General features: G+C 34.6%; 8 protein-coding genes across 9 annotated transcripts in view; 4 read left to right on the forward strand and 4 right to left on the reverse strand.

Moving 5' to 3' along the window:
- Positions 1-4,770, forward strand: part of LOC7467360 (xanthine dehydrogenase 1) — a 13,250-nt gene extending 8,480 nt beyond the window's left edge. For both annotated transcript variants that reach the window (XM_002314031.4, XM_024608548.2), the window contains exons 10-14: positions 1,187-1,348; positions 2,114-2,248; positions 3,356-3,592; positions 3,797-3,970; positions 4,288-4,770. In XM_002314031.4, the coding sequence (XP_002314067.4) occupies positions 1,187-1,348; positions 2,114-2,248; positions 3,356-3,592; positions 3,797-3,970; positions 4,288-4,530 (951 nt within the window). In that variant the 3' untranslated portion in view covers positions 4,531-4,770. The remainder of the gene's footprint in view (positions 1-1,186; positions 1,349-2,113; positions 2,249-3,355; positions 3,593-3,796; positions 3,971-4,287) is intronic.
- Positions 4,771-10,197: 5,427 nt separating this feature from the next.
- On the reverse strand, positions 10,198-13,359 carry LOC7482315 (vicilin-like seed storage protein At2g28490). Its single transcript, XM_002313295.4, has 5 exons — positions 12,460-13,359; positions 11,931-12,112; positions 11,638-11,718; positions 11,132-11,536; positions 10,198-10,839 (listed from the first exon to the last, which is right to left on the reverse strand). Exons 1-5 carry the CDS (start codon positions 12,779-12,781, stop codon positions 10,369-10,371), a joined length of 1,461 nt encoding a protein of 486 aa, XP_002313331.3. The 5' UTR covers positions 12,782-13,359; the 3' UTR covers positions 10,198-10,368.
- Positions 13,360-19,330: 5,971 nt separating this feature from the next.
- Positions 19,331-23,812, forward strand: LOC7467359 (pheophytinase, chloroplastic). Its single transcript, XM_002314030.3, has 6 exons — positions 19,331-19,530; positions 19,995-20,764; positions 21,604-21,830; positions 22,195-22,386; positions 22,487-22,643; positions 23,355-23,812. Exons 2-6 carry the CDS (start codon positions 20,012-20,014, stop codon positions 23,601-23,603), a joined length of 1,578 nt encoding a protein of 525 aa, XP_002314066.2. The 5' UTR covers positions 19,331-19,530; positions 19,995-20,011; the 3' UTR covers positions 23,604-23,812.
- A 644-nt stretch (positions 23,813-24,456) lies between these two features.
- LOC7467358 (acyl-CoA--sterol O-acyltransferase 1) lies at positions 24,457-26,167 on the reverse strand. The gene has a single exon (XM_024608107.2). It carries the CDS (start codon positions 25,852-25,854, stop codon positions 24,763-24,765), a length of 1,092 nt encoding a protein of 363 aa, XP_024463875.1. The 5' UTR covers positions 25,855-26,167; the 3' UTR covers positions 24,457-24,762.
- Positions 26,168-28,782: 2,615 nt separating this feature from the next.
- LOC7482314 (acyl-CoA--sterol O-acyltransferase 1) lies at positions 28,783-30,166 on the reverse strand. Its single transcript, XM_002313293.3, has one exon. It carries the CDS (start codon positions 30,035-30,037, stop codon positions 28,979-28,981), a length of 1,059 nt encoding a protein of 352 aa, XP_002313329.2. The 5' UTR covers positions 30,038-30,166; the 3' UTR covers positions 28,783-28,978.
- A 2,360-nt stretch (positions 30,167-32,526) lies between these two features.
- Positions 32,527-34,183, forward strand: LOC7482313 (acyl-CoA--sterol O-acyltransferase 1). Its single transcript, XM_024608073.2, has one exon. It carries the CDS (start codon positions 32,869-32,871, stop codon positions 33,964-33,966), a length of 1,098 nt encoding a protein of 365 aa, XP_024463841.2. The 5' UTR covers positions 32,527-32,868; the 3' UTR covers positions 33,967-34,183.
- Positions 34,184-42,159: 7,976 nt separating this feature from the next.
- Positions 42,160-44,234, forward strand: LOC18102035 (serine/threonine-protein kinase-like protein At3g51990). The gene has a single exon (XM_006379014.3). It carries the CDS (start codon positions 42,471-42,473, stop codon positions 43,914-43,916), a length of 1,446 nt encoding a protein of 481 aa, XP_006379076.1. The 5' UTR covers positions 42,160-42,470; the 3' UTR covers positions 43,917-44,234.
- A 3,756-nt stretch (positions 44,235-47,990) lies between these two features.
- On the reverse strand, positions 47,991-60,610 carry LOC7467355 (protein transport protein SEC31 homolog B). The gene is made up of 22 exons (XM_002313291.4): positions 60,030-60,610; positions 58,921-58,975; positions 58,695-58,817; positions 56,350-56,446; positions 56,226-56,262; positions 56,035-56,140; positions 55,892-55,949; positions 55,016-55,113; positions 54,647-54,766; positions 54,299-54,341; positions 53,530-53,639; positions 53,321-53,448; positions 52,634-53,195; positions 52,376-52,468; positions 51,782-51,967; positions 51,485-51,698; positions 50,479-50,591; positions 50,164-50,361; positions 49,748-49,879; positions 49,384-49,666; positions 48,665-48,903; positions 47,991-48,556 (listed from the first exon to the last, which is right to left on the reverse strand). The coding sequence occupies exons 1-22, from the start codon at positions 60,344-60,346 to the stop codon at positions 48,461-48,463; spliced, it is 3,408 nt and encodes a 1,135-aa protein (XP_002313327.2). The 5' UTR covers positions 60,347-60,610; the 3' UTR covers positions 47,991-48,460.
- Between the last annotated feature and the right edge of the window lie 338 nt (positions 60,611-60,948).

Genomic DNA, 60,948 nt, shown 5'->3' on the forward strand with positions numbered 1-60,948 from the left:
AGCATAAGAGGAGAAAATAATGCAGAGGAAGAAAAAACAAGGTCTAGAGTTTGCGTATCTGGGTGTAGCCTATGCATGGTGTGTGGCTTTGTGTGTCTCTGCGTGTCTCTGTGGCCAGGATGAAATCTGGTTTTTCCATGGTGACTAAGTGTATTTATATACCCAGTCTTTGAATTTTTTTTTATAAAGAAGTAGATGTATCATTGGTGAAAAAATTGGTGCTGGACATTGGTTGTGAAGCTGATAATCTATTGGTTAGCATGGTGGCTCATTAGTTGTTGTGCCATATCGTGATTGTTGTGCCATTGGTGGAGGTGATGGCTAACTGTTATGGGCCTGGTGTAGCAATTGGTGTAAACGCTGACCCGAGTAGATAGAAAATTTTGTGAGCGCATAAAAATTGTGTGTGCATGTGTGCTGCATAGAGAAATTGTTGGAGAACAAAAATACAAAGGTGTGTGCCCGACAGCCTGGTTTGGTAAGAAAAAAAAGAGAGGAGAGAGAGAGGAGAGAGAAAAAGAGAAGAGAGTAGTGAGAGAAAGAGAGAGACCAGGCTGGTCACTTGGGCACGGCCCAAGCGACGATCATTTCATTTTTTTGTGTGAAAATTCTGCCCCATCAGTTCATATTTGAAGGAGATCAATGCTAAATATATATTGCACCTGACTTCAATAATTGAAATCTTTTGATACCTGGTCGTTTAGCAGTTATAATCTATTTAAAATTATCCTCTATATCTTTGTTTTGTTTCTCTTATGTAGATGATAGAACCATAGATCAGATGTTAAACTTGCAAAATGTTCATTTTCATTGAACATTTTGTCTCATCTTAGCAATCTGACACATACTAGTGTGATTAGAAAATTTTCTTTACAATTTCCACAAACCTAACATGGCTCATGAAATTCATGACTGTCATGTGTCACTCAGCTCATTAAGCTCTTGTAGCCTCGGACTCTTGACCAACTAACAGAATATGCAACTATCTAGTACTATCATAAATGGTCAAATGATAGGTACAGAACCTATCTCTAAATGCAGTCCAACACAGCAACCGGATCATCTAACAGAATGGTTATGTTTTTCCTGACTTGTCAATTGTCCATGTTAGTTCAGACTCATGTAGTGTATTTTTTAAGTAACTTTGCAGGACCCTGATTGTCTAACCGTCTTCTTAAATATGCAGGCAGGTGCTCTTGTTCATGTCTACACAGATGGAACTGTTTTAGTTACACATGGAGGTGTTGAGATGGGCCAAGGTTTACATACAAAAGTTGCTCAAGTTGCTGCTTCTGCTTTCAATATTCCATTAAGTTCTGTGTTTATATCAGAGACAAGTACTGACAAGGTATCGAGATACTGCAACCTGAGGCTTGATATTATTCTAGTTTCAGTGACCTGTTGGAACGCATTGTTGGAACGCATTTTAATGTGTTTTGAAATGAAAAGCACTTTGAAAAAACATTCCCAAACACCCTGTGAACAATATGGCATGGCCCTTGTGTCTGATTTTTTTTAAAAAAAACTTTTGTGTTCTGTGTGTTGGGGGTGGGGAGGCTTAGATTGCACATGGAGTATGGACTAATGCAAGATGTAATGAGTGTGACATATGAGAAGTGTCATCAAGACCAGAAATAACTTACTTTTTCAATTCATTTCACGCATGCTGGTAGAGCAAGAGGTAGTGCCAAAAAACTTGCAATTTTTAAGTAGTCTTTTATTACAGCTTAATGTAGCGAGAGGATAGGATCTTCCCTTTTTTAGATTTAGAAATATCTGTCAAATTTTTACTGCTGCTTCCCAATAAATACTCTTCAGCTTTTATTTTGCTTTATTTCTTTGTTCTTGTCATTTTTGGTCAGAAGTATGCATAAAATTTCTGAGATCAGAAAAATTACTGATTGATCACACTGGAGCCTGACATTCTACACCAAGTTTGGAAAACATAACTTGGGATTCGTTAATAATGCTCTTATTGAACTCTCTCATTCTTATATGCTGATTCAGAGTAGCAATAAAGTGATAAAATCCATTCCATAAATATTTGAATAGTCAGATAGTTGATGCTTATTCTATCTATTTGTTTGTGGTTTTGCATTTGTCACCAAATCAGGTACCTAATACATCACCAACAGCAGCTTCTGCAAGCTCTGATTTGTATGGAGCAGCAGTTTTGGATGCATGCGAGCAAATAAAGGCACGAATGGAGCCTGTTGCTTTAAAACATAATTTCAGCTCGTTTGCTGAGGTAATGTACTAATGTTGCTTTTATGGTTTCTCCACATACATCTTTGTGTTTGGGAACGCGGTTTGCTTAAAAATTTTGAAATTTTTTTTTTTTGCTTAAAATGAATTTTTTTTTTATGTTTTCATATCGTTTTGATGTGCTGATGTCAAAAATAATTTTTAAAAAATGAAAAAACTTCATTTTGATGCATTTCTAAGTGAAAAGCATTTTGAACCGCCACCACTATCACAATCCCAAACAAGCCCGAGGTCAATTTATTTATTTATTTATTTATTTTCAGTATTCTATGAGCTTCAAGTGTATTCCCTTTTTGCATCAAGACATCCCTTCACATTTCATTTCCATACTTTTTAGTGTCATGTCTATACCTTTGTGAAGCAAATGGATTCAGTGATCAGCTAGCACAGCAAGGACTTAACAGAACTGATGACTTTGTTTCTTGGATTTGAATTTGATTACTGGATTTTGAAATTTCATTTTTTCATGTCTTCAGAATTTTCTCATAAAGTTCTATACCTGTTGTACCCTCCCTTTATCGTGTGGCCTGTTTCAGTTCCAAGCTAATGGGGTGCATTTAAACAATATATTTCTCAATTTTTTTTTATTTTTAAAAAGGGATACCTTTCTGCTTCAGGCCTATACCATTGCATGGCCACATAAAAGGCTTGTTGCCTCAGCATAAAACTTTGTAGTTGTGCATGCATACAATTAAATAAACGAGAGCATTACTTTAATGTTTGATTACAGACCAGCTCTTGAAGAACTGGTATACGTGTCATTCCAGACCCTGATTCTCAGGAGGGAACGATGTTACCTTATGTGGAACTATTGTATAATAAAACATAGAATACGTTTCACAAAGTCAAATGGTAAAACTAATAACGATGTTTTGAGGCCAGAATTGTATGGAACATGGAGTTGTTTAGAAGTCTATAGACCGAAATTTTGAATCAATCAGCAGATGGTAGATGCATATTTGTAGTATTTAGAAAGATTCTGATTACTTTGATCTATTAATAGCTTAATGGAATGAATCAATGTAGGCTACTTGATTATTGTGACCAGTATAATATGAGGAAATTTATTTTGTATTTTAATTTTCCACAGCTGGCTGGAGCCTGCTACATGCAGCAAATAGACCTTTCAGCTCATGGATTCTACATTACACCTGACATTGGCTTTGACTGGACAACTGGTAAAGGAAACCCATTTAATTACTTCACCTACGGGGCTGCATTTGCTGAGGTTGAAATTGACACGTTGACGGGAGATTTCCACACAAGGACAGCAAACATTATACTGGATCTTGGTTACTCTATCAATCCAGCCATTGACGTTGGACAGGTGCCTTTCCTTTCACTTCTGTTTTCAATTGGGATTTTCATCATCCATAATAAACTACATCCACCTTACAATTTATGTTTAACAGTTTTTTAATGTCCTTGTACAAAACTCTGAGAATTGAGGCATTGAATTATTGCCTTTTACGCCAGTAATCATGTATATGTTCGCTTATAAATTTATTGTATTCATTCCAACTGAATTCAGATTGAAGGAGCATTTGTACAAGGTTTGGGATGGGTGGCCATAGAAGAACTTAAGTGGGGAGATGCAGCACATAAGTGGATCCCCCCTGGCTGTTTGTATACAAGTGGGCCTGGAAGTTATAAGATTCCTTCCATGAATGATGTCCCGTTCAAATTCAGCGTTTCACTTCTCAAGGTATATTTTTCGCCATTCCTCTGTTACTAGATGGTTCAGATATCACTTCCTTGTTCCTTTATGGTGCTTCTGGTGTTAATCATCTCTGTTTTCCTAAATGTCATAAGAGATTGGATCATGTCTGTTATTTCCATTTGATGTCAAAGTGGTTACTGGTATTATGGTTGCAATGCTATAATTAAATCCAGCCAATATACATTCCAGATCTTCTAGTTTTTTCATTCACTTGATAGTCTAAGTTTCCCGTTATAGAAAAGCTTAATTTAAAGATTGAATTTAAAAATACTTTCTAACTTATTTCTCCATTTTGGTTCAAGGGTCATCCAAATGTAAAGGCTATCCACTCATCTAAAGCTGTTGGTGAGCCTCCATTTTTCCTGGCTTCAGCTGTCTTTTTTGCCATCAAAGATGCTATTATAGCTGCAAGAGCAGAAGTTGGGCATCATGAGTGGTTTCCTCTTGATAATCCAGCAACACCTGAACGTATCCGGATGGCTTGCTTGGATGAATTTAGCACTCGATTCATAGACTCCGACTTCCGTCCCAAGCTTAGTGTCTGAGTGCTATCGTGAATCACACTTTTTGCATACCATGATCATGCCAATTTGTACATTCTTCTGCAAATCTCCTCACATTGTTTGATACAAGATATGACATGGACAAAGGTGAAATCAGTTAGCATGAAACCATGTGTAAAACATGCCAGGACATGTTTTCTTCAACTTAAATCATAAGTTACTGTTACTTGTGTAATTGAAAAATAAAAACGAAGAGAAAATAAAAGGATTATTTTCCTTTAAGATGAGCCAGTTGCGACTTATGGAGAAATTTTATAATTAACCTTGCAGGCTTGCATTGTCATCTTTTCCTTAGCATGATGAACAAAATTGATGCCTTCAGTTCGATTGTAGTTGTGTATTAAAATATATACACACGGACTCAACCGTGAAGTATGTTCATTGTAAAAAAGAGGGGAAAAAATGAAAAAGAATAATCCTACCGGCATATCAACTTTGACGGCATCTTCGACGCAACGGTTTTCCCCTGCTGCCACTAGAATCGCAGGCTCTTCTCTGGGTGTTTCTTGATGAACTAAGATCTCAAATGTTTAAAAAATATGTTTCGACTACTTACCTTTTCCATACAGGTTGCTTGTACGTGCATGTGTTGCATATTAGGGTTAAAACATTTCCATTGGTAAAAGGGGGAAGAAAACCATTATCAGACTCAAAATTAGATTTGTGAGAACAGTTTTGCTGTGATTAATTCTTGCTCACCTACTCTCTATGCATATTGGTTAAACAAAGAAAAAAAGTTGTTCTCCAGGTATGTGTGTGTGTATTTATAATGCTTCCGTTTTCATTTAAATTGGGTTAAATCCTGAACAGGAATAGTGGAATTGAAATGAATGGGAAGGATAACTGTATAAACAATAAAAAAAACGAAGAATTTTTTTTTTCCTGTTGTAGAAGAGAGAAAAAAAAATATAAATCATCACCTGTACTCAATCTTTCTTTTATTCCTTCATAAATCTCTTTTTTCAAGAGAACAATCAAAGCATACGCATGCAGTAATAGTATTAGTTAGAAAAAATGTCAAGAAAACTGGGAATTTGCAAATAGCAAATTGCAGGGACATGGTCAGTACTCAGTACATACTCCCGCCATGATTATTTTTTTTATAATCCTTCAGTAGAATTAGTCCTCTGTTCTGGCCAAATCTTGAAAATGATTCCGGCATACGAGCCATTCAGAGTCTGCACCGGCTAGTATGCACGGTGGTTATTTTCCCTCTCTCTACCCAACTTGTTACATACCATATGGACAAATTAAATCATGTTACAACAAGTCCATAATGTTGCAAATCAGAAGTATTTAGTATGAAAATTCCCTGACCTTTAAGTAAAAAAGAAAGATGGAAGTTCGCAGCAGTTCCATGTAATGTCTGTCAATAGGGATTGCCATTTGCATGGTAGTGAAGTAGAAGCCACAGAGAGGGAAGATGGTGCAGAATTCATCCCACCGTTCATAGAATGATCAAATACTAACAGCAATTTGACTTTAAAATCTTGAGAATATTTTCATTATCAAACCGGTTAAATACTTGCTTGTCATGGATCAGGTTTCATATATCTGTCATGTGGAGCGAGACTAGTGGAAACCCGTTTTCCTTTTCTTTTTCCTGATGTTGACAAAAATGCAAGAACATGGGAATAGTTTTGGGGTTTGTTAGAGGTTGGAAACATCAAACAACAATAAAAATATATGTGCAGTAGTTGAGGCCATTGCTATAAAAACTGGAAACTTTGCAGGCATTTCCATCTCCAAATTAGTATTGAACTACGAGTTGTGGGATCGAATTGAAGAGTAGCCAATTTTGCCAAACATGGCCAACTGTTAGATAAAATCCTAATTATTAGAATACTTGTTTAATTAGGTAATTATATTCCTAGTTACATTATGATAGTTAGAGGAGCAATCTCCTTGTAAATATAAGGGTCAACACATTCAGAATTTGAGTTGATAAAAGAGGATGGTGTGTTAAGAGTGATTAATCAATAAAGATTGGGAGGTTAATCCAAATATTTGTGTGTTTTGTTTCTAACAATTCATATCAGAACCTAGGTTAATTATGTGAGAAAACACAGCAGCTTTAATTTGTAATCACACCAGCCTTATTGAACAAGCAAGCCTTCAAGCAGATCAAGGCAGAAGCAGCAAACAAATTGAACCAGCAGCAAGTTTCTTCACTGCAGCAGCGTCACAGCAGCAGTCCTCCCAGCAACAGCTCAGTTCGAGCAGCTGTCTTATACACAGCAGTAGCAGAAGGAGCAATAGAAAATTCTCATTCCAAGGCAATGAATAAGACCTCAAAACTCGCAACAGATCAGACGAAATTGTAGCGCAAGAAAAGTCGTTCTTTTCTGCTCGTGGAGTAACATGAACCAGCAACGTTGAAGTGTTTCTCCCTAGCAGTAGCTCAGTGCAGTTGTTTTAGCAAACAAGCGGAGGGCAATACAGCATCAATTTTTATTTTTTCTTAGCAAAGACAACAGCAGTTTTTTAGTCATTTCAGAGGGATGGGTTCTAATACAAAATTTATGGACTGTTCAGAGTACAAATTTGACAGAAAAAACAATTTTGAATATTGGAAAATTCGGATTCAACGAGTATATTGGGGCTTGGCCCTAAGAGGCGTAGCGTGATGGTAAAGGGTTTGAGATTTGCACAGCAGGTCTTGAGTTCGAGTAAGAGCGTGCACCTTTTATAAGAGTCTGAGACAGCCGGAGTTTTACTTTTTCACCTGAACCTATAAAATACGCTTTTCAGAAAGTGAGTTCTCAAATCCAAAAAGATGTTCCAGCGTCAATGAATTTGCAAAAAAAAACAAATTGAGCCAAGAAGAAAAATCAAGAAGCCGAATATCACATCTTTCAAATCATGCATGGTGAAACTGTACAAGAAGCTTGGGATATTTTAAACAGATCTTAGAAAGGTTTGGATAAGACGAAGAAGGTAAAGGTACATACTTTATGCATAGTTGCATAGAGTTTGAGCTTCTACGAATTAAAGACAATGAGATTATTGAAAAGTATTTCTTATGAAAATAAAAATTAGTTAATTAAATGAAAGTTAATGGAGAAAAAATGTCAGATCTTCTAGTCAGGGAGAGAATTCTTTGAAGCATAACTATTCATTTTGAGTATGTGGTAGAAGCTATTGAAAAATTGAAAGATTTAAAATGAGATATCAATTAATAAATTACAAGACTCTCATAAGCATCACTTGAATTCAAAGAAGTCTGCAATAGCCATTTACGGTGCATTGCAATCTCAATTGAACATGATGATCAAGCAGGAAATCTTAAACAAAATTGAACACAATCAACTAGAAAAGAAAGTTATACAAGATCAGTATAAGCAAGTCAACTAGAAAAGAAAGTTATACAAGATCAGTATAAGCAAGATGTTGAGTCAACTAATCGTGAACGTGAAGATTTTATAAATAAAATAGAGCAAAAACGCTCTAAGAGCTTGTTTGGCAGTGTGATTGCGGGTGCTTTTCAAATAACTTTTTGTGCCAAAATGCATGCCAATGATGTTTTTTTATTTTTTAAAAATTATTTTTGACATCAGCACATCAAAACGATCCAAAATGTACAAATCATATTAAATTTTAGTAAAAAAAAAATTCAAATTTTTTAGAAACGCGGGTTGAACCGCGTTCCCAAACGTTCCATTATGGTTCAACTGGATTTAAAATGAACAAGCAGACTTCTTGTTGGGTATTGAGATGCAAAAGAGAGAATTAGAGGGCAATATTTATAATAGACGTTGAGAGATAGAAAACTATTTAAATGATAAAGAGAAAGCTTTTAAGTTAGAAAAGAAAAGCGAGCTTCAACTTATTTGTTTCTCTAAGAGTGATTGTTAGATAAAATCTTTATTCATTTAGAAATCCTAGTTAATATAGGAATCTTTCATAAAAAAATATTATTTTTTTTATTGAAATAATTTAGGTTTTTAAAATGATTTAGGAGTGTTTGAATTAAGGATTGATTCATTTACATAATAAATATATTTATTAGGTTTTTTAACTGAAAATAAATTAAAAAATAATTTTTTAAATCCAAAAAACCACATTTCGATTGTTGGAAACTAAACAAGCATATAGCATGCTGTCTATTTCTATCTCTTTTTTAAATAAAAAAAATAGAGAAGACAAACTATTTTGATAAAAAAAAAAAAAGTTCATGCTAGAGCCTCACCCCGTGCATGGCCTTTTCTTGAAATGGGCCAAGCATGCTAGGCCTTCCAAGCTTGCACCTAGCCTTTATATATATTTGGCCCATTATGTATTTTTTTTATTTTTTAGATTAAATTTCTTTAAAATAATAACTTTAAAATATATTAAAAATATCATTTTTAAAAATAAAATTATATTTTCTTATAAATTATTGAAAGCGTTTTTGGATAGCCCTTCATAATTTGTATTTGATTTTTTTCTTTAAATTTTGTTTCCTTTTCTACACATTATTTATTATTATTGCATGATTATATATATATATATATATATATATATATATATATATATATATATATATATTAAGACATTCATGGCATAATAATGAAAATATTATTTTTTTATTTAATTTTTTTTATATGATTCTAATAATGTTTTTCTTTAAAAAATAAATATTCTGATAAAAAAATTGTCCAGAAAGAAATCATATTAATATATAATTTTTAATTAAAAATATTCTTTTTCTACTTTTATTCCAGATCATTCATAATCTTTTGAATATTTATTCTAACAGTCTTTGATTTTTATTAATTTTAATTTTAATTAAATATCTTCTTTTCATGTATTTTTTTACTTTGCATTAATTCTTTTATTTAAATTAATAACCTTTGTCTTATTTTTTTATTTTTTTTATTTCACATGTTTAAATTAGTAGAATTTGTTTTGTGTTTTTATAATATTTCAGAGATAAACAATATGGAAAAATAAACTATATTTATTTTTAATTTATTCATATATTTGTTATAAATAAACTATATTTGTATGATGTATTTATATATATAAAAAATTAATATGGAAAAATAACCTTTAATATAAAAAAATAGAAAAGTATAAATTAAAAAGAAAAATCAGGATTAAAATCCATGTTTTACTTAAAAAAAATAAAATTATTAGCATTAAGAACTATTTTTCGGTTTATCAATTTATTATTTAATTTATATTGTTTTTACACCATTAGCATAATCTTCTACCATGTAAAACACAGCAACTCCAAGATTTTATAAAATTTCATCCCAACTGTCCAAAACGTTCACTGTGATTACAAACAAGTTGTGAGGGCTTGATTATTCCTTAATATGATGAATTACCATTTTTATTCGTTTTATTCTAATTATGTTTCTTGGAAAATGATTTTTCAACTTTTAGAAAGAGATTCGAATAAAAATTAAACTATAATTAGAGTTAAACTATATAGAATTGGATTATAAATTTTGCTAAAAAGCCCTATAGCTCCCTCCTACCTCATGATCTCCCCTCTGTTCATCGCGAAACACCAAATTACTGAAATGATCATCAGACAATCATTTTCAGAGCACCCCTGACTAGTTTTTATTCCTGTCCTGTGAAGGTTTAGGCCGCTGTTCCCAATATAATCCAATCTCAAATGGCCATGGCGATAATAAATTATAAAGGGAAATCAGTAGCTAAGAGAAGTCGATTTTATTCTTATTTACAACTCAGAGACAAACAGTGAAAGCAACGAAGCAAGGAACACAAACAGAAAGAACTAAGAAAAGCGAAAATATAAGCTACCCAAAAGATAGTCTTGATCACCTTCTGCACCCTCTCGAACTTTATCCTGCACTTCACTCTTTTCTAATCGAAACCCATAATCACTTGGTTGACAAAGCTCTTGATCACCTTCTGCACCCTCTCGAACTTGGCCACCCCCTCCTCCTCATCTGGTGGCGCTGCACTTGCTGAAGGCAATATAACAGCCTCGCGCTGTGCCTTGATGACACGATTAATCCTATCCTCACTCACACCAAAAGCAGCCGCAAGCTCAGGGCTTCTCAAGGTTTGAAGAATTGAGTTTGCCCCAACCAGGAACTGTGGCCTGTTCTCGCGAGCTGAAGTTGTGAATCCAAAGAACTCGAAAGGACCTGACCGAGCTGCAATTTGACAGAAGGGGAAGTATCTTGGAACCCAGAAAACATCGCCTTCTTTTACTGTAGCATCCATCGCTTGTGTTCCATTTGGAAACACAATCTGTATTCTGCCGCTCCCTCTCAAAACAATTCCGTACTCTGTTGCTGTTGGGTTCACATGAGGTGCCAACATTGATCCCTAAGACAAAAATTGCCCCAAAAGATAAGAATAAGGAGTTTACTAATTCAGTAACATTTGTACGTGGATGTTTTTCTACCAATGTATTATCTAGTTGATCCAATTGCTAACAGTTTTCTGTTAGTAGATAAGTAGAGGACCATTTGGTTCATGTTAAAGAGGATGAAACTCCTATATATAGAGAGTTGAGCCTTCAGTTGATACTGCTTCTGTTCTGAAGAAAAAATGCATTGGATATCGTAAAACATAGTGAACAATGAGCAACATCAAGAGACTGAACAAGAATAATTACCGCAGTAAGGTTGACCAGATAGACACCGATACCAGAGTATTTCAAAGGCTGATAATCAGACTCATCAAGGGCAATGCTCCATCCATAGTTGTTTCTAAAGTCAGGCCGTCTATCATAGATATTGTATGAATCAGGGGATTTGCCAACTTTTTCACCTTTTTTCTTATTTTCCTGTCCAAATATTGAATTCAAGAGTTTCCTCCATGACCATGTCCTTTGCTCCTCTCCTTGACTGGGTTGTTGTTGGAATTTCACCATTCTTTTTAGGTGTTGTAGTCTATCTTGCTCCTTCAGTTGAAGGAATTTTGTCCATAAGCTTGGCCTTGGTGCCCTAGAATCACCTATGAAAACTATCGGACCCTCTTGTTGCCTGGTCATGATTTCCCTTACTTCATCTGCTGTCACCTGCAATGCATAATTTATCAAACTATTGGAACAAAGAAATTAATCAAGGAGCAGAGGCTAATGGTGGATATTTAGTGGGCAACTTTGATCTGCTTGCTTACATTGAAGGCAGCTGAAAGGGTTTCTAGCTCAAAACCAGCAAGAATGGATGGTGGATAGGTTCCCCCACCAATGTAGAAGGACTGCAAACATAAAATCAGAAAAGATGGCAGTCATTGCGCAACCTAGTAATTCAAAAAAACAAGCAGTGCCGAAACTTTTTTAATCATATTTAAGCCATAAATAATCCTTAGAACTTCCACTACTAGAAGCCTCCAGGCACAAAATTATGCTGCCCTGAACCCTCAAGATTCAGCGACAAAATATTTCTCAAGTTGCCTAAGTAATGACGTACCTGGAAAAAACCCAATCCCAAACTCTCAGATGGGTCGATGCTGCAAATGATGTGAAGTCTCTGCCCCTCCTCTGCGTTCATCAAGTAGAATGCTGAGCCAGCAGGAATTCGATAGATATCCCCGATCTTTAATCGTCTTTCTGCTAACTCATCTTTGTAGATCAATCCAACCTTGGCTTCCCCTACAACCCAAAGTGCAAATAAATAGTATTTGCCATAAAAATTAAAGGCCACGGTAACTCCTATATTCGTGATATCCGATCTACCTAAAGCAATCTCCTTCAGTAATTTGGTTATGAAACCTTGCAAAGTGCTTAGAAAATGCTTATAGATTTCTACTGAAGACAGATAATGTGGAAGATACTTGTGCATTAATTCTGCGAGCAACTCATCATCTATTTTTCCAAATTACAAGTTTCAAAAACTAGAGTCCTCATTATCCACTTTTGGATATGTTGTAAATGCATGCAAGTACTGCAGTTTTGACAGAAATCTACGAATGCAACAAAATAGAGAGATTATAACACACCTGTTCGAATGAAGAGGATCAAGCTGGAGTCGATATACTGAGGAACAAAAAGAGTTCGGGGCTCCATCGTAATGAACCCGATATGCATAGGCCTATCTATAATCCTTCCACCATAATTCCTGAGCACCATCATTTCCCCAGCATCAGTTTTCACCACACGCTTTGAATCTTGCAACAACAACCACTCTTCTTCCCTATCTATCTGTGTCTCATCCCTGTCTCCTCTCCAGTCTTCCTTTTCCCCTCTATATAACCCCACTGCCATTTGGACCCCATAACAGAGCACAAGCAGCAAGAGCAGATGGGCAGCTCCATTTCCCATTGTGTGTTGGTTTTCTCCAGCTAGCTAGCTAGCTTTCTTGCTTTGAGTGTTGTATTGCTGGTGAAATTTACTCTTGTTTTGTGTTTCAGCAGTAGTAGACAGGTGGGGTTTATGAAGGGGTGAGGGAGAAATTAGAGGGGGGGCAAGTGTCAGACATGCAGAGCTGTGGGTTTGCTGGCTGATTTTGGGTTAGACACAGTTTAGTTCTGGAGATATCAGATCAAGCTGAGACCAAGTCATTTTTGCTTCTGCTCCCATCTCTCCTCTGTCAAATGGATTTAAGTTCATGATCCGGCTTTATATTTATTTATTTATTTTCTGAAAAAGAAAATCCACGTTGTTACTTACCCTCTCTGTTTTCAGGTCCCCATCTTTAAAAGAACAGGCACAGAAAACCCGAGGCACACAGCACTACACTTCCATGCTGAACTTTCAAGATTTTCTATTAATCAAATTTCACTGCCATATAGTTCTTTAATAAAAAAGGTCGTAGGGAGCTTGGGGGCTGTTTTGATGGTGCATGGCGAGGGAGAATTTGAGAGGCATGCAATTTGTGGCTTCCATGGATTGGCGTCGAGGATGAGGGATTCTGACGACGACGACGGGAGGTTCTGGGTTTCATACTTGCCTCTCTTTCTCTTTTCTTTTTTTCTTCTTAAAAAAAAAACATGTTATTTTCTGTTTTCTTTCATTATTTGTTATATTATCAAAATAAAAAAAATTCCAATAATTAATTATTATTTTGTGATTTCTTATGTCTCATCAACTAAAATTAGACACCTTTTCTTCCAATATATTTAAACTCAAATGTAAATACACGTATTATATATATATATATATATATATATATATATATATATAATTTATTTTAATTTCATTCACGTACATTTTTTAAACTAATTAAATATTCAAAAAAGTTTTATAGACGGGCTCGTAGTAACACGCGATTACTGTGCAAGTACTGAATAATCAAGAGCAGCGGTTGACACGCAAGCCATGGCAGGATTCACTTATCTAGCAACCGTAGACGACACGCCCTCCATCCTAAACAACTGTTGTCTCACTTAAAAAAAAAAAAAAAAAGGTCGTTGAGCTAGGAGCCTAGGAGCACCTAGATCAAAGACCTTGGGCCAGGCATAGCGGTCCTTGGCCCATGCAAGCCTTTTCATTTCCTTTTATTTATCCTTTCTTAAAAAAATCAACTCGTAAGCTTTTAATAGGAAATAACTATAAAATAAAATAACTTATTATTTTTATATGATTTGATGAACCATAAAATTCAGGAGTGAATTTTATGATCCATCAATGGAAACTTTTACTCTCAAAATTTTCAATTTCGAATTGATTAGAGTTAGTTAAAAAAAGAAGTAGCTAAAAGTTAATGTTAGGAGGAAATTTTGCATTAAAATTTAAAATTATTGGGAAATTTTGAGAGACAAATATTTTCATAATGGAATTTTAAATTATTTTGAGTTAATTAATAAAATATTTGAATAAATATTTTGCAAATTAATTTAAAAGCAAGACTCTTATTGAAAATTCATGTACTATAAAACTTTTAGATGATTATGAAATCAACTCTCACTTAAATTAGATTCAAAAATAAAATGCTCCACAATTTAAATCATAGATGGTCACAAATTTCAAGCTAGTAGTTGTGCACATGTTCCTTGTTGTGGTTGGTCCTATGATAAAGTGCATGGTAGTTTATTTTCAAATTCACTCGATGAGAATGCATGAAGGGATGTGCTTTCTTTTTTAACACGAAACAAGAATATTATCCTTCCCTAAGTATTGTCATGACAAATATTAGATGGACACTTAGATATATTACTCGCACGTAGCCGGGGTTTAAAAAAAAATTAATATAAAAAAATGATACGTTAAAAAAAAATTCAAGTTCCAAGTTATTGATTAAATTAACAATTTAAATAATAAAAAAAACAAAAAATAGACTGACAAAAAAACTATTATATTTGTATATGTGATTGACATATATAATACCGATGCTTAATCTTAATAATCCATACTTTGACTTAAAATTAATTACTAACACGTATGCTTAGAATCCTCATAATATATGTTAAGTACGACTAGCACGGGATCTTAATGCTAATAAAAGACAATGATATGCCAAATATTTTGGTTTTATGAAAAGAGACTTTATTTTTATTTTCTCTAACAAGTCATTTTATTTGTAAAGTTGGATAAAATTGTTTATAAAACATAAATTTTAGTTGATATGTGATGATGACCCAAAAAATCAAAAAAAGCTTAGGAACGAGGGTGATGTGGGTGAATAAATTGGTTATTCAATTGATCCCTATAATCTGCTCCACTCTTCTTAGCCTAGGATGGCCAAAATAAGTGTAGCTTGATGTTGGAGGTCATATATCTGTAAAAGGTCTCCTATGGTAGGTTAGGGGACTCTTAGATGTTTAAGTAAATATTTTTATAGAAAAAGAGTATAATGATATTTTAGAGAGAGATACTCTGAAAATATATATGCAGTAGAGAATGTAGATTGTGAACCTGGAGCTTAAAGGATTCATGGGGTATTTATAGCCTATGAGTCTTGTCATTTTGCGGAGATGAAGGGTTGAAGAGTCATTTTGCTCTGATATCATTAATGAGAAATAAATATCTTTTATATATACATTTAATGAGGGATAAATATTCCTTACACAAACATTAATGAGATGAAAATATGGTAGACTCGTTGAGAGATTTTTTATACACCTAGAGGTGTGGAGAGAGTAAGACCCAAAATGTATAGAATCAGTAACCATGAGAGCTGAACTATTCCCCTAAGTTGAGTCCATGGAGGCTAAACTCTTCCTTAGTGATGAGCCCATGGGTGGTTGAGCCCAGATACGTTGCCTGAGACTATGGGTTTTTAACCTTCAGCGTTTTTCAATGCTTATTAGATTTGGGTTTATTAATATGTAACACGTTCTTAATTTTATGCAACACTTGACAAGTCAGGCAGTATCCCTAATCAAACATCACATCTTCACAAACCTAGAATTTTCTTGCAATATTTAGTATTATAGATGTTTTAGTGTGAACTATTCATTGTTCTTGACTGCTTCAAAGTAAATTATAAACTTATATCATTCATATGGAGCATAATGGAAACCCATCACCTTTTTATTTTTCTTGTTTTGACAAGAAATGCAAGAACATAGGAATACTTTTAAAGGTTGTTAAAGGTTGGAGACCTCAAACAATAATATATGTGTGTGTGTGCGCGCGCGCGCGCGGCAGTTAAGGGAATTGCTATAAAAATTGGAAAACTTGTAGTCATTTCCATCTCTATATTAGTATTGAATCTACGAGGTAAAGAATACTCGACTTGTGGGATTGACTTGAAAATAAGCCAATTTCACCAAACATGTCTAACATTTGGCCTCAACTACTATATGGCCTAGCATTATACTTAATAGTTACTAATGTAGTTGCCGATAAAGACAAGTTTTACAAGTATTTACTAATGTAGCTGCTGATAAAGACAAGTTTTACAAGTATTCATGCCAACCATCGCCTTCATCACCATATTATTATCCTCCTCACTATTACTACAAATTACCTCCATTTTTCTATGACAAGTCTTCACCACTTCTATCACATTCACTACCTTTAACTTATGTTTACAAATCTCCACTTTCACCTTCATATGTTTACAAATTCCCACCACTGCCACCATCACGTTCGTCGTCGTCATCCCTTTCTTTGTATATTTATAAGTCTCTTACTCCATCTCTTTCACCACCCTTTTCTTATGTCTACAAGTCCTCACCATCTCTATCATCATCTTCATCTCCACCTTATGGTTACAAATATCCACCCCCTTCATCTCCTTCTCTCTTACCTCCATACATTTATAAATCTCCTCCTTCATTTTCTCGTTCACCACCCTCTCTATACATCTAGAAGTCCCCACCACTTTCATCACTATCTTTTCCACCTCTATATGTCTATAACTCACCACCTTCATCATCTCCTTCACCAACACCTTTTTTCTGGATATAATTCACCATTTACACCATCACCTTCTCCATCCTACCATATTTCTATATATCCCCACCTCTTCCATCACCATTACCTACTACCATCCCCTTCCTCCTACCTTATTATGTATATAAGTCACCACGTTCTCCATCATCACCTTCACCCCCCGTCATATGTCTATAAATCCCCATGTCCCCAGTCATCATAACCTCCTCCTCTTTATATCTACAAGTCCCTACCACCTTCATCACCACCCCCTCCTCCTTACATCTATAAGTTTCCACCTCTACCATCACCTTCCCCACCACCTTCACACATCTACAAATCTCCATAATTTATATCATCTTTTCCACATCTCTAAGTATATAAATCTCAGCCACCATCATATGCATCACCCCTTTCTCCTTACATCTATAAGTCTCCTCCACTATCCCTTTCTCTACCCTTCTCTATATGCTTCCAAATCCCTACCACCTCTATCGTCTTCCCCTCCACCTCCACACATTTACAAATCTTCACCACCTCCATTATCATCCACCCCTCTCCTATATATTCATAAGTCTCTTCCTCTACTATCTTTTTCATCACCCCCACTTAACGCTTACAAATCCTCACCATCTTATACATATACATGTCTCTACCTCATTCATCTACTTCCCCACTTTCCCTTTATGTTTGCAAGTAACCACCTTCACCACCAGCTCTGTATGCTTACAAGTCCGCACCACCCCAAACATCTCCTTCCCCACTTCCACCTCTATACATATACAAGTCTCCACCTCCAACATCTTTTTCTTTACCTCCTCCTTAATACTATAAATCATCACCATCATCATCACAACCAACTCCTTAATACTACACATCTCCAATGCCACATTCTCTTCCGTATTAGGCTTAAAATGTTTTAATCTATTTATTTCTTTTTTTTTTATCATCTTTCTTGTTATCTAATTTTGTATAATACTTCTATTTTCAATTGTAAGTTATATATTTATGAAGAAAATAATTGCTACAAGAAACACAAATGATTTCTTGGTGACTCATATTCATTCATTCTAAAAATACCCTTCTCAGGAGCTAGATCAAGCAACGTGGACGTGATGATTGGAAGTGTTTACAGAATGAGATTTGTTATTCCTATAATTTGATGCATTTATATTATTTTTTTTTCAATTTTAATATCTTATTGTTTCATTCCGAGACATTTGAAATAAATAAGTAATTATTTTTTGTTCGTGCGTTGCCTTCTTTTATATTTATTATTAAAGACTCATTAATATTTTTTTTCAAGTCCTTTGTCAGCATTTGAATGTGAATTAAAAACAATTTCTTCCCGCTTGAAATTTGTCATTAACGTTGAAAATTGGAAACAATTGGTTGACAATAATTGTCAATCAATAGTGTTAACAACATGACGTTGTGGGCTTGCAAGATTGGAGATGAATTGCCCATAAGCACATGTCATAGGCCTATGTGCATAGGCTTGGTGGAAACTAGGCCCACACTCTTGGACCAGACACACTTGGCCTAGGTTAAAAAAAATTAATAAGAATTTAAAAAAAGAGGCAGTCACTTGCCAGCCATCATCATCAGCCACGTTGCAACTTTTAATAATTATTTTTTATAGTGTTTGATTTTGCGTTTAATTGTGTTGTTTTTTTTAAAAAAATATTTTTAAATTTTAAATTAATTTTTATATTTTTAAATTATTTTCATATATTAATATTAAAAAAATACTTTTGAAAACAATGTTTATCATAATCTTAATTATGCTCTTTGCTCTTTGTCGTCGGAAAAAAGAAACATTATTTTTTGTTTCCCACTGCTTGTTTCTTGTTTTCACTTTATTTCTATATTATTTTCATTTTAAAACACTTTGAAAAATGCATTTTGAACCATAATTTTAAAACTCAGCCTGATTTGACAAGTCGATCCGGAATCTAGGTTGAAACCGGACTGGATTGAAGAAAAAACATGGGAAAAAAAACCCGGTGTGACCCGATTGACCCGGCGACCCGGCAAAACCTAGTCAAAAAACTGGTTGCAATCTTTTGATTTTTGTTTTGTTTTTTTATTAAAACGACATCGTTTTGATTTTTTTAAAAAAAATATCGACCCGAATGACATGGTGACCTGATCAAAACCCAGAGACCCGGTCAAAACCCAAAACTCAGGTCTTGGACCGGACCGGGTCTAAAAACTATGTTTTAAACCTTAAAATAAGCTTTAATTTTCATGATAGGTCCTCTATTTCCATGAAAAAAATAATTATACAGCTCCTAACAACTAATAACTTCTCCATAAAGTCTTAGTAACCCCTCCCATTGGATCTTTGCTATTGAACATCACCAACTTTTTTATTGGGACACGAAACTTCAAAGAAATTGGAAGAAGACGAAATAAAAAAAATTCCTTGGCTTCTTGATAGAAAACAAACACAACACTGCAACCGTACAAGCATTGTAAAGCGTTTTAAAATTATATATTAAATTGAACATTTTGTCAGGATAGCATTTTTATTATTCACCAATAAATGAAAAAAAGAAAAGAAAAGAAAAGGCAAATCAAGAAAGGTTCTTTTCTTGGCCTGTTATAAGAAGGAGAAGCGTTCAAGCAACCCCAGTCTCCCAGTGTCTCCATCTCTCTCTAGATCTACTTAAATCTCCGAAGTCCACGGAGGTTACTAGAGATTTCATAAAGTATCGAACTTTAATGACACTTCTCTTTGGAAACTAAAGGTAAGAGACATCTCTCCAATATATTATAAGTTGTTTATTTATGGGGCACGATCTGTTAAGTAATAAACTTTCCTGTTCACTGTTTAATACTTTTTTTTAATAGATTTACATCAACTCATGATGTATAGGTTTTCTGTTAAAGAGCTGCTTAGATATGTTTCTATCAAGTTCTGTTTGTAAAAGTTTGGTTTTCTTGCTTTGAGCTTTGTTTGGTAGCTTGGAAATGATGAGAAACAAAAGAAAATAAAGAAACTTTGATAGCTTTCAGCTCATTAATTCGAGAAAAGAAGTAAAGACTATGATAAGTAGTATTTGTCATGATTTCTTAAACATTTGGAAGCTATAATAGTATAGAAACATGATGATTTTAGCTTTTTTTCTTATTTTTATGGAGTTCTATTTTCAACTACGCAGAAGGTATGCTTCGTATTTGCTTATCAATATGATTTTACTGATCACTGCAGATCAACCTTTCTGGGGCATGGAGATTCTTACTTCCAGTACCGCATCTTGTTGTCTTGTTGTAAATTTGAGGTGGAAACTAGCTGAAAATGGATCAAATTCTTCCCAGTTAAAGCTCCCTACTAGTAGAGAACGCAAAATTCTGTTTGCTAGGACTAATCAAAGAAATGGGTCACTAAGATTTTCTAGTGTTGATAAGTTCTTGAAAAAACTCAATCATGGGAAAGGTTCTAGGTCACTTGACTCATTTGGAGGGTTAAAGAATGGTAATTCAAAGGTTTTCAGTGGAAATTCTAGTAGTTATGTGGTTGGTGGAGAGGATGACGTGGGGAGTATTACAGAAAATGGAGAATCTCCGACTAAGGTTTTGATTCCGGGATTGCCAGATGAATCCAATGGTGAATATAGTGCCCCCGTAAGCAGTTGTTTTTGGAAATGGAAGCCTAAACTTAATGTGCATTATGAGAAAGCTGGTTGTGAAAATGTGAATTCTCCACCAGTGTTGTTTCTTCCTGGATTTGGTGTTGGCTCCTTTCATTATGAGAAGCAATTGAAGGATTTGGGTCGTGACTACAGAGTATGGGCGATTGATTTTCTTGGGCAGGGAATGTCATTGCCAGTTGAGAATCCCACTCTGTTCTCAAAGGATGGGGCTGCCTCAGAAGGGAAGGATTCCATTTGGGGGTTTGGAGATGAGATTGAACCGTGGGCGAATGACCTTGTTTTCTCTATGGATTTATGGCAGGACCAAGTTCACAATTTCATAGAAGAGGTAGTCAAACATCCTTCCATGTCTTCTCTGTTCCAATCTGCAATAACGAAACATAGCTGAGACACATATACATGCATATTGTATATGGATATCTACAATAATATACATTGCCTTAGTTTTCCGTTGTTGTACATTCATGCACTTTCTGTAGGATTTTGTATGGTTAAGCTCACGTGAAGGATTATTCTGCATTGATCATGTCTCCTTCATCCAATTTTCCATTTTGGTAACATTTTTCTAGTGCTTTTCCAAAGTGAGAAATAAACTCAATTACTCTATTTCTGATCTGCAATTACTATGATTTTTTTTTCCATGCCTTTTCAACCTTGTCACACTTCTACATTGCATAAAGCGCTTCTTTATCTAATTTTGTCTGGTCTCGTCTCTTTTTTTTTCACTCATTTAGGAAAGTAGCTATTCTTTTTTATCTTTGACCTATCAATTCACATAAATCCTTCTGAAAAACAATCCAACTCCATTTTTACGTACCTTTGTACTTTACTTCTCTAACTCCACACTTTAATGCTTCTAGAATACCTTTTCTCCTCAACTCTATACATTGATTTCATATCTTTGTGCTTCAAGACCATAGCTTTATGCTTGCCATCCAATTAGTTCTTCTCATATTGCACAATTCACATAGATTCTTAAAGATTGATTCTTAATGAGATGGACACCAATCCTTGTTTCCTTCTTTTTTCTTGCATTCTACATGGGCGTTCAAATTCACAAGGGTGTCATTAAGATTGTGTATTTACGACAACATGGCCATTTATGTAAGAGAAATGCATCGTGATAGCTCATAAAGGCACAGATTACATTAATCATTTATGTTACAGGTAATTGGCGAACCAGTATATATTGTAGGGAACTCGCTGGGAGGATTTGTTGCATTGTACTTTGCAGCAAGATACCCTCATTTAGTGAAAGGTGTTACATTGCTAAATGCAACTCCGTTTTGGGGGTTTCTGCCTAATCCAATAAGATCTCCAAGATTAGCAAGGATATTTCCATGGTCTGGGACATTTCCTCTACCTGCAAATGTTAGAAAGCTCATAGCATTCTTGTAAGTTTTTCTTTTTAGTGTGTGTGTATACAATTTAATTTGTGTACCCATACACTTGGGATCCAGAGAATTCACGTGCCAATCTATATATAATACATGGGTATCATGTTGTTGGTGAAACTTATAAAGAGTCTCACCAAGGCTTTGCATAAATTGTGAAAACAATATATTTTTTGTTGGGGGCGGCTTCATGTAGTTGCTTGTTCTGTTTAACATGCATGTCTCATGAAATAAGTCGTTGCATTTATCTCTTCAAAGCCATTATTGCTTGAATCTAATTCCTACTGCCTCCACCATCACCAGTACAGTTCTTGTCATGCATCAACCTTCTCCAACTTACTAATGTTATTAATTTCTTTCCCAGTTGGCAGAAAATAAGTGATCCTAAAAGTATTGCAGAGATACTTAAACAGGTTTACACAGATCATTCTACAAATATTGACAAAGTGTTTTCTCGTATTCTTGAGATTACACAACATCCTGCTGCTGCTGCATCATTTGCCTCAATAATGTTTGCTCCTCAGGGACAGCTATCCTTCAGGGAGACTTTAGCCAGGCAAGCACTTAATAGCTCTTAACTTTTCTTGACGAGTCACTCATTCCCTTCTTTTTTTCTTGCTTGAACTGAAGGGCTCATAGCTTATTTGTGTTTCTAGGTGTAAAATGAGTGATACTCCCATTTGTCTCGTGTATGGAAAGGAGGACCCCTGGGTGAAGCCTGTCTGGGGCCTACAGGTGAAACAGCAGGTGCCAGAAGCTCCGTATTATGAGATCAGCCCAGCTGGTCACTGTCCCCATGATGAAGTTCCTGAGGTATGTAGCTCATCGCTTGTTTGTCTAATGGCACATTCTATTGCCTATCTCATAGTTCATGCTTTGAAGGTGGTGTTCAGGCTTTTATTTGTTTGGGTAAAGAACACCTGTTTTTTAAGAAAAGACAGTGTGATGATTGATCCGGAAATAAGTATGTTAATCTTATGGGAAGTAGAAAACTTGAACAAGGAGTGAATAATTGTTGAAACTTCAAGGGCTATACTAGTTCAACGGAGGTAATTTACAAGAATCTTGCCATAACTACTTGTAACTTCTGCATATAGCTGCTGCCTGCGATTACAAAAGAAGATGACCTTTAACCTGTACATGACATCGGTACTTAGATATAATCAAAACTCCAGTTCTACTCGTGTGGAGGTAGAGAGAGAATGAGAATATTTTAGATTCTTTGGCATCCCTGCAGTGGTCTCAAATTTTATTTCCCAACCCACCCAAACTAGGTTTTCTAGGATTAATCAATGAACCGTTCTGTTAGTAAAGAATGAATTCTCAAAGCATCGTGGAATCGCCAATTTTTTTTGGGAAGTGGTTCATGTTGCATTGGAGTTCCAGATATTTGTGGTATTAGTGTCCTGGGTCTGATTTAATTGATGTGTTCTGTGTAGGCTGTGAAATGGATAATCTTTCCAGGCCTTCATATACCTACTTTTTATTGCTTCCATAGACAGCTGACTCTTTGTGTTACAACAGGCTGTGAATTACTTGCTTCGTGGGTGGATTAAAAACCTGGAATCCCATGGTTCAGTTGCCCTACCATTACATGAGGATGCAGAAGTTGTCGAGAATAGCTTTGCCATGGACTTGGAATTTGTGAGAGAAGGATCAAGAAAATCAGTTATTGTTAGGTTCTTTGGATCCAGGTTTTCTATTTGGAATAGCTTTAGCTCTTACATTAAATCTCAATTCAAGGAAACTACTAGCCGAATCCTGACACCATAGCCACCTGCCCTAGAACATGATGTAAATTCAAAACGATTTTTCCTTCTCCTTCTTGTATGCAACCATACTTGTCTGATACACTGTAGCATTAGATGTAAAAATTGTAGAATCATTGTGTACGTCCACATTATCTTGTATTTCAGCAGTTATTCATGTTTACTATAATGATTTTCTTCGAATCAAGAGAAATAATGGACTTTTCTTGAACATTTTCTTCCTCTGGTGATATTAACCTTCGCAAGTTTGGTGAAGTAGATTGACGGAAAAATAACACCAGCAACAGTTCCATTGGAAAAGCAGCAAGCAAGCAGAAGCTGCACGGTTTGGTATCGACAAAACATCTTGTGGCCAAATCGTTTATTTTATTATTATTAAATTAAAATTAGAACATTTACGATTAATATCATCTTGATCTTCAACTTATTTCAGGTTCTTACGTAGCACACTACTTTTTTTCTTTCAGGAACACTATTCTTTAATTGTTAGTAACCAGTTTCCGCCTTTTTTCAGCAACCATTGTTAAAAAGAAGCCGCTTCATTTAACAATGGACTCCACGTGAATACATGAGAGATATCATATAATCCATTGCAAAATAATTGATAAATCTGTAAAAAAAATATATATATATTTTTGCATAACAAAATACTAGCTAGAGCATATACAATTTTTTTTTCATTCGTATATAATTAGTTGGAGTATAAATCAAGTAATTTAATTTTCAGTTGAACTTAGTTGTTAGATAATGATGTTTCTCTTGAATTATAGTTTTGTAAATTTTTTTAAATTGTTTTGATGTATTAATATTAAAAAATAATAAAAAATATTATTTAAATATATTTTTAAGAAGAAAAATAACGATAAAGCAAGTCGCACTGGCATTCAATCAATACATTCATGTACTTCCATATATATATATATATATATATATATATATATATATATATATATATATATATATAAAGAAATTCCTCTTTCTTACAAACAGGAGTGTGCATCAAGCAACAGAACTGGAAAACAATTTTTCTGAAGTAAAACCCATTTTGTTTTTCAGAATGATTGTGGGCATCGCTTTATTTATCTATCACATGAGTTTCCTCATCATGGACTTGCAGAACTATACGCAGCGTTCTCCTTCCCTGTATTGGCCTATTTAATTTGCTAATGGCTTCTGGTGATGGAAGGGCGTCCAAATACAGCATGAGAGCAATCCCTCACGAAAGCTCTTAGTGCCGCATATTCTTCAAACGCCCTGACATCTGCCCTACGCTGGAGCGGCTTAGGAAAGAACAGCCAACAGCTAGTGACCATGACGAATCCTATGGTGAAGAGCCCTGAGATCAGCCTCGGCAATTGCCACCTGCCCTTTAACGCTTTCTTTATTACAATTTCAACTGTTACACAAAATCCATGTAGAAGAAAGAACCATGTGACCTCCCATGTCGGTTTCGCGCGAAGCAGGTAATAAAACATGACCTCGTGCATAATGGCTGATGACAAGAACGTGGCCAAAACAGCGGGGATTGGGGACCACCTCCGACCGACGACGCGTGTGCTAATGTTGCGGGTGGGTTCGTAGACGGTCTGGCGTAGGATACTGCTGACCATGAGGTTCCATCGTTTGCCCCAAAAGTCTTGTAGAGATGTAGAGAGGTGTGGCTCGTTGAATTGTGGCTCTAGCTCTAGTCCTAGGATGGTTCGAGCCAAGACTGCAACTACGGCTAGGACAACGTCGAGGAAGATGTATAAATGGAGACATAGAAGACACAAGATGATTTTTGGATGGATGTATTCATTATAATCATGGATAACTACCAGAAATGCCCAAAGCACACCTTTTATTGCATAGTTCAACGAAGATTTGTGGGTTTGATCTGTAGGTATTACAGGAGGTTGGTTTTCTTGGTTTTGTGATTTTGGAGGTGGGTTTTCTTGGATCTTGATGGGCAAACAAGCAACAGAAACAAAAGTTAAGAGAGACCTTGATGAATATTGTGAAGATAAAGGGCCCTTACCGCAAGCAAAGAGTAAGAGCTTGAAATTTCCAAGCCAAGCAATGTAAAACGCTGTGTTGCCTCCAAGAAATATGGTGGAGAGATTAAGAGGAAGGTAGAAAAAGAGGCACACAAATGGGATTAGGAATAGGAGTCTTGTTTTTCCTTTTGGTATTGCCTTACCAATGGCATAGCAGCAACATAAACAAAAAAGGATTGAGAGCCATACCTTCAGGAAGTTGCGAATCTCACCCTCCATATTTTTTTCCTGTTCCTCCAAGAGAGTGTTTTTGATTTCCTGATGCTCGATTATGAAGTCTGTATACAGAGCTAGCTCAAATTGTACTGGGTCCTCTCTGCTTTTCTTTCTTTTCTTTTCTTCTGAACAGAAATATTGTACTGGGCGTTTTCAACTATTGCTCAAACTGTAAAAGGCCCCCGGGCCGATTGGCCGGAGGGTGTGAGTTGAATATACATGGAGAGATCTGCCGTAGACCTGCAGTATAGTAATCACCAGTCACGAATTAAAAAGGAGCTGCAGTATAGTAATCACCAGTCACAGTTTGGATAATAAAGTAGCTTTTATAGGATTAGAATCTTAAAGCAAGTTGTCGTAGAAAAGTACATATTTTTTAAATTATGAGGAATTAAAAAATTAGAATTATTTTTGTCGCATCATTGCTCATCATCTTCTTTCTTTTTAATTCAGCCACCTAATTTTTTCAATTTTCTTTTATTTCATCATTTTCTTTTTGTCTGGTCTTGCCCTCATTTCAACATATTTCTCGGGAAAGTATATTTGTATGGATTGGAACTTTGTGTCTCGATATTCTTCACAAATGTTTTCCTGGTGTCGAGAGCATATTTTCCGGGAATGACCAAGTTATGTATGTGGTCGATGAATTCAAATTTCACATTCTAAAAAACCTTTTAAGAGTTTGAAAACTCATAGTTTCAGGTAATCTGTCTGGATTCAGCCTCAACAGACTCAGTCTTGGAAAAAAATTCAGCAGCCCTTAGGGGCTCAGTATAAGAAAAAAAACAGAGTCTCATGGGCGGGCTTAGTCTTTAGAATAACTTAACCTTAAAAAATAGTTCAATTAAGCCTCGGAAAACAACCTATAATTTATAGGCTTAACTACACTTTGAATCTTCTATTTTTATAACCTTAAAGTATATAAAATTCCTCAAAAAAACTTATTATATTTTCATCTAAATTAATATTGTGTAAAATATAGTATATAAAAATCTTCTAAGAGCCTATTATATTTTCATCGCATTAATGCATATGGTGATGATATTTATCTTTTATTAATACTATCGAAGTAAAATTACACTCTAGTCTTTCCATTCCATGAAAAGACAGGACTCATGAGCTATAAATATCATATGAACCCTTCAAACTCCAGGTTTTTAATTTTCCTTCTCTATTTTGCATGTTTATTTTTAAAGTCTCTTTCTAAAATAAAGTTGTTTTTTTTCTAAAAAAAAATTTATTTAACCATCAAAGAATCCTCAAATTTATCAAATAACATATTTTACAAGTTTCAGTTATCGGGTACTTAACTTACTAATCACTAGATACCGATCATCAAAAATAAAAAAATATAAATTAAAAATCATAAATCTTGACCTCAAGCTAGTAATATTTTTTAAATCATCATCTCTAACTAGATTCTCTTGTATTTTTTTGGTGGGCTTTCTCATCATAAACCATTGACCTTCGACTTATAATTAATGATAGCTGTACCAAATTAAACAATAGGTTAGTCACTAATTAAATTATACTCTCACGCGAAAAATTATAGCACATCAACTCAATAGGAAATCGCACCTAATAATTTCTTTAAAATACATAATTTCATTTTTTTTATAAATAAGAAGTAACGAACTGCCAAACCTAAATGGCCATACACTTGGTAAAACAGAGTATTTGACAGAGAGGATGATTTTTCAGCACTGGTGGGATTTTGGTTTGCTGAGTCTTGTAAACTGTTTCTGCCATAGTGGCGGAGCCACGTAGGTACAAAAAGGGGCAGCCCCCTTAATTTTTTTAAAATATATTTATAATATTAGAATATTAATATAATAGGTTGATGAGAGTTTGATACACGGAAAAATAAAAAAAGTGGAAAGTTATTGTTGAATTATATTTTAATATAACATATAATATTTATGTACAGCTCATTTACTCAAAAAAAATTCTTTTTTTTTTTTCACTAATTAACATAGAGCTTCTTTTTATTTTAATCCGTTATTGCATGCCTCTCTCACTCTCATGCAAATTTCTTTTTTTTTGCTTTATGAGGTAAATTTCTTTCATTTTTTTTAATTTATTTCATTATCTAATTTTAGTTATATTCTTTTATAATTAATCATTACAAACATTAGTATTTATGATAATTTAGGGGGTTTGATATGAATGTATTCAAAATAAATATTTAAATTTACTGATTTAATCAATTAAATATTTTCTTTTTTATTATAAATGAATAAATTAATGTTCATACAAAACCACTATTCTTGACATCTCTTGTATTGACAGAGTATATTATTTCATTATAATCATGGATTAATTATTAATTGAGGTCTCTTAATTTACAATGTACATATATTGATTGTCATTTTATATCATAGATTTGTTTGTAATTAATTGTTAATGAGATGCTTGGACTCAGGAAAGGCATGGGTTTAAATTCTATAAGCTACAATTTTTCTCTCTCTGTATTTTCTCTTATTTGAAACTAGAATATAATATTAAAACTTGTTTCATATATTTGACTTGGTGAGTTCATACAACTTTTGTGTGTGTGTTTAGAAATAATTTAAATATCTAGAAATGATTAAGTATAATTTAATCAACATACTTATTATATGCATATAGATATGAATTGAAATGAGTTTTGATGAATTGATGTGTATTTTACTATGAATTTCATATGAAAGATTTAGAATTATTGTATAACTCAACTGACTATTGTTTAAAAACGAATTATTGTGTAGTTGTGTTAATTATTATGTAGACACTAATAATAATAAAAATTAAAACTAGCAGGTTCATCAATTAAATTAACATATCACTAGACAAGTATTTTAAGCGTAAATATCTTGAGGATGAAAAGTCATTTAAAGTTTCAAGTTATGTAACTCAATCAACTTCGAAGAAAAGTTATATTAAAAAGTCATATAGTATTTGTTATTAATTTGCCCCCTCATCTTAAAAACTCTGGCTCCGCCACTGTAGATGGCCCATTATTTCTTTAATCTAAATAAAATAAAATAAAAAACTTCCAAACCTTGAAGTACCAGCCTGCATGTGCCAATGATTAATTTTCTAATCCAAAGCAAAACCTAAAAACAATATTATATGAACCAAACAAATTCTAATGACGATGAATAATTGTATTTTCTATGAATGTGACTAACTGGGCATACTCAGCAGATGCCTTTTCAAAAACCTTGCAGCTATACATTGACGGTAAAAACAACCAATACCCCGTCAACATCACGAACCCAGTAGTCAGCAGCCCAGAAATCACCGTCGGCAACTTCCACCTGCCGCCAAAACGCTTCTTCAAAACACCCTCAACTATTAGACACAGTCCATGGAGGAGAAAGAAGCAAGTCAACTCCATTGTGAGCTTGTCACGCCCTAGGTAAAAGAACATGAGCTCGTGCATGATACCCGAGACAAAAAATGTCCCCATGACTGCTGGAATTCGAGCCCATTTTCTGCCCACAAGACCAGAGGCTATGTTGCCGGTGGGCTCATAAACGGCAAGTCGAAGGATACTTGAAACCATGAGGTTCCATCTTCTACCCCAGAAGTCTTGTAATGAAGTGGAGAGGTAGGGCTCATTGAACTGTGGCTCTAACTCTTGTCCTAACAACACTTTAGCCATGGTTGCTGCTATGGCTAGTAATAATTCAAGTTGGATATACAAGTACATGATATAAAGCAAGGAAACGACCTTCGGATGGATATAGTCACTATAATTATGAACATTCACCAATATAGCCAAAAGCAAAGTCTTGACCCCATAATTTGGAGATGATCTCTTACCATCTTCAAGCTTCTGGGAATGTATATGTGATTTTGGAGATGAGTCATTAACGTTGTGTTGGATCTTGATGGGTAGACAAGCTACAGCCACAAAATGTGGCAGAGAGATGGATGGATTATCTGAAGACAAAGGGCCTTTGCCGAAAGCAAAGAGTAGAAGCTTGAAATTTGCAAGCCAGGCAATGAAAAAAGCTGTGGGGCCTCTGAAATGAATGGCGAATAGATGAAGAGGAAGGTAAAGAAAGAGGCAAACGATTGGGAGCAAAAAGATAAGTCTTCGAGTTCCTTTCGGAACTACCTTCCCAATAGCATAGCAATAGCATACAGAAGCAAAGACTGAGAACCATACCTTTATCAAGTTGCAGATTTCATTCTCCATTTTGCCTCTAATATGTTATCTATGATCTCTTTCTTTGTTCTCGATCGGTGATCATTTATGATTTATACACCATCCTTTTGTATATTTGAATATAAATAAAATATTTGACAATAGAATTGTGCTGTCTTAATTTGACGCAAATAGCTAGCACGAGGATCTTGAAGGAGAAGAAGAAGAGTTCAATAAAAGAAAATAACGAAGACTTCGAAGAAGAATGGTTCAATGACGGGGTTTGAATTGGTATACGACATCATGCAAGTGTTTTATATGTGAAAAATATTGTCGTTGTGTGTAAAAGTAACAAAGAATAAGTTTCTTCTGCCTTTTTTTATATGCAGAAAAGGTTCGAATTAATTAGAGACCAGATAGACATGGATAGCTGTTGAGTTACGAGGAGGTATATAATGTGCATTGCTTTAATGTTCATGTGATTCTTGTTGTTACTCCTACTCTAATGATATGATTTTTATAAAAATATAAAAAAATATATAAATCAACGTATAAAAAAAAATCAAGTGATAATATAATGTAGTTGGGCTTATAAACACGAGCAGTTATTAATATTTAGTGTGATAATCTGGCATTACTAGAAGAGAATCTGGCATAGACATATTATGTGGATAACCTAATAGATGTTTTTATAGACTATTAGAACAGGTTTAGGTGTAAGAAAAAGTCTAAAATAGTCAAGACTGGTTATCTTTTTAAAACTATAATAACAAAAGATCCAACTATTGGATCAGCCTCAAATTTTTACGAGTGATTCTACAAGTAATTTTCCTTAGGGTAACCACTACGCCGCTAAATAGACTCACAAATCTTTTAGAATTGTGTTTTGAGCATTGATGCTCCTCATATGACAGTTTTTACTATTTTTCCTATGTTTTTTCAGTCTGTGTTTTAATTTGGATTTTTTTTGTTTTTTTCCTTTTACATTTTTTAATTCCTAGTTGCTTCCTAGTAGAGGTAGGGTTTTTTAGCTTATTTAAAGGTTTTGTAAACCTCTTAAGGAAACAATAACCATATGTTTTATTTTTCAAAAAATAAAATTGTGAATTTAGGGTTCACATTCACAACCCTCTTTACTCATTAAAACTTTCATCTTTTTATTTTATTTTATTTTTGAGTTGTTACTATCCTACATAGTTTTTGCCTGCATTATAGTATTTATTGACAGAATATATACCGGAAGATGTAGATTAAGGTAAGAATTAATCCTTTCGTTTTAAAATAATTTATTATATTCCCTTAGATACTAGTTGATGTAGACCTCATGATCACGGAGTCACAAAACTCACAAAAACATTAACAACAAATCATGTAAAGTCGAAATAAGTTTAATAAAAGTATGATACAATGAAAACGTGTTCCAAAGCACCAACTGTAATAGCCCGGCCCAACCTGTCGTATATTGTCCGTTTTGGACCTTACCGCCTTCACGGTTTTGTTCTTGATGACGCGAGCCCACTTCTGAGCTTGACGCCTCAAAACGCGTACAGCATGTCAGCGACCAACACTACTCATAAAGCCCTGACTCTGGACGCTCACTTTCAATGTGGGATATCACAAGATTCCTTTTTGTAGATTTGAAGACTCTCAAATGCTTAAGCAAATATCTTTTTAAAAAGAGAAAGTGCAATAATATTTTAGAGGGATAAACTATGAAAATATATAATACTAAAAACATTAAGAACAAAGAGATTGTGAACATGAAGCTTGAAGAATTTATAAGATATTTATAGTTATGTTTCACTTATTTTATTCGAAAAACCACAACCATTCATCTGTCTTCTACTGATATTATCAAGCTAATAGATGAAGACTTGTTTAATTAAATATACTGTTGAGAAATAATCCCTTTAAGATTTATGTAAAAATTTATGGAGGCGTGGCATTAAATCCAGGCATTATATTTGAATCCATAGATGAAGTTGATTCGGTTATGCATTAGGCTTAGGCGAACCTGACCATGCCCAAAGTGTGATTACAAGAAATATTCGGCTCGACATCTCTGGGAGACGTGCAACAAGCCCGCCTCGTTGGCTTGGAAGTACATGTCAGATCTAAATATTAGATTTGGCTAGTGTCAAACCCGGTTGTGCCTATGTTAAGATGCATTTAGGCTTATGTGTGCTATTTAAACTCGGCTAAGAGTTTGGAAAAATTATATATGCATGTTTTTCTTATCTAACATTTTTTGAAAATGTGCAAAGAGATTTACTTATAAAATCTTGGTTCATGGGTTAATTAATGGTGTTATATATTTCCTGGAAAATTTAATCAATTGGTGACTTGGACTACAAGTCGTCCACCATCTGTCCATCCATCTAGACATATTTTATTAGCCTGTGCGGCCTAAAAAAGAAAAATTCCACCATCTCGGCATCCATCTAAACACATGTCACCTGCGTGCGCCTCCTCAAAAAAAGTAAAAGAATAAAATTGTGTTCGCATACTAGGTAAGAAGCATTAAAGTAGAAGAGATTTCGATTGCTTTTAACTTGACCGAATACTTTCTTTTTCCCTTGCAATAGACTTAAGTTTAATAGTTGGTTCCATGGTTATAGTGTTAATTTCCTTCACAATACTCCAGTCCTCTTCCGCGTCCTCCCTCATGGTCAGAATATTTAAAAGAAGCAGAAAAAGATCGAACCTTTGAAAATGGAGTCTCCCTTACGTTCGTTCTGCCTATGGATCTAGTGTGTCAACGGACGATTATTTCTACGAACCTTCTTTAGGCCCTAAATTTTGATCCAAAACCCTCCTCTTTAAAGCTTCAGCAATAACAGGATCAAAGAGCAAAGCATAAGAAAACCTAGGGATACACAAAAATGGAGGGCGAGATTCTTAACTTCATTAAGGTGTGGATTTCTGTCCTCGTTTCTCTGTGCTTTTGCTATTCCATTAGAAACATAGTTCCTAAAGGAACAAAAAGACTCCTTTCTGTACTGCCAGTAGTTTGCCTCTTTCTCTACCTCCCTCTTAAAATCTCCTCCGTGCATCTTGGTGGTAGCACAGCATTCTTCATCGCTTGGTTGGCCAACTTCAAGGTCCTACTCTTTGCTTTCGGTAAAGGTCCTCTGTCTTCAGATCCATCAATCTCACTACCACTTTTTATAGCTCTTGCTTGCTTACCAATCAAGATCCGACAAAAGGGTAAAAATAAAGAAACCCCATCTCCAAATCCTCGCCTAGATGGGCAAAGCAAAGAGAACCCAGCTCCTAGCAGAGGTAAAGAAGGCCTTCGGAATTATGCAGTAAAGGGTGTGCTCTTGGCCATGCTGATACGTGCATATGACTACAGCGATTACATTCATCCAAATGTTATCTTGATTATGTACTCTTTCCATGTCTACTTTCTCCTTGAAATCCTTCTAGCCGTGGGTGCAGTCCTGGCTCGAAATTTTCTAGGCCTGGAACTTGAACCTCAATTCAACGAGCCATACCTTGCTACCTCGCTGCAGGACTTCTGGGGCTGCAGATGGAACCTCGTCGTCACCAGTATCCTACGCCCCACCGTATACGAACCCACCCGTGCCATCGGATCCCATCTGATTGGTCGGAAATGGGCCCCACTTCCAGCTGTTTTCGCAACCTTTGTGGTATCGGCAATAATGCATGAGATCATTTTCTACTATCTGGGGCGCGTGAGGCCCAACTGGGAGATCTCGTGGTTCTTTCTGCTTCATGGATTTTGTTTAACGGCCGAGATCGCTCTAAAGAAGGTCTTGAACGACAGGTGGCGGCTGCCGAAGATGATCTCGACGATGTTAACTGTTGGGTTTGTTATGAGCACCGGCTTTTGGCTGTTCTTCCCCAAGTTTGTAGAGTACAAGGTCGATGTTAGAGCGTTTGAAGAGTACGCGGAGATAGGCGCGTACATGAAGAATGTGAGTCAGAGCATAGCTCGTGTTTTACCGGGTCATTAACGTATAACGGTCATTTTGTAGAGTCTACCGTCTCATCGGACCAGTCAATAAAACAATACTGTAGCGGTCATAGTAATTTCATTTTCTATACATATTTTCTAGAACGATTGTAGTGGTCAAGAGGAAACTTCGGATGTGGGCGGGCGTTGTATTTTGTTTACCGTTTGAGAACAGGACAAATGTCTGCTATCTCCATCAAATTAATTACTTTTTTTAAGTTCTTCGTGACATCTTTGTGAACAAACAATCCATTATCAAGTCATCACAAACACAAGACATCAATATATATATATATATATATATATATATATATATATATATATATATATATATATATATATATATATATATATGTTTTTTATTTCAGAAAATAAATTCTACTGATTGTAATTTGTTGCATGAATTAAAGTTAATTCGGCAAAATCGTTCATGACATTAGTGAAAGATAATGTTCCCAACAAGATATGATCCAATCCTATTACTTGATGTTTTTGCCCTTCACCGAAAAAACCAAAAAAGCTTTTTAGGAATATATTAGTCATTGTAAAATTAATTAAAAGATAAATTGGTTGTGATGTTTTTTTAGCGCAGAAAAATAACTATTTTGCTCTTAAAAGCTAAAAAAAACCCTAGCTTTCAGTCTGAAGCACTTTTATCTTCTAAAATATACATGATTAAGTTACGATCATATTTTTTATTTAGCTTGAGTCTTAATCTAAATTGTACGAGAGTTGCCATAACATGACATTATCAATTAAAAAGGTCTAGTAAAAAAAAATATTTCAGGCTCACCCTAGTCAAATTGTTAAATTCGTAACTAAGATCATGAACTCTACTATATTAAATTAATTTTTTTATTATATCATAAAAATACAAAAACCAGTTTACAATTAATTTAATATTAAATAATAAAATTTAATAAAAACTCAATATCAAATAATATAATTTAAAAAAAACAAGTCAATAAAAAAAAAACTATAAACTTGAGGCTACGTGGCCCAACATGCTTAGACCAGTATTTATTTTTCATTTTATAAGAAGCGAGGTTGTCTACCCCTTTTTTTTTGAAAAAAACAAAACAAACAACAGACTTTTCAACTGAACTACATAACAAGAACATTATAATAGTAATCAACTTTTCCTAGCTGATTAACTAAACAAAAAGTTCAAAAAGAGCACGTGTCCAGCCCTCCCTTTCTAACACGTATTCTAGAAAGATGTGTAACCACAGACTTTCCAGATTCCACCAAGTCGTCGATTTTCTATGGGCTAATTTATATATATATATATATATATATATATATATATATATATATATATATATGTATGTATATATATATATGTATGTATGTATGTATGTATGGTCCCGTTGAATTATGGTCGAATTGAACAGATTGGCTGAATGGCATTTAATCTAATTTAATTGAAAAAGTAAACTTGGACTATCCAGTAATTGGCAACATGGTATTTTAATAAATAAATAAAAATATAAACTTAGACTATGTATTAAATTTAGTTTTTCATATTTTTGCTGCTTTCAACTTTTAATATTTAGTTTATTATAATTAAACTTTCTAATTTATTTTAATATAAATTCACTAATTTTAGCACAATATCATATTATATATTGAGAGTTTTACAAGTTAATTATGATTGGCTGTGACCAATTCATATGTTGTTATTTTAATATTATTTTAAAAATATATTATATAATATGTCACCATTTAGATATTTTAAAAGTATTTTGGTCCATATACATCCAAAATTTAATTTTGTAACGTCTTTATCTTTTTTAAAATTTAAAAAAATAGCAAACATCACGGTTAAGAAAACTAGTTTCTTCATCTAAGATTTGTTGTGATTTTAAAATTTTAATTTTGCTTTTACTTTAAATTATTTTTTTTGGATGCTTTGGTATATTTATGTTAAAAATATATTATTTTAATATATTTTCAAAAAAAAATATTTTTTAAAAAATCAATATCTTACACTGATAAAATTAATTTAAGAAAGAAGAAACGTATACATTATTGGATTTTTAAGGTTGTCCTATATTTAAAATAACCTCGACTGATCCATGTCCACAAAATAAAATATGCCTTTGCCTAGCAGTCTCTACTCTCTACACGTTATTGTGCATGATTTCCCGCACACAGGTGGACTTATAAGTTACCACACACTTCTTATTTAAAATATATTATTTTAATATATCAGTTTTAATATAATGATATTAAAAATAACATTTAAAAAATAAAAAATATATTATTTTAATATATTTCAAAACAAAAATTAATTTGAAAAATAATATCTACCACACTCTAGGCAGATCCTAGGATAATCAGGCTTGATAATCAGGCTTCATATATCTATGTACACTATATTCCCTATTTTTTTAATTTAATCTTTTTCAAATTAACAGCCGGAGTAGTGGTAGCCACAATAGCATCACAAATAATAATAGTGTACAATTTTATTTTTATTTCTATAATTATTTTTTCAAACAATGATGATAGATTTTTTAAAAAAAAATAGAATAATACACCAAAATAAGTAATGTACATGAAATGAAAGCATGGTGATTTTAAATAAAAGCTGATTTATATTTACCCAACCTACGGCAAAGGGACGCAACATCGCAGCTAGTTAAGTTTGCCTTGATATGGGCCAAGGCCCAATGGGGCATATCCCCTTTACTTTATCCAGTTTCGAGCCATTATGTTTGGGCTTCATGGTCGTGCTCTCATAGTTGTGGATCTACCAGTGGCACGCCATGTGTCACATATCTAATGTTGTTGTTAGACAAAAGCTTCTTTTGGAAATCAGTACGGCAACATCAGTTCTGCCTGCAATATTGACGCTCGAGATTGAATTAGGTTGATGAACACTGATTTCTTGCATATATGAATTGGAAAAAAAATAATATAAAAGTATGAAAATGAGTTTTGATCAACAGTTTTGATCTTTTTAATGTGAAAGTTTGTTGCACAATCAATTCACGTAGAAAACAGGTTGCTTCAGTTGTAAGAGAGCTTCTTAGATATTGCTCACTCAATGAGGTTAAGAATTTGAATCTCCTTTATCATAATATATAGTTAGTCATCGATAATGCTCTAAAATTTAATATACTCGTAAACGAGAATTTTTTTTAAGTGTTTGGTTAATGGATAATCATATATTTACATTAATATTATTTTTTTTAGAATTCACAAAGTTAATGATTGGTGATAGAAGATCTAACACCCGCAAAACAGTGTTTTTTTATGCGATATAAGAACACTTCAATGACAAAGTCAATGACTTTTAATAAGAGATTACAATAAATAAAAGAATGAATTTTAAATTATAAAAATAATGGTGTTTGTTTTTATTTGTGTATGATAAATACTCTGAGAATATGAATATAAATATTTAAAGAATAGAAAAATATGAACATTTTACCTGAATGGTTCAAGGGATATATATAGTCTCTAAACCTTGTTATGTTGCTTAAATGGAGGGGTTGAAATGTTATTTCCTCCTGATAACATTAATGATGAATCAACATCTCTTACACAATATTAATAAGGGATAAATATCTCTTATATAATATTAATATTAATGAAAATATGAGTATTAATGAGTATGGCCGCTACTTTGCACAAGCTGTTCTCCGAGTGGGTTATTAAGGATTAAGATTAAGAGGAAAAAAAGTTATAATTGTTTTTTTATCCCATAAATTTTAGGATAATTAAATAATATCTTATTAATTATTTTTTAGATCTATTTTAAATAAAAAATTAGATTATGAGCTTCATCTTTTCTTTTCTCTTTATATCTATTTTTTTCTTTAAGATATACTTATTAAATAACTAATAGAATATTACTCTTTGCACATCAATATACAAGCATACTAATATTTATAAGCACGTTATATATTATTCATCAAAATTAAAATAAGGTAGTTTTTAATCCTTTTGTTTTCTTATAATTTTAAGTGGTTTTTAAAAACCTTTTCCCTCTTTAATCTTTTGTGTTTGAGAGTTGTATGAAATGGTATCTGAACTTTATTTGTGTGAAATTTAAATCCTGCAATATTGGTGCTGATGTATTTGTTTTTACTATAAAATTTTATTAATGTTGGTTTTAGCGCTTTATGTAACTAGAAAAATGAGATCGAGTATTAAGAAGAAATTTGGATTTTTTGAATTTCATTCTAGATTTTGGGTGTTTATAATGAATTTAAGTCAAATGTGATATCTTCTCAGAGTATTTTTTATTTTAAAATATAATAAAATTATATAAATTTTTATTTTTAAAATTTTATTTTTGAATTCAGCATATCAAAACTATAAAATAAATATCAAAAATAAATAATTTAAAGCTAAAAAAGATAAATTTTTTCAAAATCATGGTTTTCAATATTTTTTTAAAACTATAATAATGTGTTTTTGTGTGAAATTAGGGTAAAATTGGAGTTTTTTTTGTGAAAATTTTCAGTTTTCGACACCGTTCAAGTCACTAGAAATTTGGGAAAGGAGACTAGATGACGCGTCATCTCTTAACGAAGAGAACACGTCTGCCTTCCCTTCCCTTTTTTATATATATATATATATATATATATATATATATATATAATTACTGTGTCGCACCTTTCCAGACCCAGCACGCCAACCTGGTTACCTAGAGGCCCTGCATTTGGGTTCGCGCCCCCAGCCCAAGTTTTGTCCTCTCTTTTTTCCATTTTCTTTTCTTCTTTCCATTATTTATTATTTTTTCAGCACCAGTTATTTCTCAATAATTAATGGTTGTTTTTGTTATTTTTCATACAGCCTCGAAAAAAATGATTATTTTCCGCAATTCTAATTTTATTTAATATTTTTTTAAAATAGTATAGGAAATAATCATTATTCTAAAAAATAATGATTTTTCATGAAATCTTTAAAAAATGAACAATTATATAAAGAAATTATAATAGTAGAGGTTTGATGGTTGATTATTAATCAATATAAAATGCATAGTTTTCATAAATTTAATAACTATAACACTTAAAAATCAATGTCGACTGATGATTCGCATTTAGAATAAAAAAATGTCTAAATAACAAAGCTTTAATAATTGATAATTTAGCATCTTTTAAGTTTAAGTTATTTCTAACTCCTTATGTATTGTTTTAAAATTTTTAAGAAAAATCAAATGGGATAAATGACCAGGAATGAAATTAAAAAAAAAAGACTAAAATCTCAAAAAGTTAGTAACAAAAAAAAATAAGGGTTGAAATTTATAAAATTACAAACTAAATGACACGATTGTTTTTTGAAATGATTGATGAGAATTTCAATTGCACGAGAGAGAAAATAAAAACACTTCATCATAGCCTAATTGAATCTTCTCTGTAAGCATGCGCCACACCGCTAGAAAGAGGATGACTCGCCATTGCCGCACATAAAGGATCTTGGTAACCGTACGACCTCACAAGTGTCGCCTGAAAGGCACGAGGGCTATCACACACTAACTCGTGTATTTTTTTAATAATATTTAATTATTTTAAATTATCAAACAACCTTTAACTAAATTTAAAAATTAAAAAACAGAGAAAAGACTAGAACATTCTTGAAATCAATCTTAGTTATTTTAGATTTTAAAGTTAATTTCATCATTTAACTATTTAAACAAAATGGAAAAGACAAAGAAGTCTTTATGTGTACGTTCACTTTTTTTTCCTTATAAAAATATGATTGTAACTTAATCGTGTAATTTTTTTAAAGAGATAAAAGAGCTCCTAATCGAAACCTAAATATGTTTTTTGTTTTTAGGGGTAAAATAATTATTCTATCGTGATAAAAATAAATATCCTGACCAATTTATTCCAAATTAATTTTGCAATGTTTAATAAATTCCTTGGCAAATACGATTCCACCACCAATTGCAAGCTTCTTCAGTTTTTGAGGGAATAACAAAAATATCATTTTACTATTCCAATAATGTAATGAAATATGTCTTACGTCATGCTGTTTTGATAATGGCTTTTAGTTTATTTAAAAAAAATTAATAAACTAAAAGTAGTTGGTGTTTTATTGTTCCAACATTGTTCATTCGGTGATATAAGTGTAGTCTTTTCAACTGAAAACCCGACTAATTTGTCCTAAACCAAGTGTTTTTCTTCATTAAAAATCAATCAATCAATTCTACCAAATTTAAATCACCAATTTTTGTTGACTAGACATCAATGAATTTTGAAAAACCAAATACATAAAATTTACTATGGCAATTTAGGGTAGAAAAGTTTTTTTCATTAAAATTTAATCTATATATTTTTTAATAACTATAAATTAAACTAAACATGTTTCGAAAGCAAATCGACAGCAATGCGCGGGCTGCATACTAGTTATGCTAAATAAATAAAAAAATAATTATCTAATAGGTGGTCAAGTAGTAAGAGTTTGGGATTAAGGGGTTTGCTTTCCCTGTAATCTCAAGTTCGAGTCATGTGGTTGCTAATATGATGGTCACTGGAGGTTTACATGGTCATTAACTTCAGGGCATGTGAGATTAGTCGAGGTACGCGCAAGCTGGCCCGAACACTCACGTTAATAAAAAAAAATGCATACGTACCTTCTTTGAGAACTCTTAATTATTAGTAACTAATTGTATTTTTATAAAATATGGTTGTGCCTGCTGTATTTTGGAGATTAATTCTTAAGATAAATTATCAAAATTGTAATTTATAAGTGCAGTGAGTTCTCTATTAAGAATGATTATGATATCGGTCGCCTGAATTCGGAGCAGTCGCAGGTTACAACTTCCCTTTCAGTTATGGTTTGTAGCTTTGGTCCCCTTGAGAAAAAGCACATCTGGTCCGGAAGGAAGTGGTGTGTGATGGGTTGGTATCTACTTAACTGATGGGCTTTCTGTAGCATTCGTGTCAGGAAAGTTATCGACAGCCTCAAGCAAACGAAAGATAGCTACAGTACTGTTACAAACACATCATCCTTAAATTTCAAGTTTTTCAAGGAAATTGTTTAATCTATTTACCAAAAGAAATTATACATTCTGAATTCATTTAGGCCAAATTAATTGGGTTTTAAGTTAACCCAGTTTTGATATTGATTCGGTTAAATCTGATTAAACTGGTAAAGTTAATTTTATAATTTAATTAACTTAATTAAATCTGGTTCAAACCTGACTAAATAAATATTAAAAGATTTCTTTAAAAAAAATTAAATAATAATATTTCACTGGAGTTAGTTGATTTAATGACTTTCAAGTTGACTCAAAAGTCAAAATGATTGAGCAATTCAAGTTGTTTTTCAAATTTGATTCTAAATCTGGTGTTACCCTTAGGATACGTTTGGATCATGAATCAACAACATTGTAGCTGTCTCCGCGTAGCAAGTCACATGAGTCCATTTTTCTTGCGTATTGGGCGGTGCAGATAATGCTGCCCTCCATACAAATCAAATAGGAATTTCATGATCCGGACAATTAATCTTTTACTGCCTCACCACCATTATTGGCCACCGCTGTCGCCGCCTTCATTTTGCTGCCAGCATTAATCAGCGGTGTAGCCACTACCTTTCCAATATTGCCGCCATGCCACAATGACAACAGCCATTCCTTCACTGTCATCTTAGAACCTGTTTGGAAGTGATCTATTTGGAAGTGCAGTTCTGGTTATTTTTCAAATTATTTTTTATTTTAAAATACATGAAAATGGTATTTTTAAAAAATATTTTTAAAATCAACACATCAAAATATAAAAAAATAATTTTTAACAAAAATAATTATTTTAAAAAAAAATATAAGCTAACCCCCGTTTCCAAACGCTATTTATTCGCAAGTATCACCATACTTCTTCCATCATTTACTGCAACGAATAGCAAAATGTTCTGCCTCGAAGAAATAATTTCTTTTAAAAAAAAAAACAATCATTTTCATGAAAATATAAAAAAACAAACATGCCCTAGAAGGCTAGAAGTAGTAATTTAAGAAAAGGGTATAAAGCTCAAAATAAGAAAAATTACATGACGCAACATTTGGGAGCTCAAGCTGACAGATCATATTTAATCTTTAATATTTTTAGAAGAATAATTATTCATTTTATCTGGATTCGCTCCCTGTAATGTAGATAGCTAGATAAAAAGAACAGTAGCTTTTACTGCAGCGGCAAGTTAATTAATTAATTAGCAAAGGCAAGCATAAAATCAAGGCATGAAAATAGCCTAGGGATTCCAAGCCAGTGGGCTCTCCTCCCTACCTTGTCTAAGGGACCAGGAACCCAAAGAAGACTTTCTGCTGTACCCACAACCCACCCCTCCATCCCATCATCCAGCCACCTAAAAGGCTAAAACCACAGTGTGCCACACAGAAACTTACCTCTGTAAGAACCTCCTCCTCATCATCTTCAAGTATCAAAGTCTTGCACTTCTTGCAATATTCGTTCTTTCATACCTATTCAATCGATAAAGAGCATCGAGAATTCGTTTTTCACCTTGATTTCCCGAAAAAAGAAACCGACATTTTTCCTGATGGGATACCTTTCTTGCAAGGCAGACTCGGCCATTGGCATAATCTCTACTACCTCAGCATCTCAAACATCTTCTTCTTCTTCTAAAAACAAACAAGAAAAACCCATCAAGATCCAGGAGTTTAACTACAGTGATATTGAGGCAGCCACCAATGGTTTCTCTGACCAGAAACTGCTGGGCAAAGGCAGCCATGGCTGTGTCTACAAGGCTGTTTTACGTGGCCGACATGTTGCTGTTAAGAAACCGTCAAAGGGTTTTGAAATTGGCCAAGAAGTCGATAACGAGATCGAGATCTTGTCCAAGATTCACAGCCCAAGATTGGTAAACTTATTAGGCTTTGCTAATGATACCAAGGATAGATTGCTTGTTGTTGAGTTTATGAGTAATGGCACTCTTTATGATATTCTTCACTCAAATTCTAGACCACCCAATTGGGGTAGAAGAATTAGGATGGCTTTGCAAATTGCTAATGCTATTGATACATTACACTCACAAAACCCACCCATAATCCATAGAGATATTAAGTCTGCAAATGTTTTGATTGATAGGAATTTCAATGCAAGACTGGGTGATTTTGGTTTAGCACTTAGGTGTGGTGTTGATGATGATTATAGACTTAAGTCAACCCCACCTGCTGGAACCATTGGCTATCTTGATCCATGCTATGTTACCCCGGATAATTTGAGTACTAAAACTGATGTGTTTAGTTTTGGGATTTTGTTTTTGGAGATTATTAGTGGAAGGAAGGCTATTGATGTGGGGCATTCGCCGCCTTCTATTGTAGATTGGGCAATTCCACTAATTAAAAAGGGGAAACTTGCTGCTATATATGATCCAAGAACTTTCCCTCTTAAGGATCCTATGATTAGGAAGCAGCTGGCTTTGATTGCTTCTAAATGTGTGAGGTCTTGTCGGGAGCGGAGACCTGCAATGAAGGAGGTTGTTGATTGGTTAACTACATTGAGTAAATTAGTTCCGCTTCATTCATGGAATGGGTTAAACAATCCGTGCATGATGGTGGAGACAATGGGGCGTCCTGTTGAACTAAGAAACACACGGTTTGGTTCCAGACCACAAGGTGATGGAGAAGAGAATTTGAATGAAATAGATGGTAAAATGGGCAGGAAATCAATGATGGATACACGGCGAGTGTATTCAGATTTGGGGTTTCGAAGCAATTTGATGGAACTCATGGCTGGAACAGATGCCGAGACTGATGGGGTTGAGTCTAGTTTGAAATCTGCAAATCGGTTTTCTAGTTCTAGATTTGTTAGTCCACGATATGGTATGGAAGGAAGAGCTCAATCTCATGCCCATGGTAAAAGAAAAGGTCTCTTTCAAGCTAGAAAAAACCAATCAGTTGGGGGTGGTTCAGAATTATTCCCAACAAGGGATAACGCAGTTGCTCGTTCAAGTTTTAGTGGCCAAGGTTGTTATGGGATCTAGTATGCTGCAAAGATTTGTTTGAAGTGGCTTGACAGTAGATCGAAGCTCAGGCTTGTAAGCTTCTCTTGCTTGAGAAGTACGTTGTTGTAGATTTGTTGGTAGCTCATTGATTAGTGGTTTTCATTCAATTATCATTTTTCAACGCTCATCCAAATGTTGATGTCTTGTTAAATTCCACGTACATTTAGATCAAGGGCACATTGCTCATGTCCCTTGCATAGGTTGTTGATCCTTTCCATTTATTACATCGTTGTTATGCCAAGCTGATGTATTGTCAAGAATTCTGTTGAATAAATAAGTTAAAGTTGATTCAGAACAGTTCGGATTGCTTAGAATCTTTAACTTCTCCAAATGTCTTACGGACGTGCCAAATTTCTGGTAGCTTTTTTATTAGCCAGAGTTTGGTCCTGTATTTTCTGTATTCTACAGACAAAAAGTATCTTTGGAATTAGGGTGAGACATCACTGGAATTTAGAATTAAAAGATGAAGAGTTCTTATCATATGAAGGAATGTTGGTGGTTCATAATGTTTACTTGTACAAGTTGTCGGGCTTTAGCAAAATCAGTGTGAATAAAGCTTATTTTGTCAGCAAGCAGTTTGGCTCTTGTGCTGTTTTCCATTGAAGAGAATTTCTCTTGATGATCTGTTTCTTTTGAAAATTGCGTTGTTTCAAGAAAACTCAACTCAAAAACTTGTGGGCCAAGGCTCAATCCTATAGTTAATTGTGTGGTCTATGATCTGTCTTCTTCAGTAGCAGAACGACATACAATTTTTTCACGCTAAAACAATTGCAGGTAGATATTCATTTCCAAAGACAAAACAAATATACTGCATCAAATTGGAATTTCTGTGACAACAAAGGCGTTGAAAAAACATTTCTTGTGGACATTTATTTCTTAAGTTATCTATGAAATTCTCTCTTAAGCTTTGAAATTCCTGCAAATGTGATGGAGATTGCTCATAGCGCAACTTCCAAAAACAAAACTCTGCTTTCATATTAACTCGCTTAGGAAAATCTAGTAGCAGTATAGCACTAGAGACTTCTTTCTACCTTGAGACAGACATTTGTCATGTAGGGCATTGATATTGGCTAGGTTGGTAACCAAAGTCTTACCAGGATTTTATCCGGTTAATCTTAAAAAACCATATCTTTCTTTAATAAAAACTTAGTTTGTTTGATTTTGAGATTTGGATAAACAGTTGAAACTTCAAACCACCTCTTTCATTATAAAGAATTGTGAAGGACTCAAGCATTATTATTCTTGATAAAACAGCGGTTGCTAATTGTTTCAATGATTGGCAAACTTACAGATGTTATGTTTACTCTAAGAAGGAACTCCTCTGACATGATTGATATTAATCACAGATGGACCTACTAAGATAATTAATTGGCATTCCTTCATTTAAAACAACTGCGTTGTCTTTTTCCTATGTGTAATCATACACGTAAACATATTTCCTCACGTTCTTGTGCTAATCACTTGTTCATTAAGGGCTAAACATTATGCTGCAACAGGTAAAGAGCATCACCAGCTTCGTTAAATTCAATCAGAGAGAGGGAGAGATTTAACTCCAAGTGAGATTGCATTACCTGTCACATTTTTCTTCAGACGTCTCATTCTCAACACCTGTTTTTTGTTTTACCAGACAAGGACTGCACAGAATCCAAGTTGTCCATTCACATGGATATATATCATGTTAGACAAAAAAATGTTATTGGTTCAAACAATTGAAGCTCAGTTCAGTTGAGTTATCCACGCAAGAAGAAGGTGGCCCAGAAGTTTTGTTTCAAGCTTCAAAAACCAGGACAGAGAGATGGTGTCCGTAGCTGTTAACAGTGAGCAGGAAGATTTATATTCCTCACCACATTTCAAGGCTTTACAGCTCATGTAATTACCAATAGCATGTGCCTCTCCTTTTCATAAGCCAAGACAGTTGCGTTATGCATCCACTGCTTTGACTTTCAACTAAAGCTGAAACTACATGCTTTTATTGTTAACAAGATGGAACCCCATTTTCTTGGATCCTATTCCTCACCAGTGGATCAGTATGATTTATTTTCCCTTCAATTTTTGACATGGAACACTTTCATCATTGCGTTTTTTTTTTGTAAATGCTTGAAGTCCCACTAGACTAGCTTTCATGTTCAAGACTAAATAAATCTCTCCTCCACTAAAAATCTTAGGCAGTTCAAGTTTTTTAGTTGGCAATCTTACCTTAGGTTAAGATTATCTGAAACTTGATTTTGCGAAGAGCAGGACACTAATTATACAAGTCAAAACCTGAAGATTTTTGTGTTTTTATTTGTTTTCAAAGCATATTATAATTACGGGAGCTGCGAGTATTGCAGGGTAAAGGGGTATGATCATGATGGGGAGGTGTTTTTACTTATTACCGGGCCGAGGAAAACGTCAAAGGCTCTTGTTTTCTTCGAGAGGCATTTCTTTTGTCTGTACGTTATTGGCTTTTATTGATTAATTCAGTTACCTTTTCTAGTCATCCAGTCAATGCAATTACTAGATTCGAAGTTTCAAATCTTGTCTTCACGGTGATTAATAATAATAATAATAATAATAATAAAGAGTGATAATTTCAATTTGCCTCAAGGTTCAGGAATAGTCTAGGTTTTCACCTTGTACTATTGGCTGAATCCATGTCATCCCTGATTTTTCAAACACAAATCAATTTATCCCTTTTGTTTTTTTTATTAAAAAATAATATAAACCAAATCTACAAATTTTATGAAACTTAAACTAAGGTTTAAGATTTGATAAAAAATTGTTTGGCAGTGTAGTTCCGATTGCTTTTCAAATAATTTTTCATGTCGAAATATGTCAATGATGTTTTTTTATTTTTTAAAAATTATTTTTAACATCAACATCAAAACGATTTAAAATATACTAAATTTTAGCAAAAAAAAATTTAAATTTTTTAAAAACACGCTTTACACTAAAAAATAAAATCTAAGATACAAAATGAAATATAAAGAGATGAACAGTAAAGATATGCATCTATAGGACTCATTATTGGAAACTACTTTTCTTTCTTTCCTTTTCTTTTTCAAAATATCACTAGTAAAATAGAGCAAGACTAAAATTGTTCGTTAGAAAAAATAAAGAATTGCTAGTAATTCAATAGTTTAATTTTATAATTTTTTTATCTATAATATTTTAATTTGATAAGTTATTCATCACATCCTCACCGTTCATGTTGGTTTTATCAAATTTGTTGAATGGCTACTTAATAATTATATCAAAAGTTTAAAAGTTATTTTTTTTTTATATATTATATGTGAGAGAGATGGATTTCTCGGCTGGGTAATTTTAAAGTTCTGACTTTTGTGATTTCCCTCATTTTAAACCTTTTATTTTATTTTCAGTTATTGCCTAAACTTGATGGAAAACAGATTCCGAACACCATGAAGTCTTGAACTCAACAAGTTTAGCTGACAGGTCAACTTTTGACGACACGTCGTTTGGTGGCGGGGATGCCTGGTAAGCTGCCAACCCATCATCCATTCGGTGGGTTCCGTAAGTGACTTGCCGTTTTTACATCGTGTCCCTTAACATACCAAGAAAGGAAAGGCTCTGCAAAGAGCTTCCCAACAAACAGAGAGAGAGACTTACTGTTACAACAGCCTCTTGCTTGGAAGAGGTAGAAATTCTAAAACTACACTCTGCAAGGCCTCAGGGTACAAAGAATTCTTTGAAACAGACATGCAGCTTGTTCTTGGACTCGGCAAAGCAGAGCAAACCGAAGAGACATTATCATTATCCCAAACTATGTCATGAAACCGTGGCAGATGCAACTTCTCTTTTGTTTTCAAGTTCTGCAAATAAGCATCCATGGCCATTGAAATAACAGCAAGACCACCAGATACAAAAATCAGTCCCGACTCCCGACTTGCATATCTCATGAGCATGTCGTGGCTCTCCGTGCAAAGCCCTGGCCTTGGAGGCCAAGGAAGGGGAGCTGGAGCGTTAGGGTCACCGGAAAATGTTTTAAGCAGAGGAATGAAATTTCTAAAACTCATCTGGGAGAAATGAACGAGGACGAGGGGGCAAGCCAGACACTTCAATAACAAACACGTTATTAGAAGCTCCATTGCTCAAACAAATGATAATATCATGAGGGAGAGATACAACTGATGGTGACAGCAGTAGATGCTTAATGCCACTACTGAACTTCAACCAGAAATGTAAGTTGCAAGAACATTGGTGGACAAAAAACCAAAACTCTATTTCCCAATACTACAGACAAATGTCAAAAGATTAAAAAGAAAAAAGAAAAAAGAAAAAAAATAGAAGCAATATCATTAATGTCCTGAGAACTATCCTCACTGACTCATGGTAGAAAAAGCATTACTGTTGAGTGTTGAGATCTTGTAACAACGATGTGGGGCAAAAATCCAAAACCCTACAGTTCTGTCTAGAGAAGTAGCTTTTGTGTACAATGAAGAAGACAGCCAGCTAAATGAGCTCCAGCACATGTCAAAAGAGAAATGCCAAGTAGAGATCATATAGTTTTGAATTGTGTTTTAACTTTATCTCACACCAGCACCCTGCCTTGCCTTGATCATTCTTTTGAGCGTTGCCAGCCAGAAGTTACATTCGTCCCACTCACTTGTGGTAAGAAGCACCTGTTCCGAGCACATGAACAGAAAGAGTTATGGTGCTTGAAACTCACTTCAGGTTACCAGCACATATTAAAAGTGTCAAAGCATAAATAGCTCTTAAGTAACACATGCCTGGATTTGTAGAGCTGAGCTAAAATCATTTCTGTCCAATGCCTGGCATAGCTGAACAAGCTTATCAGAAGCATTTTTTGAAATATCCCCACTGTTGAGTTTGGCAAACAAGGCACCTATTTTCCTTGAATTATCTTCAATTTCACGCCTCCTGGCTGGATTTGCACGGGCACCACCCAAAGCTTCTGATGTCTCGTTAAACAGTCTTGTCAATGTTACAATGACTGGTTTATGGTGAGCTGAAACACGATATTGAAATAAATTTGTCAGTCAGTCACACATCATAGAAATCATTGTAGTATACAAACAAAGCATATAACCTCTGTTATCATCAAATGTTAGAAACCAAACTGGTTGGGATTCCAGCAGATTATTGATCCAGCCTAAGCCAACATTTAAATTTCAAATGCTCTGATAGCAATCATTTTCACTCATTTTAGTCATGCATGATTTCTAGTCTCAAACCATCTCTACATGCTACAACATCCATGACAATTGATTGCTAGAACTGCCCATCCGTGAGGAACTGCAGCCTAAATGTTTGCTAATACATGACAGTTATTATTTCACAGCCTTAAAGCTACACAAAGATAACCTCAAATTATATAAGATAGACAGCCCTAGTGCAACCAGAAGTTTTCTAAAACTATTAGTAGATTAAAGTCGATAACCAAAGTAGATCTATTTTAGCAAAAGTGCAATTTTGTTTTGGCAATTACCAGGCACATTTGATGTATCGACTGTTTGCACAGTTGGTGGTGGAGCAGCGGGAGCCACAGCTGGTTGGACTGGTGCAGACTGAGTAGGACTAGGCGGCTGCATCAAACCAATTCCAGGTCTTTGAGCAACCCCTGCATGTACAGGCCTAAATCCCATTGGTGTTGGGCCAGGAGCAGCAACTTGTGGAATTCCATGGCCAGGAATTGCACCCACCTGAGATATAATAGGTCCTTGAGAACCAGTTGGGGGTTGTACAGGATTATAAGCAGAAGTAGCAGTTCCCTGAAACAAGCAAGCAAATTTTTTAGTGTATCACTCAGAAACATTAACACCAGATTTGCAATCCACAGTAAAAACACAGACTGGATATAACTGAGAACCCAATGTGGGTTGCTGATACTGTTGTGCATTTCTTAGACTGGGAACATTTGCTGGAACGAAAGTCCTGGTGGCTTGTTGAGTACCAGCATGAGGTGCAGGTGGAGCAAAACTTGGCTGTAAGAACAAAGGTGAAGTGATGAGTGGTAGTAACAAGTAGCACTAACTATTGACACAATTGTCGTTATCTATCCCAAAGAACAAAGAGAACATAATTCAAGCTTCAATCAACACATCTATATGCAAACAATCTCTTCCAGAAAAACTACAGTTTGAATGTCTTGGTACATCAAGGATATCACCAAGTCAGGAAATAAATCATATGTATATAACATGCAGGTGAACTATGTGATAAGTTATCTTTTACATCAAACAAAATCAAGATAAAGAAAACAGAATACCTGAGGTGCCTGAGGAGCAGAAGTTGGAACGAACATTTGGGGCTGTGGTGCAGGCTGATATGCTAGGGGCTGTGGTGCAGGCTGATAGGGAGTAGGAGCACCATATCCTCTTCCATATGAAGAGTCAATAGGTTGCTGATAATTTTCACTGTATGGACTGCCAGGAACACTCTGATGCATTTGTTGAGCTACTGCTCCCTAAAAAATAAACAAGCATAGAGTGGTCAATCATGTGAGCAACACATCACATTCTCTAGAAACATCAATTAAAACAAACAAAAAAAAACATGAGGAATGAAAAGCCAGAAAGTCCACCTGATAATAAGAATGAGAGGCATCAGCCACACCAAAACCAGACTGTTGGGCACCATAAACTGATCCAACTTGCTGTTGGCTGTTCTCAAAAGCTGGAGCCTTAGCTTCTTTTTCTGCATCAGAAATCAATTTCTTAATCTGATACCCAGTTTGAAGACAGCACTTAATGCAATAATGTCAGGGTCATGAGGCTATAGGAGAAGTTATGCTGGATTGTATTAGTGCTGGATTCAATTGGAGGGCCTACTTTAACCACGGTATAGAAGAGCTCTTTCTTGTTTCAACTAAGAAACACTTCCTTTACCACAATACACCAGAGTTATTAAAAGATGTCATTATATGACCTGAACATGACTCAAACACCAGAAAAACACCTGACTCAACTTTGACCACACCAGATCAAGCAAAAAGAAGTTTTCACACAATCCATTTGCTTTGTCAGTTCACTAAGAATGAGCTACACCAGGGGTAAAGGAAACCCTGCACCAAATGGTATGGACAAGGCTGAAAAGAAAAGCGGCGAGCTGAATGATAGAGCTAACATAGCAGGCAGCAACTACAAATCAAGTATTTCTATTGCCAGGTCTCCATACTATGTATTTAAACCTAAATTTCCCACTAGGATTGATAGAGGTTAAAGGGAATGAGATTGCAACATCGCAAGTTATACCACTTAGTAAAAGTATTTATATATATCATTGACAAAAATTTTGCTCCCTTTGTTTTCCCATTTCCTTTATTTTGTTTGGCTCAGTTTATATACTCCTATTAAAAAATTTAAACCAACAAAAAATAGTGCTCGTAGATTTGGAATTGAGATTGTGTTTTCAATGGCCATGATCTAGATAATATCCCATATTAATGTAACTGTTGTTGGAATATAAAATAATGGATGATCTCTCAACATCATAATGTCTGGAACTTGAGTGATAAACTACGATTAAGGATTGAAAACTGTGAAGTTTTATAATTCTGCATAAGAATTTTCAATCAACAAATGACGTACCAGTTTCTGTGGAGAGAGCAATACGGTCTCTTAAGATTGTAAGTTCAGGAGACAATTCATCAGACCCTAAAAGTTTCAAGTACTCCAGCGCTGTTGTTAAAAGGCCCTGACTGGCTAAAATTTCAGCATACTTCTCAACAAGCTTGCACAAAGAGGCACTAAATTGCTTTTGGCCACTTGCCAGAGCAAGTACGATAGTCTTCTCCATCAAATCCTAGCCAAACAAAGAATATAAATCAAACTTCCACAATGACAAACATAAAATACTTTTGAATTTCTACTTCACTGCAAGCTGACCTGAAGAAGATCAATGTACGATTTCCCTTCACTCTCGACTGTTAGACGCCTTGACCAAATTTCAACTGTTTTGTCAATATTGCCCGCACAGATATAACAAAGAGTCGCCGCCAATGTATTACCAGCAGCCATTAATTTTGAAGCAAGTGAATTGCATAGCATACTCCATTCCTCACTTGGTGCGAACTGTTATTTATGATGAAAGTAAATCAATATGGAGCAAAAACAGTGTCTTGCACATCTGTTTTAAGAAACATTTCCATGTGAAAACCTCTCCTCACCACAGGCTCACATAAAATTCAAGTGTAAGAATTGCAGGATCGAATATTTCATAATCAAAACGAACAGTTCAGTCCAAATATAAAAATTGAGGTGTAAGAATATCTCCACTATTATCTGCAAATAAATGTCCAAGCAGGCACCACTTCATGCACAGAAATTTAATTCCAACAGAAATAGCAAAAGACAAATAATCATCAATCAACAGTTAGATAATAACAGCAGGATATCTTGCAGTAGTCATAAACAATTTACTACTGAATTCCATCAATTTTTATATATGATATTCACTTCTTCAGGATTTGAGGAGCTTACTGTACAAAGGAGTGCAAGAGTTTCTTTCCAGTATTTGAGTGACCTGGAGTTTACAAGGGTCATTAGATCATTGTTCACCATCGCAGAAACAATCTGAAAATGAAAACAGTTGACAGTGAGGTGACAACTTCTAACCGATTGATAATAGGGGAAAGAATACAACATTGCAATACAGATACATGTATTTGCGAATACATTAATGGCCTTGGTGCAATAAAAAATAAAAACATAAAAGGGAAAAAATGTAAGTTAAGCTACCTTCAAGTAAGGTGAAGAGCTCATTTTAAGATATTGGTCACGTGTCTTCTCCCACAATGAAGTGCCACCAACATGAGCAATAACTAAAGCATCAGCCATTTTATTTGCCGTTATGCACTGTGCAACAGCCTCTTTGTAGTCTCCCAGAACCAAAGCACGCTGTATACAATCATCAAATGATGGGTCTGCACTCTCCTCGGGTGTCTCTGTTTCTTGTGATATTTCTTCTGCGCTAGGAGCAGATTTCTCAAGACCAACATTATCACCAGAAGGTACCGTAGAAGTATCAGCTTTGGGACTTGGAAGGTTGTTAAAAAAGTCTTCCCCGTCATCAGCAGAGAATATGGTGGCCTCTTGATTATTCTCATATCCCATTTCATCGGCTGGTGTATCATCAAGCCGAATGGCATTTATTTCCCGGGTGAGATCGTCCTCCAGTATAGCATCTTTTTCTTCAACTGGTACGCTAAAACCAAGGTGGGAGAGCATCCTAGTTCTTGCAGTTCCATCTTCTTCAAACATAACCTTCAAGAAACCCCAAGTTTCTCGATCGTCCTCTGACCTGCCAGGATGATTGACCAGACAGGCAAAACAGTTAGTCAATTTATTTGAAGGGAAAAAAAAAGAGTAATTGACTCTTTTTCTTGTCCTGAAAAGAAAAGGATTGCTTAATATACAGATGCATACTCAGACTCTTGAGATTTTTTATCACATAAAGCCTTCAACAATGGCTTCTCCCCATTTTGTATGGCACTTTCAAATTCAGATGACCGACTCACCAAACTGTCTTCTGTAACTAAGTTATGCAAAAAAACCTGAGAGAAACACTGAAAAGAGTAAGTACAAAGGACAAGTTGACAATACATGAGAAGAACAACTTCACCCAGAAAAGCTACCTCGGAAGCACCACCAGCAGATGACCTAGGGCGAAACGATACTAGCTTTCCTCCAAAGCCAAAAGAAACCCCAACCGGACGCTTATACCATTTTGGAGCTCTTAATTTTCCTGCATAAGAAAGACAGTAAAATAGATATTCTGAAATGAAACTCAAAATAGAGTATACAGGCTTCAAAGCATAAAAGAAACACAAAATAGTAAAAATAAAAAAGGACCATATATGAAATGCTCAACTTTCAAAGTCCCGAAACCCTAACATGCTTGCAGGGGACACTAAAATGATACTCTATCCCACTCTTTCATTAGATAATCACTTGTATACTATTTCAATCTCAAAGAAAAAAATTGAAGATGCAAAGTAATCTTAATCATCTTTTAATGTTGATATATCAAGTAGGACATCTTAAGCTAAACACAAACAATAGCACCACTTAAACTAGCTTAGCTCAGTCAAAGTTTTGTCCAACCTTGGAATTAAACGACAAACCTAAAACCATGCCTGGCTTGATACCAAGACATTATTTTATGGCGGTAAATGACCAAATAGAAAAATTTAAAAATTTAATATAGAAGGAAGAAGTTGGTGGTGTAGGCCATCAGGCTCAAAGAACACATCCCAGCCAGGATTCATGGGCATGTTATTATTTCGCAAAAGCAAATTAAATTGCTCCAGATCAACTGCTAAAGTTTATGGTATGATTATAATAAATTACACAGAAAACAGATGACAAATTTGACAACACCTCTTGTCTAATAAACTACATTACCTCTTCCAAAATCGCTCTCCCCGGCAATATATCGACTGCAACCCTGCAGAGAAAGATCCAAAACCAAAGACCTCTATAATGGAAATGAAATTTATTTTTAAAATGACAGAAACCATATCGCATTTCTATAGACTTTTTTAATTTCCAAGTAAGCATTCCATTATACAACCTACTCTTCCAAGCCAACACTATAAAGTTTCAACCCAGTGTATCATTTCTTTTTTTATCTTCTTTTTTTCTTGAGGTGCGATATAATTTTATAATGAGTGCATGTTTCCCTTCCCTTACTTGCTACGTGCTGGCCCGCAAGAAGACGAAATTTGGTAGCAGCATGACATAAATGCTTACCTCAATGTTGTAAATGCCAATCTTTCCATCAAAAGAAGATGCTGATATAACTCCAGGCATCTTGGGATACCAGTGAACATCAAAGTTCCAGTTCGTGCCAGCCGGTAATTCACAGGCAATCTACTCCAAAATTAAAAAAATAAGCATCAACCAAGTTTAAGAAAAGCATAGGCAAGTGAGAGCTTGCAAGGGGATAAAATATTCAAATTAAAATAATCTCATAGCTACCAAAAAGAAACTTATACGACTAAACTTATACTGCTGCAGTTGTACGAGTTTTGTAGCAGCAATTTCCTGCTGAGTTTATGTGATAAATCAAATTTTTATTCTTAAAAAGAAAAAGGCAGAAAAACAAGACTGTTCGATTACCTCTCCAGTTACTGTGTTCCAGCAGATTGTTCGGTTATCTTTAGCGCAGGTAAGCAAATATGAGCTGTCATTGGGACACCATGACATTCCAATTACACCTGGTGTAACAAGAGATGAGTCATAAAAAATACTAAGCCGCAAATTGTCACTAAAGGTTTTAAAAGAACAGAATTATTGAGCCTCAGTGTAAGAATCGGCCCATGGAATACTGCCAGGATAAGAAAGTAAGGACCATCGAGGATGAAGATATTTAATTAAATATCACATAAAATGCTACCCTGATTGGTGCACATACATGAGAAAAATAAAACATTTGCATTTTCTAGGTCAGAGATGATTTTTGTAACACAGCATATCCTTTCAGCCTCCAATATTACAAAGGATCACGAAATCAGAGAAGTTAAGACAATTGTTTCTAGCGAGCCTACTTGATTTTATACCACACAAACAAAGGAGAATGAAACAAAAAGAGAATCTGAAACTGCTATGAGTTCTATAGAAATCCGTAAAACATCTGCAAATTGAAAATTATGCAGAAACAAGATCCAGGTAAGTTACGAATTTCTTCCCAATCATTTTGTAGGTTTTGGGAGGAAAAGGATTCTAAAGTCTTAAGGAGGGGTGCTTTGTCAGCTATGGTTTGGACTTTTGGAGTATTTGGGTCAAGCATAGCTGATGCATCTTCAAAAACTATCCTCTAAAAGCAGCTTTGTGGGATAGGATAGTATTTCTGGATTCTTTATGGTGTTCCCTCTCAAAAAGATGATAAAACACAAACATAGCCACACTATGTTTATGTTTGTCTTCTTTTTGTCTATTTTTCTCTCTCCTCATAACCTAAGAAAAAAGAGTTTGAAATATCATATTATGTCGTACCTTTTGTGTGTCCCACAAACTCCTTCACAGGTTCAAGTACGTTTCGCATATCCCAAAGCTGCAAGCAAAAAGCATTATGAACTAGGAAACTCAATGGATATTAATACTTGAAAGAAAAACACTAGCAATAGTGAAGACATTACCCGCAGAGAAGGAGAGCTATCTTCATCTGATGCCACAACAAGCTGAGTGGCAACATCAGGATGCCACTGCAAAACAGAGCACCGCCTTCTAATTGAATCTCCAAAACTGTTTAAGTAGAGGTCTAAAATCAGTTTAGAAGGATAAAGATTTAAAAGATGGTATGGAGAAGGAATAGAAAGCAGAAACTTACGAAATCGCTGGTTTCTGCTTCTTTAGGTCCCAAACCACTGCAAATGAATGAAATGGTCAGCCTTCCACACTAAAAGAAAATAACTATGTGATCAATGGTAAGTGAGGCCATTTTGCTATCTCACCAGTTATTCCATTGGAAGAAGTGGATGCTAATATATGTTGAACTCTGCAATTCCAAGAAACATAAGAAATTTCTCCTTGGGCAGCAGAACCAGTACCCTACATAAAGATCCCACCAGACACAGCACAAAAAACAGAGAAAGAATCAGTAGGTACCAATAAGAGAGCAGGAAAGGGAGAGAAAAGGAGGTAGACAGGGGTTCTTTAAGTTGAAACCCTACTGCTACTAGTCCGAGAAAACACTATAAAGAATAAGGCTTCCAGCAACAACTAAAATCAATTTAAAATTTAAGGAAGTTCAAAAATACAGAAGCACAAGCTTTCTTTGATAAGGGATGAAATCAAATTCTTGCCAGCCTCAAAATCTAACTCCTATTATAAATGCGGGCATGAAACTACAAGAAAATGCAAGGAATGACACACTTTGGGCCTTAAGATGATATCAAACTTGCCAGGTTTTCCCTCTTCCTTCCAAAACCACCCTACCTTACTAAATGGTGACACCCTATCTATTAGCCAAGTCAGTGGAGCGTATCCTGAGAAAGAAAAGACTTCGACAATAAAGTCTTGCTGCTATTTGCAGAATGACCCCAGTTTGCATCTTCCAAAGGGTTAAACACCATTATCTCAACATCCTCATGTGAGATTCCAACCAGAGGCAGCGCATAATCAAGTCCAAATATATATCAAAATACCATGGACAACTCTCAAGCTAAAAGAGAAACATTCCCGAAAAGAGATTTCTATTCAGAAGCTTCCTTCAGAGCTTATGACAGGAGCTTAATTGTAGTTATGCTACAATGCATGCAAAACTCGGAAGGCAACAATGCCAGACAAAGGAAGAGCACTTTTTTTTTTTGGGGGGGGGGGGGGGATTGCAAAGATTATGAGATTACAGCATCATTACAATTTATCAATACAAAAATTTACCATCAAAGACTGGTACTTTGATAATTTAATATTGTTTTGGGCTATGGAGGCATTTAGGTACAGTAATCCTTGTTATACTTCATCTCAATCCTAATACAATCATTTAGAAGCTTTTGATTGTTGAATTTAGATTTTCTGGTTGGGAAAATTATATTAGCCATGTTATTATGTACTTCTAGGTAAGCAGGCATAAAGAAACAAATAATTGGATTTTTTTCAGCGCAAACAAACCTGTTGTCACATGGTTTTAGTCCTTATCCAAACATTTTGAAGCTTTTATTTGTTAAATTTGGATTTTCTGATTAGGAAAATTATATCGGTGCGTGTTATCTTTACTTCAAGGTAATGATGAAACATTAAAAATCTTCTACATCATTTTTTCTAAAAAATTTGTTGGATTCTAACACTATATAGAAATGAAGGAAAATGAAGACTAAGTGTTGAGCAGTCAATACTTCCCTTCTTGGGCATACAGGTTCCTTATAGTTGGTTTGGTGGTGAAGAATAGACACTTAAGAAGGTACATAATTGAACAAACATTCCAGCAATGTGAAATGTAGGAGATTGTAAGGTTAATTTCCAAACACGGGTAACAATATTATACACCAATTCCCCTAGATTTTGTTTCAGGATTTATTGAAGTAATTAACAAACATCATACACCTCCAATCTCATCCCTTTTACCTTACAGAAAGATCCTAAAAGGGATTCGAGGGATTAAAACTCCAACAACACCATGTTCAATCCAATCAAATCTTCATAACAATGCCAATAAAAAATATCTCCTTGACCCATTTTGTAACCAATTGATTAGGACCTGTAACTTTTCAGAGGTGTCATGGACTTATTAACAGATTTTCCTGCCACTCTGCCCCCTCTAATAATCTAATAACCAACAAAAAGTCATCTTTTCTGTCTCAAGTCAAGATATTTCAGCAAGCTTCCGAGGATCTCATATCAAAGCCAAACACGCAGCCTGAACCAAGTGTTCCATTGTTTTCCAAAGCACATAAATAAGAAAATACAAAATCTCAACCTAAACACCAGTCCTTGCTCATTACAATAAGATTGCATAACTCCAATGTTGCACATAGACAACCACACTGGAGAAGTATCATGGATTGCAATGGGTCTCCTAAATTACTTGTAAGGAAAGACTTAAAAGGAAGTAGGCATCAGCTGGAGCTGCTGGGTAGCAAGCAAAGATTAATGGATACATGAAAGGAGTCTCAGAAAAAAAGAAAGGGAGCAAAAAGGATCCCAAACACCTCTTTACATGTACATCTAGCAATAAAGAGCACTTTATAATAAATTTCTTCTTCATCAGTAAGAGTTCAATTGAGGGAACATGGCAATTAAAAGACAAAGTACAAGTGCAAAGAAACTTTAAAATGGTTAAGTGTCAAATGTAGCATACTTTGAGAGGTGGAAAATGTGAAGGTTCTGCAGGTGCAGCCAAATCCCATATGCAGATTTCACCATCATCAGCACCAGACGCAAGTAAGTTAGGATTGATGGAGTTAAATTCAAGGCCACGAACCTGAAACAGGGAGGAAAAGTGACAGGCATAAAATCCAGCCATCAAACATCTAAACCATGAGAGTGCCAGAAAAAAAAACATATTTATAAAAGAATAAACTTACAGGTCCTTTGTGTCGCGAAAGATGACTAACAAGAGCACTTTCACTTGGCTCAGAACTGGGAACAAAAAATAAAATACAAAATAAGGGCTTCATCGAACAAAAGAAAAGGAATTTAGACAAGATTTACAGTGTAGATTTCCATAACATCTTTAACATGAAAGATTAATTTTTTTGAGAAAAATTACATGCAGAGCAGAATTATATTTCTTAAATGCAAGAAAATAGGGAACTTCAAAATCCACCAAAGAAATCTATCCATGTCAATGCAAAGTATAATTCCAACTGGTTCCAGCCAAACCATCACCTGTCCAGTAACTCATTACCCGTATTAAATACCAATCCTCTACTTTTATACATTTCCAACTTCACAGAGAACTCAAACTTCAAAGCACAGGCAAAACAACCAAAAGATCAAGGCACGAAAATAAAAACCAAAACAGAAAAGAAAGGTGAAAAGCTCTCGTAACAAAATTTTAAAATAATAAATTCTTATCAATGCCAGCTCAAAATGAGATACAATCACCATCTAAACAGCCATTCCAACAACCAAATGAAATGCATTGCCAAGAAGTTCTACTACACTCAACTCAAAATTAGGTTTCATCCGAAATTTAATTTGAAAACAATTAATTGCACGGAAAACAAATATAAATATAAAGTTCATGAGAATAAAAATTTCCTACAGACCACATAAACTTCTACATTCCCTCCTATAAAATTACAAACAAAACTCAATTTAAATCAAGCTGAGCATTCCCTGATATACCAGTTTTACTGTTTTAAATCTGAACACAACCTTACCAAATTCCCATCTCTCCCTATATTCCCAACTCGTAAGAAACAACTCTGATCAAGACAATTCTGTTCAATTCAAATCCCATTCAACGCAAAACCAATCCATGCACAAACAAAACTAACGAAACCGCCAAATTAGTATCAGATCTCACTATACTTCCGAAATCCTCCCCTTCACTCCCAATCTCACTGACATTTCATCCCAATTAACAAACTAATCTCAATCAATGGTGGCAGTAAACCGCGGCCGAGGCGTCATCAGGAGCCGGATAAATTCAAAATAGATAATACATAAAACAAAATTCAAAGAATACCTTATCAGGGACAAAGGATTCCAAATATCGATGTTGCCATCAACAAGACCACCAGCAATAAGTCCAAGACCATAAGCATCAGAGCCGGATCCATTCCTACCCCAAGCGAGACGATTAAATCTCTCAGAACTCTGACACTCACCAACAACAGGGAGATCATGATCCTCCGATTGGAAATCAAGCTTAAAGATCTCAAGATTCGCAGACGAACTAAAGGACAGATCCACTGCCCCCGCCATCGTCCCCGCCGCCATGTAGGGCGAGTCCGGGGCTAACGCCACCGACGCCGATCTATTTACAGACTTAATAGACGCCATAATTCACTCCTGTATAACTACAAAAACGCTAATCGATAATTGGATCTGATTATGAAGAAATAAGAGAAATGGATTTAGGTTGAATTTTTTTAGGGTTTGATCTAGATTTGAGAGAAAATTGATTTATTATTATTTTTTCTATATAGACGTTACACACTTGCTTCGCTCCTATCTCTCTCTCTCTCTTTCTCTGTGTTTGTTTGTGTTGCGAGACGAGAGAGTGATGTGTTTGTTCGAATTTTTTTTTTTTGTTCTATTTTTATTATTATTTTCATTTCATTTTTGTGCCTTTTTTCGGGTTTAAGTTTGGTTAACTCGAAAAAGGAAGGTTTTTCTTTGCCCTTCTGTTTGTGATTGTGTGCTCTTCAGGTTGGACCTTGGGAGAAAGTGTAAGGGTGAGGGTTTTTTTTTGTCTATAAGGTCTATTTTGTGACGGTAAAACTCTCTTATGTCATTAACCAATTGCTTTATGACATGTGTCAGTAGTATCTCGCCCTCTATTTGTTTTGCTTGATGGAAAGGGCCCTGAAATTGATATTAAAACTATGTTTATTTTTTGAAATTTATTTTTTGAGAAATTATTTTTTAAATTTTTTTATATT

This window comes from Populus trichocarpa, chromosome 9, assembly GCF_000002775.5.
Source record: "Populus trichocarpa isolate Nisqually-1 chromosome 9, P.trichocarpa_v4.1, whole genome shotgun sequence".
Classification (NCBI taxonomy): domain Eukaryota; kingdom Viridiplantae; phylum Streptophyta; class Magnoliopsida; order Malpighiales; family Salicaceae; genus Populus; species Populus trichocarpa.

Excerpts from the sequence above, each read along its gene's own strand:
- LOC7482314 (XM_002313293.3), bottom strand. The coding sequence starts at position 30,037 with ATGGAGAATGAAATCTGCAACTTGATAAAGGTATGGTTCTCAGTCTTT.
- LOC7467355 (XM_002313291.4), bottom strand. The coding sequence starts at position 60,346 with ATGGCGTCTATTAAGTCTGTAAATAGATCGGCGTCGGTGGCGTTAGCC. Across the intron at positions 53,449-53,529 it reads CTGCTGGTGGTGCTTCCGAG|GTTTTTTTGCATAACTTAGT; the intron begins GTAGCTTTTCTG and ends TGTTTCTCTCAG. Across the intron at positions 49,880-50,163 it reads CTGCTCCTCAGGCACCTCAG|CCAAGTTTTGCTCCACCTGC; the intron begins GTATTCTGTTTT and ends TTGTTCTTACAG.
- LOC7482313 (XM_024608073.2), top strand. The coding sequence starts at position 32,869 with ATGGAGGGCGAGATTCTTAACTTCATTAAGGTGTGGATTTCTGTCCTC.
- LOC7467358 (XM_024608107.2), bottom strand. The coding sequence starts at position 25,854 with ATGGAGGGTGAGATTCGCAACTTCCTGAAGGTATGGCTCTCAATCCTT.
- LOC18102035 (XM_006379014.3), top strand. The coding sequence starts at position 42,471 with ATGGGATACCTTTCTTGCAAGGCAGACTCGGCCATTGGCATAATCTCT.
- LOC7467359 (XM_002314030.3), top strand. The coding sequence starts at position 20,012 with ATGGAGATTCTTACTTCCAGTACCGCATCTTGTTGTCTTGTTGTAAAT. Across the intron at positions 22,387-22,486 it reads TTCAGGGAGACTTTAGCCAG|GTGTAAAATGAGTGATACTC; the intron begins GCAAGCACTTAA and ends TTGTGTTTCTAG. Across the intron at positions 22,644-23,354 it reads CCCATGATGAAGTTCCTGAG|GCTGTGAATTACTTGCTTCG; the intron begins GTATGTAGCTCA and ends GTGTTACAACAG.
- LOC7482315 (XM_002313295.4), bottom strand. The coding sequence starts at position 12,781 with ATGGGAAATGGAGCTGCCCATCTGCTCTTGCTGCTTGTGCTCTGTTAT. Across the intron at positions 11,719-11,930 it reads TGGGATTGGGTTTTTTCCAG|TCCTTCTACATTGGTGGGGG; the intron begins GTACGTCATTAC and ends TTATGTTTGCAG. Across the intron at positions 10,840-11,131 it reads ATCTGGTCAACCTTACTGCG|GGATCAATGTTGGCACCTCA; the intron begins GTAATTATTCTT and ends TTTTTGTCTTAG.